Source organism: Girardinichthys multiradiatus, chromosome 17 (genome assembly GCF_021462225.1).
Source record: "Girardinichthys multiradiatus isolate DD_20200921_A chromosome 17, DD_fGirMul_XY1, whole genome shotgun sequence".
Classification (NCBI taxonomy): Eukaryota; Metazoa; Chordata; class Actinopteri; order Cyprinodontiformes; family Goodeidae; genus Girardinichthys; species Girardinichthys multiradiatus.
In genome coordinates this window covers 15,486,904-15,558,992 of record NC_061809.1, presented here as the reverse complement: position 1 = coordinate 15,558,992, position 72,089 = coordinate 15,486,904, and the positions used below count along the sequence as shown (strand labels likewise).

Here is a 72,089-nt window from a genome sequence, read left to right as displayed (position 1 = left end):
CCAGCAATAGGTCTTCTTTTATATAATGATCTATCATCTGTTTGTGTTTAATCTTTTGAAGATAGTAGTTTAAAGGACATGATCAAGTTATTATATCTCATTCTGTATGGAGGAGGCTTTCTTCTCTGAACTGATTCTGGTTATGGAGTTTTGATGAAAATTCAATCTGGAAGACTCAAACCCTCCTCTGCTCCGTCCAATGACTCACCATGCGTCCAAGCCCCAGCCAATCAGTATCGAGTCCACATTTCCTCTTCAGCCAATCACCGTCCAAGGCTCTGCTTAAAGATCTTCACTCACGGACTTCCTCGCTCTTCAAGCTGAGCTGCGACCCTCCTCCTCCCCATCTCCACCATCTGGCTTCCTAGCTCCTCCTGATTTCCCTACCTCCTCAGGCCTCCTCTCCACCACCAGTTGTATCCCAGGGGGAAGACATTTCTAATTCTATTCATAAGTTGTTCATTCAAACTCACGTCATTCTCAGTATTCGTGTCTTCCTCCGGGGTCCGAGCACCAAAGAAATAAAGATTTGTAAATAAACTTCTCTATTTGCCACCTATGTGTCTTTTCATTGTGAGTCTTACAGGATTGAAATGAATATTTTGCAAAAGCAGTTATGCTATGTTTGAGCCCAGAAAAACAATTTACAAAGTATGATATTTATCTCAACACATTAAAAAGTGACCACCTATCACCCAAAAAGACATTTTATAACCCACTTAAGCAGATAGCCCAATCAATTAACCAGCAAATATGTTTTTATGCTTGTGCTAACTTATAAAATGGGTGTAACTCCAGTCGCTGAAGGTCGTTCTCCTGCTCCAAACAGCTGATTCAAATGGCTGACCAGGGAAAAATCTAAAACAACCACAACAATGGCCCTTGACAACTGACTTCACATTCCTCAAAGATCCGAAAAGTAAAAAAGGGATAATATCAATTAAGTGTGTTTACTTGAAAACTGTTTTTAAATAAACACACCTAAAAAAACGTTTTTGCTAGACTGTGTATAAAAAGAAACCAATAAAAATATGGTATCTGATCATTTTATTAACCAAATATGTTATATGGATTTGATCAGCACTAAGAATAATTATTGCTTTTCTATATAAAATAAAATAAATTAGATGATGTTATAAATTTGTGTTTTAGAAATTTTGAAAAATGTTCAGCCTTTTGGAGGAGAATTATACAGTTCAGGTTTGGTCAGTCTAAGTATTTTAGATTTTGGTTAAAAGATAATCAAATGCTGTCCAGACTCAGTAAAAAACTGGAGAATAGCTCTTTATTTTAGTGCAGATATTAAGCTAAAAATTAAATACAAACTTTAGCAACAGTTATTTTTTGAGCTTTAAAATCCTTTGTATATTGTGTGTCACCCTTTTTTCTGTCAAGTACCTAATATTCAATTCAATTCAAAGGTACTTTATTAATCCCAAAGGGAAATAAATGATGTTGTAACTCATATGTTTCCTTAAAGAGTTGTAGATGGTGATGACTGGGGGCAGAAAAGATCTTCTCTAGCAGTCTGTATGATCTGAAGAAGCCTCTTACTGAAAACTGTTGCTGTAAGACAGTCTCATGAACAACAAGCTCAGCGTTCTCCATAATGTTCTCCGTTTTATGAAGAATTCTTCTTTGCACAATCATCTCTAGAGTTTCCAGAGGAGTCCCCAAAACAGAGCAAGCCTTCCTTTTTAAGTCACTGGCTCTGATGCCGCTACCAAAAACAAATGATGGCAGAAGATATTGCACTCTCCACAGCATACTTAAAGAAGATATGCAGCATCTGGCTGCAAATACTGAGGGACTAAAGCTTCCTTATAAAGTACAGTCTGTTCTGTTACTTATTGTAGACAGCTTCGCTGCTGCGTCTTCAGTCCAGTCTTTTGTCCAGGTATTTATACTCCTTATTTACCTGAAAACAGTGTTTGACCTCCTCCTGTTTCTCTTGAAATCTACAATTATCTCCTTTGTTTTTGTTCATATTTAAGACAAGATTATTGTTTCCACACCGTGCCACAAAGCAGTCCTCCAGCTCTCTGTACTCAGCTTCTTGTCCATCGATGCTCCACCCCACGTTTGCAGAATCATCAGAGTATTTCTGCAGATCACAGGTCTCTGACTTGTACTGGAAGTCTGAGGTGTACAGAGTGAAAGGTGATGAGGTTTTCCTATGCTTTGTAACATGTTAACCAAGTGTTGTCAGACTGACTAACAGAAAATCTTCATTAGTTGACTGAATTCAAAAACTACGTCCTTTGCCTGCTTCAAAGTAAGAGTATTAAACAATTTAAATCAGATTTTTACCAGAATTTTTACTATGTTAAAACAAAGATAAACACATAATTTTCTGACTTTCAGTCACACTAAACTTGTCCTGTTTTAGGTCAGTTGGAATTACAAAAACTATTCTCTTGTATACGCCAGAACAATGAGAAGAAGAAAAACAATGAAAGAAAGAAAAATGTATATTTTTTCTTCAATTTAGAAGTTGTGAAATTACAATGCCTGTAAACAGTTCAGGAAAGTCCAGATAATGTCATCTCTTTTTAAGCTTTTGAAAAGTTAATAAAGAATGAATTACCATTTCAGAGGTACAGGTGTGCCACCATTAAATTGGGATACATTCATGGATTTGTTTTAAGGCGACATGTTCCACAAACTTCTATTTTATTCGGGGGTTGTTGGGACTGGTGCTGGGGCGCTCTGACTGTCTCCACCCCTGAAGGATGGGTACCACCTCTTGGGTCCGGGGGCTGGACTACCGCAGCTGGGAGTTGCGGTAGTCCAGTCTGTGGTCCTCCTAGGGTTCCTGTGTTCTGGGGGCTTTTGGATGTCTGTGGCTCAGATCTCCTCCGTGTCTGTCTTGGGTCCAAGGTGGCAGGTCTGTGGCTCCTCACACTCTCTATTGCATATTTTTATGGAGAAACCTTACATACACAAGCACGCTCATACATACACACCCAGGTGTTTGGATTCAGGCGTGATAGGTGATTCAGATACACAGATGCTCTATATTGAGACGCAGTTACCACCAACTACATCTTGCATCATTAGTACCGTGCATTTTCGGTAATATTGCTGTTGTTATATATGTTTCTGCAGGTGTAGAAGCAGTCTTCTAGTATCTTGTATTCTCTTCATCCTTCTTTCTCTCCTCTATTCTTTTCTCCTTCTCTCCCTTTTTCCTTTTTGCCCCACCTCTCTCTCTTTCTTGCTTCTTTTTTTTTCCTTTTCGTTTCCGTCTCAGTGTCCATTGCAATTGAAATAATTTCAAAGCAATAAAGGTTTTTTTTAATATATATCAAGCGGAGCATTATAGCGTTAGCCGTAAAGCTCAGCTTGTGAAAGTAAATTGGTTGGGCTTCTTCTTGGCACTCAGACAACAATTCTGAGTCCTACTCTGCCGGACAGGACATGTTTAAAAGAAAATAAGGAAAATAACAAAAACGCAAAAGACTCTGTGGAGATGCTGGCTGAAACTGGTAAAAGAGTGTCATTCTCCACAGTGAAACGAGTCCTGTATCGCCATCGGATTAAAGGCCGTTTAGCAAGGAAGAAATCATTAGTCCAAATGCAACATTAAAAGGGGGATTACAGTTAGTAAACATGCCTAAGAAGACCATTTCAACTATGAAGTCAGGTGTGGCAGCATCATGTTGGGTTTTGCCGCAAGATGATCTGGTACACTCGTACTCGTACTCGAATCATTAGGAAAGAACATTATGTGGAAATGCCGAAACAACATCTAAAGACATCCACCAAGACGTTAAGGCTTGGGTACAACAAGGTCAGTAGTTTGGAGTGGCCACCACAAAGCCCTAATCTCACTCCGATTTTTGCACAGAGTTGAAAAGGTTTGTGAGAGAAGGCCGGCCAACAAATGTGACTCAGTTATACCAGTTATGTCAGAAAGAATGGGCCAATATTTTAGCAAATTATTGTGACAATCTTATGGAGATAGACCCAAAATGTTTGTCCTAAATCATAGACTTTAAAAGGCAGTTCTATCAAATATTAAAGAAATAAAAGCAGACTTCTGAATTTGAAGAATGTTTTTAAAAAGTTCTCAACATAATTCTCCAAACAATATTGCATTATTCTGGCATTCAGCAAATAATTTTTGTTAATATTAGTAGACCTAAAACAGGAAAAGTTAGGTTTGACAGTGTACTTAAAAAAATCTGATTTCAACTGTATATACCTGCTGTCAAGTCGGAAGCACTGGCATTCAAATCCATTGCCAATAATTTTAGCTCACATTTAATTAAATAGCTATATTAGAAATATCAAATGTTGTGGTGTTTTATTATCATGAGATCTCATGCCATTAGGCATTACTACACTCTCAGTACATACTGTAAAATGCTGCTGAAAGAACTAAAATCAGAGGAATCAATCTCTAACTTTACCTTCACACAGGTGGTACATGTGCATCATGCTACTGGCACCCTGTTTGGACTCTGACGTACATGGACAAGTAATAGGACATTATTATTACAATGTATTCAAGTTCTGCTTTGCATCTTTTCTGTCAGCCTTCTCAAGCTACCTGTAAAATATATATGAAAATTATGAAAACACACTCAAAGGCCAGAAAGCACATACAGGGGTTGGACAATGAAACTGAAACACCTGGTTTTAGACCACAATAATTTATTAGTATGATGTAGGGCCTCCTTTTGTGGCCAATACAGCGTCAATTTGTCTTGGGAATGACATATACAAGTCCTGCACAGTGGTCAGAGGGATTTTAAGCCATTCTTCTTGCAGGATAGTGGCCAGGTCACTACGTGATACTGGTGGAGGAAAACGTATCCTGACTCACTCCTCCAAAACACCCCAAAGTGGCTCAATAATGTTTAGATCTGGTGACTGTGCAGGCCATGGGAGATGTTCAACTTCACTTTCATGTTCATCAAACCAATCTTTCACCAGTCTTGCTGTGTGTATTGGTGCATTGTCATCCTGATACATGGCACCGCCTTCAGGTTACAATGTTTGAACCATTGGATGCACATGGTCCTCAAGAATGGTTCGGTAGTCCTTGGCAGTGACGCGCCCATCTAGCACAAGTATTGGGCCAAGGGAATGTCATAATATGGCAGCCCAAACCATCACTGATCCACCCCCATGCTTCACTCTGGGCATGCAACAGTCTGGGTGGTACGCTTCTTTGGGGCTTCTCCACACCGTAACTCTCCCGGATGTGGGGAAAACAGTAAAGGTGAACTCATCAGAGAACAATACATGTTTCACATTGTCCACAGTCCAAGATTTACGCTCCTTGCACCATTGCAACCGACGTTTGGCATTGGCATGAGTGACCAAAGGTTTGGCTATAGCAGCCCGGCCGTGTATATTGACCTTGTGGAGCTCCCGACGGACAGTTCTGGTGGAAACAGGAGAGTTGAGGTGCACATTTAATTCTGCCGTGATTTGGGCAGCCTTGGTTTTATGTTTTTTGGATACAATACGGGTTAGCACCCGAACATCCCTTTCAGACAGCTTCCTCTTGCGTCCACAGTTAATCCTGTTGGATATGGTTCGTCCTTCTTGGTGGTATGCTGACATTACCCTGGATACCGTGGCTCTTGATACATCACAAAGACTTGCTGTCTTGGTCACTGATGCACCAGCAAGATGTGCACCAACAATTTGTCCTCTTTTGAACTCTGGGATGTCACCCATAATGTTGTGTGCATTTCAATATTTTGAGCAAAACTGTGCTCTTACCCTGCTAATTGAACCTTCACACTCTGCTCTTACTGGTGCAATGTGCAATCAATGAAGACTGGCTACCAGGCTGGTCCAATTTAGCCATGAAACCTCGGACACTAAAATGACAGGTGGTTCAGTTTCTTTGTCCAACCCCTGTATGTTCTCCTTATAGGAGAAGCGTTTGGTTTGATGGCCAGACACAGATTGCAGCTGAAGTTAGTGCTGACTATTGAAGTAGAGCGGAACAGTGTTTGATCACACGAACTTAATTATTCTCCTAAATCTTCTAAATTTACTTCTAAGACACAGTGATTACTTTGGAAACCTGAAAATGCACTCTCAGAATATAGCATTTATAGTGACACAAGGTTAATTAGACTTACACAATACTGTGTCCAAAAACTTTCTTTCTTCTGTGCCCTTTTGTTGAGCTGAACTAAACCCTTCAAGGATGTTTGTACAGGTCCTTCTCAAAATATTAGCATATTGTGATAAAGTTCATTATTTTCCATAATGTCATGATGAAAATTTAACATTCATATATTGTAGATTCATTGCACACTAACTGAAATATTTCAGGTCTTTTATTGTCTTAATACGGATGATTTTGGCATACAGCTCATGAAAACCCAAAATTCCTATCTCACAAAATTAGCATATCATTAAAAGGGTCTCTAAACGAGCTATGAACCTAATCATCTGAATCAACGAGTTAACTCTAAACACCTGCAAAAAATTCCTGAGGCCTTTAAAACTCCCAGCCTGGTTCATCACTCAAAACCCCAATCATGGGTAAGACTGCCGACCTGACTGCTGTCCAGAAGGCCACTATTGACACCCTCAAGCAAGAGGGTAAGACAGAGAAAGACATTTCTGAACAAATAGGCTGTTCCCAGAGTGCTGTATCAAGGCACCTCAGTGGGAAGTCTGTGGGAAGGAAAAAGTGTGGCAGAAAACGCTGCACAACGAGAAGAAGTGACCGGACCCTGAGGAAGATTGTGGAGAAGGTCCGATTCCAGACCTTGGGGGACCTGTGGAAGCAGTGGACTGAGTCTGGAGTAAAAACATCCACAGCCACCGTGCACAGGCGTGTGCAGGAAATGGGCTACAGGTGCTGCATTCCCCAGGTCAAGCCACTTTTGAACCAGAAACAGTGGCAGAAGCGCCTGACCTGGGCTACAGAGAAGCAGCACTGGACTGTTGCTCAGTGGTCCAAAGTACTTTTTTCGGATGAAAGCAAATTCTGCATGTCATTCGGAAATCAAGGTGCCAGAGTCTGGAGGAAGACTGGGGAGAAGGAAATGCCAAAATGCCAGAAGTCCAGTGTCAAGTACCCACAGTCAGTGATGGTCTGGGGTGCCGTGTCAGCTGCTGGTGTTGGTCCACTGTGTTTTATCAAGGGCAGGGTCAATGCAACTAGCTATCAGGAGATTTTGGAGCACATCATGCTTCCATCTGCTGAAAAGCTTTATGGAGATGAAGATTTCATTTTTCAGCACGACCTGGCACCTGCTCACAGTGCCAAAACCACTGGTAAATGGTTTACTGACCATGGTATCACTGTGCTCAATTGGCCTGCCAACTCTCCTGACCTGACCCCATAGAGAATCTGTGGGATATTGTGAAGAGAACGTTGAGAGACTCAAGACCCAACACTCTGGATGAGCTAAAGGCCGCTATCGAAGCATCCTGGGCCTCCATAAGACCTCAGCAGTGCCACAGGCTGATTGCCTCCATGCCACGCCGCATTGAAGCAGTCATTTCTGCAAAAGGATTCCCGACCAAGTATTGAGTGCATAAATGTACATGTTTATTGGAAGGTTGACGTTTTTTGTATTAAAAACACTTTTCTTTTATTGGTCGGATGAAATATGCTAATTTTGTGAGATAGGAATTTTGGGTTTTCATGAGCTGTATGCCAAAATCATCCGTATTAAGACAATAAAATACCTGAAATATTTCAGTTAGTGTGCAATGAATCTAAAGTATATGAATGTTAAATTTTCATCATGACATTATGGAAAATAATGAACTTTATCACAATATGCTAATATTTTGAGAAGGACCTGTATATTCTATGGCACTCTATAAATTCAATGTAAAATGTCTTAAATAAGTTCAGCTGTTACTGCAGAGGCATGATCTTACACAATAAATGTAGAAAAATCCTTTTTAGCCACGTTTAAAAGTAAAAAAGACATAAGAACCTGTCATACAAGTATGGCAGCAGTGCACTGATCCTCACGAAAATAGCAATAAAAATGTGTTCCTTGCCCAATATTTGTCCATATCTACAGTCAGAGCAGTAATTAAAAATGTTTCAAACAACATGAACTGTGAGAAACAAGCCTGGGTAAAGAACCCTGGTTATCTTGCCTCCATGCATGGTCAGGAAAATGGTAAATTAATTTAGGAAATATGCAAACCTCACTGTGAAATTTTCTTGCCACCAACGTCTTAGATATCAAATTCTATTGAAGCAAGAAGCATTTGGTTGATTTTGGATAATTAACCACTAAAAAGAACAGAAAGCTATTTTACAAAGCTTATTCTGCTTTGTTAAATAACTCAAGCTTCACCAGGTTGGATGGAAAGCATGAGAATATCAATTTTCAAGCTCAGATTCTTAGTTAATAAACCCTTCCATTGAATCTCTGGGTACATGTTTGAGCCAGTTTCATTTAGGGTATCAGAGTAAAGGAGGATAAAAACATATGCATGCTGCAGTTAACAGTTTGTAAAACTTTTCTTTGCAGTGCACAAATATGCACTACTTTGTGTGGCTGTATCAAATAAAATCCTCTTAAATACATTGAGGTCTGCAGTTGTAATAAAAAAAATAAAAAATCATGCGAAACCCATCATGGAATGAAACAATTAGCAGTTTGCTGCTCATCCACTGCAAATATTATGTACCTGCTTCAGTATCTTTTGAAATGTTAATTGGATCTCCAAATATATTATTGTCTTCATATATTTTCTCCAACTTTCATTTCAAACACTGTCTTTAAAACTGCATCTGCCATTTCAGGTCTTCATCACCACTTCTGTCTGCAAGCACCTTGTTTCATCCTCATCCTCTTGCTGTCTTTTTTAATTCCCTTTCTCTTCTTTCATTCCTCCCTTTTCTACACCCCCAGTTTTATCTTCTTTTAAGTCTTCCATTTTTTTCTGCTAAAACGAAACTTCAAAGACTTCCCTTCAAAGACAATAGAGGTAACAAACTCAAATTACAATATTCAATAACTTTAATCTTATGTATTTTTTTTTCTTATCCCATTCTAAAAGTCTTAAATAGACCATTTGCCGTCATTATTTTATTTCTATGGTTATTGCGTTTAATCTGAATTAAAGATGTGGAAAATAATGAGAATCCACACTGTCTCTCCCCGTAAGAAATTCAAAGGAATATAAATGCTTGCACAAATAATGCTTTTGTGGTAATTGTTACACTTGAACTTTTTAATTTGTTTTTGTCAACTACAACCAGAAATCTCAGAGTACATTCTTGAGAGTTTATGTAATAGACCATCTACAAGTGAGATACATTAAAACAAGACTTGGTTCTAAGACAAATGTTTTGCCCATTCTTCCTTACAAGACAGTGTAGAATCAGAATCAGAATCAGCTTTATTGCCAAGTTCGTACATACAAACAAGGAATTTGCCTCCGGTACACTTTGCTCTTTTGTTCTGTTTTTGCATTACAGAATATACAAATTTACAATTTACAATGTACAATATACACATATCTAATAAAAAAGGTGCATTTGCAACATCTGTATGCTGTTGTTTTGTACTCTATTGAATGTTCATCAGAGAAACAGCCTGGGGGAAGAAACTGTCTCTGTGGCGGCTGGTTTTAGTAAACTCTGTAGCGGCGGCCTGAAGGTAAAACTCTAAACAGCTTATGTGCAGGGTGTGTGGGGTCGGCAGAGATTTTAGCAGCTCTTTTCCTGACCCTAGACCTGTATAAGTCCTGGATGGAGGGAAGGTCAGCTCTGATTATTCTCTCTGCATTCCTGATTATTCGTTGCAGTCTGGACCTGTCCTGTTTTGTGGATGAGCCAAACCACACTGAGATGGATGAAGACAGGACAGACTGAATGATGGCAGTGTAGAAGATGACCAACAGCTCCTGTGGAAGGTTGAACTTCTTGAGTTGCCTCAGGAAGTACACTCTCTGCTGGGCCTTCTTTCGAACAGTGTCTATGTGTGAAGACCATCTCAGGTCCTCAGAGATGGTGGTTCCTAAGAACCTGAAGTGGTCCACGGCCGATACAGTGTTGTTGAGGATGGTGAGGGGGGTGTATGGGGGTGGTGTTCTCCGAAAGTCCACCACCATTTCCACAGTCTTGAGTGGGTTCAGTTCAAGGTAGTTCTGACCACACCAGTGTACCAGCCGATCCACCTGCTGTCTGTATGCAGACTCATCACCGTCCTGGATCAGTCCAATGACAGTGGTGTTGTCTGCAAACTTAAGGAGTTTCACGGACAAGTCCGATGAGGTGCAGTCTTTTGTGTACAGAGAGAAGAGGAGTGGGGATAGAACACACCCCTGGGGGGCACCAGTACTTATTGATCTGGTTCAGGAGAAGATGCTCCCCAGTCTCACCTGCTGCTGTCGGTCTGTCAGGAAGCTGTTGATCCACTGACAGGTGGAGGCTGGGACGTTGAGCTGGTTGAGCTTCTGGTGGAGGATGTCTGGTATGATGGTGTTGAAGGCCGAGCTCAAGTCTACAAACAGGATCCTGGCGTACGTCCCTGGGTGGTCAAGGTGTTGCAGGATGAAGTGTAGACCTAACTTAACAGCATCATCTGCCGACCTGTTTGCCCGGTAAGCAAACTGCAGGGGGTCCACCGCAGTTGCTCACACCTGTGATGTCTTTCAGGTGCTTCAACACCATCCGCTCAAAGGATTTCATGACCACAGACGTCAGGGCTACAGGCCTGTAGTCATTTAATCCTACGATGGTGGGTTTCTTGGGAACCGAGATGATGGTGGATCGTTTGAGGCAGGAGGGGACCTCACATTTCTCCAGTGATTTGTTGAAGATCCTTGTGAAGATCAGAGCGAGTTGTTGATGTGCGCAGGCTTTCAGGCATGATGGGGAGACGTTATCAGGTCCTCCAGCTTTCTTTGTTTTCATGCACTGAAAAAGCCTGTTTACATCTTCCTCAGAGATCTTTAGTGCAGGCAGAGGATCTGATGGTGGGAGGTTGGTTGCTTTATGGGAGGAATTTGTTCCTGAATGGGATGTAGAGGGGATGATTTGAGGTGTGAATGGCTTCTTGTCATGTCTGCAGTAGAAGCCATTCAGACGGTTGGCCAGGAGATGACTCTGTTCAGGATGGGTGGAGGGGCTCTTGTAGGCAGTCAGGTTTCTCAGACCAGTCCATACAGCTGAAGTGTCACCAGTAGAAAGGCTGTTCTTAAGCTTCTCACTGTAGTTTCTCTTGGCTGCTTTGATCTCTTTTGTTAGTTTGTTCCTGGCCTGCTTGTACCATGCCCAATCTCCACTGCTGTGAGCTTCTTCCTTTTCCCTGCGCAGATTCCTGAGGTGTGGAGTAAACCATGGCTTGTTATTCCCAAAGGTGCAGAAGGTCTTCGTCTGCACACACATGTTCTCACAGAAACTGATGTATGATGTCACCACATCAGTTAGTTGGTTTAGGTCAGTGGCTGAGGTTTCAAAAACAGTCCAGTCTGTGCATTCAAAGCCGGCCTGTAGCATCTGCTTTGATTCCTCAGTCCACTTCTTAACAGTGTGAACCTTGGGTTTGGAAGCTCTTAGTCTCTGTCTGTAGGTCGGGATGAGGTGGATTAGATAATGATCCGAAAAACCCAGAGCAGCCCTGGTAACAGCATGATATGAGTCCTTTAAAGCTTTGTAACAATGGTCCAGTGTGTTTTTGTCTCTGGGTTGGATGGAGGGTACCTGTGCCAACCAATTTTTACATCTTTTTAAAGATATTGAATTGGGTTTACATCTGGAGTTTGACTTGGCCATTCTATTGTATCCTTGCCTGTGTTTTTTTGGGTCATTGACCTGCTGGCAGGTGGACCCACAGCCTAGTCTCAAGTCATCTGCGGCCTCTAACAATGACAAAAAGGGTGCCAACAGGTTAATGCTGCTATCCTCATGGTTCCCAGCAGTGATGCAATAGTTTAAACAGGCAGTCTGTTGCGCTGGATTTTAAAAGGGAGTAAAGTGAGGTTATTATAAATCCAAGTCAAACTTTTCAGATTTTTATTCATAAAAAAAAAACATATTGATTACAAGAAGATAACAAGAAAACACCTTATCCTCCCATTTTATATGTATGCACTTTATGTTAGTCTGTCACATTAAGTCCTAATAAAACACATTGTATTTATTTGTACAAGGTCCTGCATACACCATAACTTCAGCATAATCACATATGCATACTGTTGTGCTATAAAGCTGCAGAAAGATACAACACCATCTCTCGCAAAAGCTCTCACATACACGCTTAGCCGAACAATACAGACTAGAATTGACTGCAGAATCCTCCATGAAATTGCAAGAGAAAGCAGATCCCAGTAAAACAAGAATTGTGACATGCTGGAACAAAACTGGAGTCTTTCATGAAGTGGAGTGCTGAGGCTCAGTGAACATGATGATATGTGATCCAAACCCTCGGGGGACTCCATGCGCCCTCATGTGCTGTACACAGAGAAAAAGCAGAGGATGAAAAACAGTGGAATTTTAGGAGTGAGTGACAGCATGCATGCTTGTCTCAGACACTTGGAGATAAATACAGTAAGAGGCAGATTTTCTGATATGTGCATCTCATAATGAACAGACTGTGGAGGAGTAGAAATTCGGGGGTTCAATGAGCATATGTGCGTTTCGTGTTTAGTGTTGAGCTCAACACTGTTAATGGAAACCGAATGATGATAATGATAAATGAGTGTGCTGTCTGTAACTTGGTTTGGGTTAATTTTCCGACAAAACAAACACCATAAAGCCTTGTTTGATAAGTTAATGTTTTGTTGCATCGATGTAGCCTGTAGAAAAATATTGCTTAAAAAAACAGCAATATTTGAAATCTTTATGTGCTTTCATTGGGGAACACCTCATACTTAGCAGAAAGCGGAGCAGCAGCAAAATATAAAACCATAAGAATTTATAATATTGCAAAAAAATGGAAGATTAAAGTGACTGCTGTGCAATCAACAGAGCTAAACGACTGCTCTGAGGCAGAATATAAATCAGGCAACAATCTGGCCTTCTATACACATTATCACTTTAAATGTGACTAAATTTCACTGGGGATAATACAATGCAACATTGAAAGGTTTTATTGCATTACATAAAAATGGGGGTGCGGGTTTTTAAATACAAAATGCTTTTGAAGGAAAAAATAAGCTTTCAAAAGGTAAATCACTTCTATCTGGGACAGAAACTAAGATGGTCAATTCTTAGAAGTACCTTGGTGTGATCATGGATGGTGAACCTTCTTTTCAGGAGCACATTAACATTCTTGGGTCTAAATTAAAATCTAAACTGGGTTTCTTCTACAGAAACAAGCCGTCTTTCTTTTTACAAGTCAGAGATTACTTAATCTCAGAAATATTCATTCCTGTTCTGGATTATGGTGATGACTTGTTCACCTGAACAAAATGTCAACAAACTGAACTCAGTGTATCGTTGTGCTCTGCGTTTTATCACTGGTAATGGATATCGTGTTATTGTCATAGTCATCCTTTCATTTCGGACAGACACACATGCTCCTTTTTATGCATGGATGCATACTGGGACTACTTCCCCCATACCTGACTGCTTTTATGACTAGGCCCCACGCCTGGTATGGGCTATCATATATCTGTTCCCAGAGTTAGAACTGGCTAACTGAGCATTTAAATATGCTGCTCCCTCTACCTAGAATGATTTTTTTTGACAAGCTTTTTTCAAAATAAAAGCATCATAACTGATTTTTTTACACACTGCCAGCTGGTGAAATTGGGCATTACAGTAAATAAAACAGCACATCACATCATATTCTACACGTTTCTACACAATTCTCTGAAGGCATCTGAAGAGCTTGGAAATACATTTTGTTTGCAGTGTTGAGAACAAACTGTGGATGCATATATTGCAAAATGCAGCTAACACACAATGAATGGTTTGTACAGTGTGGAAATACTCTTTACTCATGCCATTTTACATGTGCAGTAAAGCCAAGTTAGTATTTCCCTCTGCAAATTATTCTTAAAACAACCACCAAATTAGTAATTACACATTACATACAGATTTTTCACAACTCATTATAACCAAAACTTACAGAATCCAATTTCTGACCATTCAAACTGGATCTATTTTAAACTATATACTACAGAATAAATTGATGCTAATTATAATAATAATAATAATAATTTGAATTATGTTAGAAGTCTCTCCCCAGTGAGCAACAGACCAAATTTAGGCATGAGTCAAAGTTAGGTGTATATGTTGGCCTGATCTAGACCCATGCATTGGTTCTAAAACCCATGCATTGGTTCTTGAAAACCAATAAAAACTCCTGATTTAAAAAGCGTTTAAATTTGATTTTAATTTGATCCTTTTTTTCATTTTTGTTTATTTAACATAATTGTAATAATAATGAATACAGAAATAATATTAAAGCTAGTAATTGAAAAATTTAGAGAATTGTGGCAAATATGATAACATATTTACATATTCATACTGTGCTGGTGGATGGAAACATCATGAATCTAAAGTGTCAATATATTACCAAGAACAAAGTTAAGTTTGTGTCCATAAAAGAAAAATGTCAATAGTCTAGAATGAATTTCCAACCAAAATTGCATTATCCTACAGGAACAGAACCTCTGTGACAGAGTTGCTCGTAACACAGAGATGTCGCAGCACAAACAGAATATCTCTGTGGCAGATGAGGAATGGAGTACAATTTCTACAGCAGTTGTGTAAATTCTCTAGCAGCAACAATGAAAACATTGCTGGTACACATGAAGAATCTATTACTTATATACAGGTCCTTCTCAAAATATTAGCATATTGTGATAAAGTTCATTATTTTCCATAATGTCATGATGAAAATTTAACATTCATATATTTTAGATTCATTGCACACTAACTGAAATATTTCAGGTCTTTTATTGTCTTAATACAGATGATTTTGGCATACAGCTGATGAAAACCCAAAATTCCTATCTCACAAAATTAGCATATTTCATCCGACCAATAAAAGAAAAGTGCTTTTAATACAAAAAACGTCAACCTTCAAATAATCATGTACAGTTATGCACTCAATACTTGGTCGGGAATCCTTTTGCAGAAATGACTGCTCCAATGCGGCGTGGCATGGAGGCAATCAGCCTGTGGCACTGATGAGGTCTTATGGAGGCCCAGGATGCTTCGATAGCGGCCTTTAGCTCATCCAGTGTGTTGGGTCTTGAGTCTCTCAACGTTCTCTTCACAATATCCCACAGATTCTCTATGGGGTTCAGGTCAGGAGAGTTGGCAGGCCAATTGAGCACAGTGATACCATGGTCAGTAAACCATTTACCAGTGGTTTTGGCACTGTGGGCAGGTGCCAGGTCGTGCTGAAAAATGAAATCTTCATCTCCATAAAGCTTTCAGCAGATGGAAGCATGAAGTGCTCCAAAATCTCCTGATAGCTAGCTGCATTGACCCTGCCCTTGATAAAACACAGTGGACCAACACCAGCAGCTGACACGGCACCCCAGACCATCACTGACTGTGGGTACTTGACACTGGACTTCTGGCATTTTGGCATTTCCTTCTCCCCAGTCTTCCTCCAGACTCTGGCACCTTGATTTCCGAATGACATGCAAAATTTGCTTTCATCCGAAAAACGTACTTTGGACCACTGAGCAACAGTCCAGTGCTGCTTCTCTGTAGCCCAGGTCAGGCGCTTCTTCCGCTGTTTCTGGTTCAAAAGTGGCTTGACCTGGGGAATGCGGCACCTGTAGCCCATTTCCTGCACACACCTGTGCACGGTGGCTCTGGATGTTTCTACTCCAGACTCAGTCCACTGCTTCCGCAGGTCCCCCAAGGTCTGGAATCGGCCCTTCTCCACAATCTTCCTCAGGGTCCGGTCACCTCTTCTCGTTGTGCAGCGTTTTCTGCCACACTTTTTCCTTCCCACAGACTTCCCACTGAGGTGCCTTGATACAGCACTCTGGGAACAGCCTATTCGTTCAGAAATGTCTTTCTCTGTCTTACCCTCTTGCTTGAGGGTGTCAATAGTGGCCTTCTGGACAGCAGTCAGGTCGGCAGTCTTACCCATGATTGGGGTTTTGAGTGATGAACCAGGCTGGGAGTCTTAAAGGCCTCAGGAATCTTTTGCAGGTGTTTAGAGTTAACTCATTGATTCAGATGATGAGGTTCATAGCTCGTTTAGAGACCCTTTTAATGATATGCTAATTTTGTGAGATAGGAATTTTGGGTTTTCATGAGCTGTATGCCAAAATCATCCGTATTAAGACAATAAAAGACCTGAAATATTTCAGTTAGTGTGCAATGAATCTAAAATATATGAATGTTAAATTTTCATCATGACATTATGGAAAATAATGAACTTTATCACAATATGCTAATATTTTGAGAAGGACCTGTATTATTTGCATGTCACAAACTGTGGGATTGTGTAGCCAATCAAGTGAAGAGGATGTGTATTTGAGATCCTGAGTTTGACCCCAGCTCTTATTCCTCTTTTTCTTTTGCTTGACCATTGAAAAAAAACTCTACATTTAGATTTCTAATAAATGTCTAAAAACATCTCAAAGAAACCTAACTTTTAGACCAAATGTATAACAGTTTAAGACTAAATATGTAGGGACCAGTTTGAGAATATCTTGTTGTCCAGGCCCAAAATGGATAATTTGGATATTTTTAAACACATTCTGTAAAGCTACTATCAATAATAATTATCTTATTACCGTAAGTTTGTGGAAAAGTGAATACATTTTTGGCACACCGTCAGGAAAGCCGTTATCCTTTCACCATTTTGATGATTTCTTGACCTCTCTGCAAAGTAAGGGTTATATGACATTTGTCAACAAAAGTTAAAAGAACTATAACTGATAAAATTTCCACAGAACCTTTCTTCAAAAAATGCAAAATAGTACTTTAATATTTGTTATTGCGCAGTGTGGTACTTTGCATGGAAGATAAACTGCATAATCTATATCTTCATAGTGTAATCTTTGCTAAGTATCTTTGCTTTGTTTTTGTTTGCATCATTTGACTTTTTATGTTAAGTAGTTTGGAAAACAAAAGCATTTTTTCTTAATACCCTACCAAAATCTAGAATAATTATACAACTTGAATTTGTTCAAATGTCAGTACTCCCATATGCAAAGATGGTAGTACTTTAACCTGACGGAAGGTTGTAATACAGAAAATATCAGAAGGTCAGTTGTAGAAAATGAATTGATAAGAATGGATATGTGAGAGATTAGGTACAAATAATGTGAGCTGCTCCATCATAAAGTACAGCCCTTGCTGCTCCACACTGAAAGGGATCAACTGTAAGGGCTTGGGCATTTGATCAGGTTGCCTTCTGGGCACCTCCCTTTGATGGTTTCTGAATATCTCCCTCTACGAGGAGACCCCAAACTTGCTGGAGTGATTTATATCCTTTCTGATCTTAAGTGTAAAGTGTGTGATGCACTACTGTTTGAAGTGTTGTTGCTTTTATCTCTTTTTGAGGAATGCAAACAGACAGAAAGACAGACAGGATTTTATTTCCTGTTACACTACTGTCAATAAAATGTATACTCCAAGAGTTGTTTTATTATGCAACACTAAAATTTAAGCTCTCTCATTTATGCTAAATCAACTCTACAGTAATGTTTCCTTTAAAAGAAGTTGTCAAAGGAGAATTCTATATCAAAATGTCAAAGACAATCCTAATATAATTATATTACAAACAAGAAACGGTGCAACTTTATCTATATTATGAGTACTTACACTAGATAATAGATGTTGATAATAGTGATAATAGTATAATTGTTGTAAATCACTCTGAACTCCATCAAAAAAAATCTCATTCCAGATAGGTGAATATCTAAAAAACAGATGAACAGGTGTAAAGCATTCCCTGACAACCTCATTATGTTACACACTTGAAAAACACTAGTTCCCACTTAAATTCCAACAAACGACACCATGCAATGATAAAGACTGTAGAAATGCATCTTTGAAGATACTGCACACCAGAGACCAAACAAACGTTCTTCCTCCTACACATTTCACAATAGTAATTGTTCTGTCAGAACCCAAGTGAGGCTCCTTAAGGCCAATAAACCTTACCAATGTGTTGACCTTGTCCAGAAGTAATGATGAAAAAGGCTAATTTCTGTGGTTTGGAGGCAACAGTGATGCATGGCTTGAGTTTTGCCTTGCACTGAGATGCTCCAGGGACATTCTTATCCAGCACTAAATGTCACACCCTGATGGAATGAACAAATATCTGTAGATATCAAGGGTGTGAGAGGCTTTGTTTCAATAAACACTGCAAGTTCAAGGGTGTTGATGTGCAAACATTCAAAATATACTGAATGAACTGTGCCTACAGAGATTCACTGAGGGATACATTTAAAGACCCACTCAGAGGTTTACATGCATTTAATATTGGCATGGAAACACATTATTTTGGGCTTTTATTAATGCATTTGAACTGTTTTGGGTGGAACTGAGATGGAATGATTATATAACAAAGAAATTCAATTAATTTGAAAAGCAAGAATTGTGTGTATATATTTTAATTTTAATGGAAATTTGCTGTAATTCCCAACTGTATTGCATATGATTATGCTTTCATTTTACATTATTATAAATCTTCTTTGTCTTCTTCTTCATTATCTTCTTCATGTAATTATCACTATTACTGTTAAAAAAAAAGTAACTTCCTTTTAATTGAATTTTTTGGAAGATTTAGAAATGTGTACCATGTAATCAAAACTCATATACTTGCACATGCGTGTTGTAACCAGTGTTAAGTTTATCGACTTAAACTTTCACAAAAGTATGTCGTCAATGGCTTTTTTTCTAGGTACGAAAGCTAGACTAAAACTAAATGAATTACAATACAATTACAAGGTCAATTCCAATCATGATTACTACAATGAAAGCTATTAACATTTTTTCAACAAAATTGAGATGAAATTTCACTGAAATAATATATATATATATATCAGGTACATTAGGTACAGGAGTTGTGTGAAAAGAAGGGACTAGTTATACTGTATATAACTAACTCCATTCCATTCTAGCATAAAGATTTCATCTAGGTGTAACTGAATATTCTTTTTTTTTAAGTTGTAAGAGGAACATGCACTTTTGTATGGTTTCATATTTTGTTATTTAACTTTACATGAAATTAAGCTGACTAAAATGTTGAAGGATTTAATCAACTAAAACCAGACTAAAACTAAAATATCTACAGTTGCCTAAAATGCAACTAAAATTAGATTATATTTTAGTCACAAGACTATGACTAAAACTAAATAAAAATATGCTGTTTAATTAACTCAGATTAATTAATTAAAAAGGGTAGCGAGTACAAAACATGTCATTGCCTGAGCCCAGCTCACTTAAACACTCAATTCTCTGTTACAGTTTGTCGTATTTGGCCAAATGTCCTTTTGCAAGTTGTAGAGAAACCACACTTCTTGTTACCATCAACAGGGTGCTGCACTAATTCCAGGTGGGTATTTGACCATTCAAATTTTAGAGCTCATTTAAACTGGTAAATCTGAAGCCATGGACAATCATAGCCCATAAATCGTCAATGTTGTTGAGATTAAAGTTAAAGTTTATGCATTTGTAAAATCAGATTTGACTTGTGTTTTTGGTCATTGTGCTTTTGGTTGGAGTGCCCCGTTGTATTCAAGTCTTACCCACCTAACCAAAACCAGTGCGGTCTGAGAGGGTGCCAACACATAAAGAAGACCTAACTCAAGTTTAAAGCTGCCCACAAACCAAATGTCTCCTAGAGAAATTTTTCTGGTCTGAGCAATGTGGCAAAACCAAGACATAGATTTGAAGGTGGTACTGTGCAAGTGGGTGTGATCAAAAATATGGAGGAAGATTGTCTCCAAATTCTGCAACCTCAGCTCAAATCAGCAGGCAATGAGATAAAGGTTGGACAGAATTCAGTGTTCCAGTAGGACACACACACACACTAATTGGACTGTAAAAGGATAAATCTAACTAACAAAGTTCAGTGTCAAAATAAGGTGAGATCTTTCCATGTAATCCATGCAACATTTATTAACTGCTCACAGTAAAATCCATAAAAAATAAAATAAATATCCTTTTGTGTAATCCATGCAATAATTATTAAAATACTGAGTTGAAGTAGAGAGTGAAACAAGCATATTCTCATATTCTGGGACTGAAAGACTGGAGAGGCCTATGTGGAGCCACATATTAACTGTCTTATCTTTTGAAGTGTAACCAAGGAAATGATGTATAATGAGTTTCCATTTTCTACAAGTATTAAATGAAATGAGTAATCTTTGATTATCAAGTTAAAAGACGTATGATTGAAATATGATTGAGAACTGCTGATTAAAATAAAAAAAAACATTAAGGTTCAAAATTCTCAATCAGCTATATATGAAAGATATATAATGTTGATCATTTGTGATGTATGAATAAAAAGAATGAAGTGATGGTTTTGTAACTGTTTTAAAGTAAATGCAGAAAGCTGACAATGGAATGTCAAGTTTATTTATATAGCGCTTTTCAGCAACAAGGCACTCAGGGAACTGTACATATGGAAAAACATTACAATGATACAGAAAATCAAACAACAGAGGTAATTACAAAAAAATAAAAAATAAAAGTAAAATAAAGAGAATAAAATGATGGATAAGAAAATAAAAGGAAAATTGGACTGAAAACGTAACTAATAATGTTTAGATGGCACAGTCAAAGGCCACTCTAAACAAATAAGTTTTTAATCTTGATTTAAAGCAACTTAGGGTTTCGGCACTTTTACAGATTTCTGGGAGTTTATTCCAGATTAGTGGAGCATAAGAACTAAAAGCTGCTTCTCCATGTTTGGTTCAGGTTCTGGGTATGCAGAGTAGATTTGAGCCAGAAGACCTGAGAGGTCTGGGTGGTTGATACACTGACAACAAGTATGTAACACGAGAAATGAGCCTGGACATGCTCATTACTGATAGAGTTACCACTGGGGCCCAGACTGTATCACAGAGAAGTGATTTGAAGGTCCTGATTAGGAGGAGATAATAGATCAGGAGGTGGTGGGGCTCTGTGGCATTTGGAAGATGTTGGTCCAGTAGCAGGACCTCGGCCACGGGGGTGTTGAATGGAGAAGAGGTCGGAGCCATTTGGGTCCCGATTTTAAGGGCTCCTTTCATGTTATCAGAATCCAGTAAAGCAAAAAGCGGGCTCAGTGGGGAGATTGGTCTGGGTTGGGGTCCGGGGTGAGGGTGGTTTACCGGGGGTGTCGGTCTGGGTCTGGGTTTTGGGGGAGGGGGGTATAACGGGGGGGTCCACCTCTCCTGTGGATTTCGACGGGGAGACCTTTTATGTTGATTTCAGCTTTGCACAATATTTACACTTTTCTTAAATAGTTTCACTCTCAGAGCTTTGCAAATGTGGATCAGAATTGAATGCTTCGATAATTAAAGGTATGACATAAATTAATTTGACTGCAATTCACTATAAAATGTAGACTTAATTCCAGAGCATTAGCAGGATTCCCTTGGAGAGGGATGGAGAGATGGAGGCAGAGATCATGACATAAACATAGAGGAAAAATGGGAGAACAGTAAATGAAAAGAAAAAGGAAAAAAATCATTAGAGGGAGTGATTCCACAAAGACATGAGAAGGGAAAACGATAAGGGACAAATTGATGTGAAAGAACCATGATGGGCTTAATTAGCAAAGCTAATTCTGTTTTATACCTTAGGCTAAATTTAACTTTCTTTCACATTGACGAATGTAAGCATTTGCATATTTAAAACCATGTGTACTTTATGACAGCATGAGTATGAGACCTTGCCGTTTGATAGGAGTCTATGAGTGGGATAATGGTAGTAATATTTGTCTTCTTTGTTCCCTGTCAATGTTACATGAAGCTGAGAAGGCTTGAAAGCCTGTTTGTAAGTTTTCCGAAAAATTTTATAAATATTGCAAATCGGAGAGGGTTACGACCCGGCTCAAAAACCGTAACAAAGAAAACTGGGGGACACAACACCAAAATACTTTAAGCCCTTTTAAAGGCATTTTTTTCAAATAAAGAACAATCAGTCTGTATGTTGTCAGTGTAAATGATTAGTGTGCTGTAGATGTGTATGGTGAAGGGAATCAGTAAGGCAGGGTGTAGTCAAATAAAGTGTTAAAAACAAGTCCTCATGGCGGCAGTGTAGCTGGCCTCACAAACCCAAGGAAGCAGAATGATGTTAGAGGCGGCGTGGGCAGCCGGCGTAAGCCCAGGAACCGCTTATCTGGAAGAGGCCACAAGAGAGTTGAGGTGGAAGACCCTTTTATCCTATCTGGGAACATCCTAGCCCCACGTGGTCCTCAGTCACCACCTCCTCAGTCACCTGCTTTTGGACTGTGGGAAGAAGCCGGAGTACCCGGAGAGAACCCACGCATGGTGAGAACATGCAAACTCCATGCAGGAAGACCCCTGGCCCTGCTGCCAACTCTGCCACAGTGCAGCCCAGTTGGTTAAAGGTTTGGGGGATATTTAATTGGTACTCTTTGGGCCCCTTAGTACCAGTTGATCATCATTTAAACTCCCCAGCCTACTCAAGTATTGTTGCTGACCATGACTTTCTCGGTATAACTGCAGTATACCCAATGTTATGATGGTGACTTCCACCAAGATAATGCACATTTGTCACAAAGCTTGAATAATCTCAAACTGGTTACTTGAACAGGACAATGAATTCACCGACTCCATTGTTCACCGACTCCATTGGCCTCTACAGTCACAATATGTCAATCTAGCAGAACACGTTTGGTACGTGTTGGAGCGCATATTCATATAATAGAAATATAGCCAAAGAATTAGCAGGAACCCATGATGCCATCATGTCAAGTGGACCAAAATATCTGAGGAATGTTATCAACACTGTGTTAAATCTATGCCACAAATAATTCAAGCAGTTCTGATTGCGAAAGGGGGTCCCACCATGTACCAGCAATATGAGCCTAATGAAGTGGCTGGAAAGTGCAATACAAGTTTTTTAAGTTTAAATGTTATTTTGGTATGTTGCTGTTAAATCTGTTGAGTTAGTGTCATGCACAATTACTCCTTATGTCACATCTATAAATATAATTTTACAAACACTAGCCTTCTCTGTCACACAGTAAATATAGAGCAGAAAGAAACATCACTGCCAGAAAAGAAATGCAAGCATTAAACACAACTGCTCATAAATAGTGTGCAGACATGTATATAAAAGAAAAACCTTATCAGTCTTTGGTTAAAGATCATGTGGTTTAGAAATTTCCACACAGACTAAAAACAACAACGCATGTGATCAATGTTCATCACCCACTTTCAAATGCACTATAAAGACATGTTGTTGAACTCTCTTATGAATGGCACTTTCAAATCAGTCCTTTCTACTGATTTCAGTAATGTGTTATCAAAAGACATGTTTTTACTTTCATTTGAGAGCATATTATCGCTATCTTTTGTTAAGTGACCTCAGAGAGAAAAAAGGCGTTTCTACAGACTGCAGACTGCTGGGCTTAAAGTAAAAGAAGCTGACTAAAAGCTGACCTGAAAACTATAAGGACATCAAATGACACAAAAACGGGGTTGTCATTCCAATGTACAGGAACATTAAACATGTGGAGGCTTTAAGGATAAGAGGCCTCAATGGTTTCTTTGTAACTGGAGCTGTAACAACCAGTTTCTCAGTAGTCTCCTGATAGACATTGATGACAGAACGTTATGTCCGTGGGTTTCTGTACACTTTATAGTTTCCTTTGATATCTTGATATTAAAACTTATTGCCTTCTATGAAGCCAATAGAGCAAGATATTATGGCGTGATCCTGAATTTTAATACCTAACTTTACTCTAAGATGGAAATGGAATCACAATCTGGACCACCTCAGTGTCACCACCACACAGCCACTACAGAAGAAAAGATAGAGCACTTTAGTTGAGGTCTGACTCTGTGCTATTTAAACTCTCACAGAACCAGCCTAAATCTCTGTGAACATGTGGTTCCAACATTCACCTTTTAGCTTGGAAAATGGTGGAGTGTTGGTACAACAGCCTCACTTCAGTGTTCCTTCTGGCAGCTTTGAATAGTCTCAACTTTCCTTTCCTAAGACAAAGAAAAAACTATTTTTGACCAGTGGTGTGTCTTCAGCTCAGTGGAAGAGTTCAAATCTGGGGTGGAAACATTAGGTACAACTCCATTTGAAATGACATGCAGACATTTCTGTAGTATTCAATAACATCTGAGATCTGTGTGCTTCATTCCAGTAATTGTTTTCATGATCCCTAGGATTTTGGTTTTGTATCTTGTGCTTTTGTTTTGCATTCATGGTTTTGGTGTAATTCTCATATTTTATCTTAAATCATAGTCTTTAATTCCTGATTTATTTTGGTCATCTAGATCCTTTGTAAACAGTGTTCTGTTTACTTCTTGTTTTCCAGTCGCTCCTGTTTTTGAGCTGTATTGTCATCTTTTAGTTTTCCTAAGTCAGATTATTTTATAGTTTTCCACCCTTCCCGGCTTCTTCCACCTGTTTTTCAGTAATCATCCTCCCCCACATTTAACCCCTCTGTTAAATCACTCCTTTGTCAGCTACTTCCATCAAGCTTTACTTCTGAGTTGTTCCAGTAGTTGTGCCTGATTTGAGATTACCTGTTTCTTTGTTTCCTGCTGTTGACTCTTGTTTTTTTTTACAGCTTTGGTTGTTACAACATTCATCATGAACCATTTCACCTGCTGTCAGCGTTTAATTTGAAGATATTTTTATTGATAAAATGAAAGGTTACTAATTAATGTTATTGTTTAATTGGATGCATTAGACCACAACTGGTTACAAACAGTATCAAAAATTAAATGATGAGAAAAGCCATATACTGCTCTGCTTTGCTTTCTGCTAATTAATTGTTCCTAAATCACTGTGTACACTGGCTAATTGTTTCATTACCATATAGTGGGAGGGTCTAGAAATAAATCACCCTTGGCGAAGCAGAGTGCTCTGATGCGGGTGGTGTAATGCAGAAGGGCACATCCAGTCCCAGATTTTGTGTTGAATACAGCTCAGGATGATTTGTGAGGCCAAAGCCAACACAAGGCCAAATTGTTGATAGCCCTGTACTCACTCTCAGTTGCTGTAGGGACCTCTGCAGTTATTTTGCCAAGTGTGCTGACCTTGAAAGACTTGTGAGAGAGAAATAAATAGGATTAATTTTTTTTCCCATACATGTAGTGTGAGCACATGTATGTAGCCTTGCAATATAAAAATGCCCCACAGACTCAAGAAATTATAGAAATATTGTAATTCATCCTCAACCTTTAATTATTTATAGCAATTCTACAACAACCTTCAGCAATAAACAAAATATTATCTGGACTGGAATAAGTAATTGTTTTATTTTATTGCTTTGTATAAGATAAAAGATTTTCACCACTGCGACATTACTCATTTAAAGCAATAGTGTGTAATCTTCGCTGAAGAGTAGAAGAGAGGCACCTGTGGCCAAAAGAGGTGACGACAGACCTCAGGTGCTCCCAACAGATATGAAGGATACTGGACCACAGCTGCACAAACAACAAACAACATTCTAACCTAAGAATAGAAAACACATCTTTTCATTGTTTGAAACAGCAATGAAGTATTAAAGTAAATATTAAACAATTTTACACTACCTTTGTTGTACCCAAACTTCGTCATTCCCAAATTAAATAACAATCGACACAATTTAAAGCATTTAGCTCAGGTCAGAATTAGAGAGGAAGTCTCAGCACCAGTAGGAAGTAGGTTTGAGTGAAGTATTAAATGCATTGTGCTTTGTTCCATGCACAATCCTTTAAATGACTATATTGTGAGTCATCAGGTATAAATTCCAATAGCAACCATTGCCGTCTACATGTACAGGTCCTTCTCAAAATATTAGCATATTGTGATAAAGTTCATTATTTTCCATAATGTCATGATGAAAATTTAACATTCATATATTTTAGATTCATTGAACACTAACTGAAATATTTCACGTCTTTTATTGTCTTAATACGGATGATTTTGGCATACAGCTCATGAAAACCCAAAATTCCTATCTCACAAAATTAGCATATCATTTAAAGGGTCTCTAAACGAGCTATGAACCTAATCATCTGAATCAACGAGTTAACTCTAAACACCTGCAAAAGATTCCTGAGGCCTTTAAAACTCCCAGCCTGGTTCATCACTCAAAACCCCAATCATGGGTAAGACTGCCGACCTGACTGCTGTCCCGAAGGCCACTATTGACACCCTCAAGCAAGAGGGTAAGACACAGAAAGAAATTTCTGAACAAATAAGCTGTTCCCAGAGTGCTGTATCAAGGCACCTCAGTGGGAAGACTGTGGGAAGGAAAAAGTGTGGCAGAAAACGCTGCACAACGAGAAGAGGTGACCGGACCCTGAGGAAGATTGTGGAGAAGGGCCGATTCCAGACCTTGGGGGACCTGCGGAAGCAGTGGACTGAGTCTGGAGTAGAAACATCCAGAGCCACCGTGCACAGGCGTGTGCAGGAAATGGGCTACAGGTGCCGCATTCCCCAGGTCAAGCCACTTTTGAACCAGAAACAGTGGCAGAAGCGCCTGACCTGGGCTACAGAGAAGCAGCACTGGACTGTTGCTCAGTGGTCCAAAGTACTTTTTTCGGATGAAAGCAAATTCTGCATGTCATTCGGAAATCAAGGTGCCAGAGTCTGGAGGAAGACTGGGGAGAAGGAAATGCCAAAATGCCAGAGGTCCAGTGTCAAGTACCCACAGTCAGTGATGGTCTGGGGTGCCGTGTCAGCTGCTGGTGTTGGTCCACTGTGTTTTATCAAGGGCAGGGTCAATGCAGCTAGCTATCAGGAGATTTTGGAGCACTTCATGCTTCCATCTGCTGAAAAGCTTTATGGAGATGAAGATTTCATTTTTCAGCACGACCTGGCACCTGCTCACAGTGCCAAAACCACTGGTAAATGGTTTACTGACCATGGTATCACTGTGCTCAATTGGCCTGCCAACTCTCCTGACCTGAGCCCCATAGAGAATCTGTGGGATATTGTGAAGAGAACGTTGAGAGACTCAAGACCCAACACTCTGGATGAGCTAAAGGCCGCCATCGAAGCACCCTGGGCCTCCATAAGACCTCAGCAGTGCCACAGGCTGATTGCCTCCATGCCACGCTGCATTGAAGCAGTCATTTCTGCCAAAGGATTCCCGACCAAGTATTGAGTGCATAACTGTACATGATTATTTGAAGGTTGACGTTTTTTGTATAAAAAACACTTTTCTTTTATTGGTCGGATGAAATATGCTAATTTTGTGAGATAGGAATTTTGGGTTTTTATGAGCTGTATGCCAAAATCATCCATATTAAGACAATAAAAGACCTGAAATATTTCAGTTAGTGTGCAATGAATCAAAAATTTTCAACATTACATTATGGAAAATAATGAACTTTATCACAATATGCTAATATTTTGAAAAGGACCTGTAGTTCATTGGAAGCTCAGTTTTTTAGAGTGCTCCTGAACACATCACTCATCCCCTCCCCTGGCCATGCAAAAAATGCCAGTGTCCAGATGGATGAGCTGAGAAAGCATGACAAAACTGTTAGAAATGTAAAACAACAACAAGAGATCTGAAGTTTTCAGTGTCAGATGCTGAATTAACAGGTGTATGATATGTTTAAGGAAAACAGCTCTGGGTCATGGAGTTTTGATAAGACAGAGAAGTTAAAGAACTAGTAGCAAAAAGTCATGCTACACAAAATATTTCAGCTCTTCTCCATCAAAACTGCTTGGGTTTACAGTTCTGTTTGGCAGCTAATCTGACAAAAGAATAATATATCAGAAGTTGCCATTCTGGACCAACATGCAGACAGGGGTTCGGGAGCAACACAATGAGAAGGTCTTCACTGAACAATACAGCAAATGTACAGAGCCAGGATCAGTGGATGTGACCATGGCACACAGAAACCAGACATGGAGACAGGTAGTAACAAAAGAACCCAGTAACGAACAAAACCAACTGAGGGCTTAAATAGCAGATGAGAACAGGTGCAGGCAATAGGCTATATGAGGATGCACAGGTGATCAGGATCTACTAAATTATCTGGTGCTTGAGGCAAGAACAGAATAATTGATAGGAGCAGACAAGGAGGAACACAGGGAAGAAATCTAACACAATGTGGAAGTACATATTAAAGAAATAACAGCAAAAAGAGAACAAAAACAAAGAAAAAAAATACGGAAACTAAAGCTCCTTACACAGGCGGATCATGGCATAATTGACTTTATCATTGCAGCCTTCATCAAAGGGTGAGTAACTTGGCTGATCTTTGAGTTTATTTGAATTTCTCATTTTAGGACTTATGTTGGCGTAAATACTGATTGTTTAAGTTCCTCGTCACATTGTGCATGATTTTTTTTATTACTTCAGAAGGAAATGGAGCATATGTTTAAATGACTGCTCTTCCAGTCACTGGTCACCAGACAGTCTCATGTTTTGGTTCTCAGCTCCTGTGTGTCCCATCATTCTGTGTCAGCTATTTTTATACAGTTCTTTGTGGTTTGCGGTTATGTTTAGAAAGCAATTTGAGATGCTGATACACAGGAAACTTTCAGTTTTTGAAGGAAAATAACCGTGCAGTTTTCCATTCAAATGTGCCAATTGCATAGCATATAGTCTACAGTAGAGTTTTTACACATATTTTGCCAGATTATTTATCTGCGACTATAGTCGGTATTGAGCTACCAGATACATCTAGAGAACTTTTTAAAAAATTAGAACACAATGTCAGACACAACTGAACTCAAACTAAAGCTAGCCCAGCCAAGGACCTGCAAGTAGGTTTAAGGCCAAGATTTGCAGTGTGTTTCTTACTTGGCCACCTTTGTTTTAAATAGAAGATTGTGCAATTCATTGTGTTTGTGCAGTTCCTTGTTTTTGACCATCTGTTATGTTAGAAAGGTCCCATCTAAACAGAGGATATCAGCTAATCTTTCCACAAGCAAACTTGTTAGCATTTAGAGTTTATTGAAGTCACAAATCCTGGAGTAAGGGCCTTAATCCCAATTTTTACTTTAGATTGTTTCTATCAAATAGCCCTTCATTCCTGGTTGTTTTTCAGGAAAGTAAGAAAGAGCAGATCTGATTTGTCTATCTAGGTAAGATAAGGCAAAGGAAAAGCTCAACTCATGCTAGTGTAATCATACTGCCTTTCCTTTCCATTGTTCAGTTGGAGATTGTTACAATTACTTCGTGCTAGATTTGTGAAGGTACAGTCAAACAGTTATATTTGTTGAGGAAATGGGGCCATTCTGATTGTTCGGTTCACCTATTTGGAATAGTTATGTATTTAAGACTACAAAGACAAATTTAAGACTAGATGTGTTTAAAGACAGATGGGAGAAAAGCAAGAAATATCTCTATGCACAAGCAAAATGAAAGCTTCTGTTTTGGGTTTATTTTTCTCTCTTTCTTTTATGTAAGTTAACAAATATCTGTAGTACACTATGTAATAAGTAATTAATTGTCATTTTATTTTACTGTAAGTTAAAAATATGCAATGAAATTAAATTGCATTTCTCTGGTCTGGAGAAACATGTTCTGCTTCTCACCCAGTGATTGCTGAAAATAAGAAATATCTGTCAACCAGCCTCATGATCATGTCTCCACGGCAACCAACTGTTGTAAAGGCAGAGAGACTGCTGCACACATGCACAAAGCCATCCTCCAATGGATACTTTGCAGTTTTTCAAGGAATATAAGTAGTATTTTGTTCATTTTAAAAAGACTATGTACACGTTAAATAATTTTAAAAGGCTACATTTTGCATTTTTTGACTGACCCCTGTACTTGCTGCTTTTTGTATACTACATATAAAATCTGCGTATTTCTGATTTGTTAGGAACTTTATTCAGTTTTGTGTCAAGCAGAAACTGCTCCTACAAAAGGTATACTGCTATACTTGATATAACTTCCTGTGCAGGCAAATCTACTAGCTTTTCAAGATTTAAGTATGCCCCAAAGGAGGTAATTCAGGGGATATGCCTACAGTATGTCTGGAATGTGACAAAGGGGTCATTGATCTTTGAAAGGGAGTCAAGATACTTCAGATTAAGCATTTAATCCAACTGCACAACATTGTTTGCTTGGTTCTAACAAATCAACACACAATCCCTCTACTGCGGCATCTTCAAGAATGCTCAAGCACAACCTGAATATTTCATCTGAAGGCATTTGGCGTGATTGGTCCCGTGACTGAGGGGATTTTACATATGTAGTTAAGTGCCCTGGCAGGAGGAGATTAATGTTTTTTTAAAGAGAGAGTGGAGAGGCCAAACATGCTTAAGATAATCAAGTGGATGTCTTATAACCCCTTGAAGCTGAAGGTTTCTCAGGTTGTTTTCCTTAAATCACATTTAGGCCACACAAAGCAAAGGCAGGGACAATGAACCTAACCAATTTATGAAATAATTGAAAGATTACTCCATTTTGTATCCAAAGTCTAGCTCAATCAGGTCTCGCACAGCCTCCTTGCTTACTGTAACAACGACATCTTGGCTGTCAGCTTGTCTCGGCTGGCACCGCCACTTATAGCAGGAGTGAGTCTTAGTCGGCTAATGATGACAAACCGACTCAGTGGATGCAATGTGGCACTACCAACAAGTGGGCATTTCAGCCACACACTTTCCTTTGTAGGTCCAACGCAATGTTTCTGTCACTCATAAATTATTTTGGTGCAATACACAGCACTCTGTGGTGGCCAAAGTGTGTTTTTATAGCAAACTGGACACCCACAGAAAAGGGGAAGGTTCAGAAACCAAGACTGATGATTGAAACCAACACTATATGCTTGTCAGCTATTGACACCTGATTGGGGTGAATTATTCCTTTTCTTGTGAGACTGTATATAGGGGGATGCTGTTGTCTGTTACTATCTATCCTCATTATCTACCTGTCTGCTTGTGTCAAGCTGATACTGTCCATCTTGTGCTTCACCCTCCCTTGATATGGATCTTGAGTGCACTCATTGTTGCATTTCTCTTTTTTCAAAAAGTCAGACCCAGCAGAGAGGAAACAAAAGAAAAGAAAGAGAAAGGAAAGCTGCTCAGCCAACCTCTCCACTGACAGGAGCTTACAGGGGGACAGTAAAGCTGAATCCCCACAGATTCTAGGGGGGACAGAAGGCTGGAAAGAGACGGAGGCAGATTTTGTCTCGTAGAGTAGAGGGTGGAGCATAAGAAAAGAAAGACCAAAAACAGGAGGACAGGCGTGCCTGTGTGGTTTTCAACACACTAGTGCTCCATCATTCCCTGCGGCGTGAAATGGTGCAGTCACAAATAGGCTCTCGCTGTGGATGTTCCTGTTGCTGTCAACTTGACATGGCTTAGCCTATCAATGCTGACAAGGAAATCCATCCTCTGTCCTGTTGAAGAGGCCACAGCGAGACAAGTGGAGACACACCAACTTAGACATATGTAATGCCACAGTGACGTGTGAAAACACATTCTGTCATGCCAAGATATAGCCCATAAGAAAAACCTCCCACCTGTTGTCTCCCTCAATCCCACACCTTGCTGTAAAAACCGAGCTTTCATCCCTGTCCAACAGAACCTGGAGAACCACCAACCCAAGCTACTTGTTGCCAAGCAGACAATCAGTTTTATTTTGGCAGCCCAGACAACAAAAACACTTGACAACACCCTACAAGACATAAAGAAGGAACCAGTCAACGGAACCAAGCGGGAGGAATGGTGATTCTGTCATAAGGTGGGTTTTTAATGGACCAATATGCGGGGAAGAACTCCTGAATCTCCAGGTTTGAAGGTAAAAGGAGTCTTTATTTTCCATGGCAGGACACAGACAGGGTAGCAAGCACGCAGCAGGAAACACACATACACATAACATAAGGAACCAGCGGAGAACAACGGAAACAAACAGGCTTAAATACAAAACTGAACAGCAGGGGGAGCCAATGACAAACGTGACAAGACAATCAGGGGAAAACACAGAACAGGTGTGGGCTTGGGGTGCAGGGAGACAGGAAACAAAGGACTAGACCAGGTAATATAACAAAAACACAAGCAGGTATGACATAGCCCCTCCTTTAAGGGCGGATCCCAGATGCCCACAAAACAAAAACCAAACCAACATCTGACCAGTGTGGGCGGACGGGGCCTCAGAAGGAGGGCAAGACTTCAGGTGGACGGCCGTCCCCGACCAACCCAAAGTTCAGGCGGCCGGCCCGGGGGCCGTCCCCGGCACACCCAGAGTTCAGGCGGCCGTCCCAGAAGCTGGCCCAGAGGCCGTCCCGGAGGCCGTCCCCGACCAACCCAAAGTTCAGGCAGCCGGCCTTGAGGCCGTCCCCGGCAGACCCAGAATTCAGGCGGCCGGTCCGGAGGCCGTCCCCGGCAGACCCAGAGTTCAGGCGGCCGGCCTAGAGGCCGGCCCAGAGGCCGTCCCGGAGGCCGTCCCGGCAGACCCAGAGTTTAGGCGGAAGGAACCGGTGGCCATCCCTGGCAGATCTTGCGATCAGCGGGCTGGCGACGTAGGCGAAGACGATCAGATGGCCGGCGACGTAGGAGCCGATGATGGGGCTATGTCATACCTACTGGTGTTTTTGTTATATTACCTGGTCTAGTCCTTTGTTTTCTGTCTCCCTGCACCCCAAGCCCACACCTGTTCTGTGTTTTCCCCTGATTGTCTTGTCACGTTTGTCATTGGCTCCCCCTGCTGTTCAGTTTTATATTTAAGTCTGTTTGTTTCCGTTGTTCCCCGCTGGTTCCTTATGTTATTTGTATGTGTGTTTCCTGCTGCATGCTTGCTACCCTGTCTGTGTCCTGCCATGGAAAATAAAGACTCGTCTTACCTTCAAACCTGGAGCTTCAGGAGTTCTTCCCCGCATATTGGTCCATTAAAACCCACCGTATGATAGGTGTTATCTTTCCTGTGCTCACTGCTCTGCACTCTTCCCCAGTTGATCAGCATTCCTCTGATTAGACTCACCTGGTTTTAACAACACTCCCTATTCCTTCTCATTATTTAGGCTCCCGGGCAACCATTGTTCCTTGCTGGATTCTTCCGCTTCCCTCACTGCAGTATGGTGCCCTGTTACCTCTGTGCCATAAATTGTGAGTTCCTGTGTTTTTTTCATCATTAATCTTTTTTCAATCCAACCTGCTTGTGGTCAGCCTGCATTTAGGTTTGTTACAACTACAAAATATATAATTTGCATCTTGTATGGTATGTATATTGTCCATAGAACAGGTTGCATAGGAGGTGCCCCCACCAAGCCTAGGAGCAAGCACCTAAGGTTGTCATCAAAATCTGTTGGAGCTCAAGGCGGATGCGGACACGGGCACAGCAGAGTTTGGGGCAGACGTGAGGTAAAACACAGCAGACTCTCAAGAGCCAATCACTTGCATACCCCCACCCCAAATCAATTAATGCAAACACCCCAACTTCTCTAACAAAATACAATTGTAACACAATACAACTTTAACACAATACAATTCCTCCCTCACATACACGGCCAAAATAATTGACCTTGCCACAACGCCACAACCCAAACAACAGAAAATCCCTAAATTCTTGCAAAACGCCATGAAATCCTACGTACACGACCCAAACTGTAAACTCTAATGAAGAGGATCATACCTGCTCTAACCTCAAACCTCAGTCATCACCCAGGACCCCACACTGGTTACCATACATGGAACACCTGTTTTGGAGACCAGTATCAGTCCCAAGAGCACTTTTCTAATTTTGTTCCGATAATGTTGCATAACACAGCTTGGGTTTGCAGACAAAACGTCAAACCAGCTCTAATATTGTATTTTTGCATATGCCTGAGCTCAGAGGTTAGGTCTAATTTATGTAGTTTCTGATATTCTCCTGATGTGTTTTGGAAGATATTCTTCATTGTGGTAACATGGAACAATTCAGGACAAATACAGAATCAAAAAACAATTCCTCTATATTTCATATATTTTTACCAGTATTGAGTGGAACTTTTATAACTTGCTGTAGCAACCAGCTGTAAAGAGCTATGCAAGCTTGTGCCCGCACAGGAGCAATAAATGAAAGGGTAGCTTGAGGTGTTATAAGAGTGCCTATAGTTAGGTAGTTGGTATTGGAAAGTAAAAAAGATAACTGTGTTGTTGAAACTTTGCGCAACAGCTGTGTAGAGTTTGTTGCTCAACTCTGGTCATGCCTTCTGATTGCATTTAACATAACTGGCCACACTGAATTAATAAGGGCACTTGCTCTTCCACAAAAAAAACATACAGATTCATAAGTGGCAGGCAGAGAACAGGCTGGAACTTCAGAAGAGAAGGCTGTAATGGATTGTTGATCTAATTGTGTTGACTTGCAGACTGTTGGTTCACGGGGGAAAGATTGAAAGACTAAGTCTTACAGAAGACATACATAATTAGATAATATGAACAAATAACACAATGACAAACTATGGAGACAAGAGAGAAAAATGCAAGGTGATGGACAAACCTGGTTAGATAAATGCGTTAAATTGTAAAGACAGGCAACATACATATGCCAAACATGAAGCCGTAATAACATGCATCCCTGCAGATATTTATTGTATTGTATTGCCAGTAAAAAGGGTCTTATATTTCCTTTTTTCTCCTGTCACAACACAAAAGGAAGGAAACTGAACTACAGCTAATCGCTGAAAGATCATGGGGCTTGTGTGGGACAATGAAAGTGGAAGTGTAAAGCAAAACTAAATCCAGAAGGATTTCATCACAACAGAACAGGATTTGTAAAACAACTCATATTTTCAACTGCAACATATATATATTACAGAAAAGAGTGCAGAGCAGATAGCAATTGGCACATGAAAAGCAACTCTGTTTCAACTAACAATTTCTAAAACTTTGAGGCTTTCCAGGGACAAGCAGACTATTGCTCAATGAATAATTTCTGTTTTTTTTATTCTATTTACACATTTCCTATTAGACATTTAAGCCTAAAATGTCCTTAAAAACAAACTTACTACAATGTATATGTTTGGATATTCATATACTCTCCACTCACCCCATCTGCTATGGCAGTTCCATTTAACTCAGTCCCTCTACTATTGCCTGGGAGCTAGAGGCCCCTGGACTCCATCACTCCTCTGCTGACTTCTTGTTCCTGTGCTGCAATGATTAGTGCATATGTGCTGTCCTTCAGTCCAGTCATGTACAGCCAAAGGTAGGACTTCTCAATTTCCATCACTTCCTCAGTCTGTCTGAGGTTCATCCCATGGAGCTGCTTATCAATCCATGATGGTTCCTCTTGCACACCGGATTCAGCTTTCTGAGGCAATGATTTAGCAGCTCATAATTGGGGAGCATCCTCTATGTACTCTAAGATCTTTCTTGTTTCACCTTGAATCCCCCTCAGCCTTCCTCCTTTAGCATGGCATACAATTTCAATGTGGTGGACTAGGGCTAAAAACGTCCATTGGAAGGAACATCCATATCTTGATATCAATGGCTTCTAACTGCTCTATGTCCCCCCCTATTGTAGCAGGGGAATTTCCAATGTTTGGCAGTTTATATTTATTGACAACTTGGACTTTGTCTTTCACATTCAGCTGTTTTTTCAGGTCTTCCTTGTTGCTATTTGCCTGTGGGATCCAAATGTATTTGTGGCTATCTTGGACATCTGCAATGTTGCCTTCTGGTCACTGAACCCATTACAGTATGATCATCTTGACTCTCTTGTAAACCACTCAGAGATATTTATCCAATCCAATGATGTTCTAGTGTTTATGCTGAATGTCCTAGATAGGTGGATGATATCAACATAACCGAGATATAAACAGGAAACAGTTCCCTGTTATTAAATGCATTTGGTATTGTGGTTTCAATCTGTTCTTTAGGTTATGAAACCCATAAAACTATAAAATCACCTAAATTTGATTGAATGTAAATTGAGAAGAAAAGCTGTTGATTTTAAATATATCCCTTTACATAAAAATTGTCCTAGGCATGAGGTAAAAATGCAGGTATGGTGGTGTTGCAAAAAAAGGTTACTGAGTTATTGGATGGTTTGCCAGCTGATTTGGTCCATTACCACTCAACAGCTGCAGACAAACCTGCAGATGTGGCAACCTTTATGGAAGCATCAGAAAAAATTAAAAAATCTAAAAGCGCATGTAAAAATAAATTTTTCTCATCTTCTACAAAGCTGTATAATAAGGTTTTTTTGTTTCTGCGCTTGCTTCAGCTTTTTGTGTATTTTTTCACAGTCTGAGTTTCAAAATTGTCAAAAGAAACGTTTTAACATAAAAACAAAATGTGGCCCAAGTCATCTTCTAAAACTTATGGTACAAGCAACATTAGACATGGCTGTTACACATGCAAAATACACCAATTGCTCACTAGAGACATTTTTTTTCCTTACAAAAAAGATGTACTTAAATATTGATTTGGGCATTATTTGCTTTCTTGGTCTTTATAAATATTATAATAGTTTAAAAGCAATATGGTATAGTCAGTATTTTCTTGGTTAAATCTTTATCTTGCATTTACTGAAAACTGAAATAGTGTACTATCACTTCTAAGATTTTTTTACTTTGCACTCCTTCCATTTTTGGCAGCCCTGTGGAAGTTTTGTAACAAGCACTGAACTAAAATTATTTTTTTCTTTATTGCAGTAGCATGATCTCTGAAAAATTTACAAAAATCTCACCTTTAATATAATACATTTATCCAGTGGAATCTGATCTCCAGAATTTTCTTTTTTTCTCTTAAAGACATGAGCCATTTCTTATAAATGTAAAAAAAAGTGATGAATAATTCCTGCTTCTTTAGGGTGTAAATATGATGTGACACAGAGGACCATTTCGCCTGCTAGCTGTTGTATAATCCTGTGTATTTGTTTGACCAACGTGCAGATCAACGTTCGGAAGCAGCATGGTGAGTTGCTAAGCTTTTCTTTAATAATAATAATAAGAAGAAACTGAAACAACTTACAAGGGTAGGCCAGTCTGGCCTACCCTTGTAAATATGGTCAAGGCATGATTGCCTTGTCTATACCATGCTGTGGTATGGTCAAGGCATGATTGGAAAAAATTGAAGAGATTTTATTTTTCTTTAATCAAAGGGGCAAATTTGTTCTGTTTTTTCAATTACCTTTGCCAGAAATGGTAGATTGGATATTGGGCCACATTTATATTTAATGGATGCATTGAGATTTGATTTCTTTAAAAAGAGATTTGGTCATTACAGTTTTCAAGTCCTGTGGAAAATGACCTGACTGAAGGTACTGACCTGACTGAAAGTATTTATTACCCACAAAATCTCAGCGGGGACACAGCTAAGTTTTGAAAAACCTTGTGGGCATTTTATCAAGGCAGCACATTGTGGATTTTAAGTTATGAACTGTTTCTGTCTCAGATGCATAATTCACTGTAATGATTCTGGAGATATCCCAGCCTGGGGTCTTTCTGCATGGAGTTTGCATGTTCTCCCCGTGCATGCGTGGGTTCTCACCGGGTACTCCGGCTTCCTCCCACAGTCCAAAGACATACCTGTTAGGTTAATTGGTCACTCTAAATTGCCCTTAGGTGTGTGAATGAGTGTGTTCTTGGTCGTTTGTGTGTTGCCCTGCGATGGACTGGCGACTTGTCCAGGGTGACCCCGCCTCTCGCCCATTGAATACTGGAGATAGGCACCAGCCCCCCTGTGACCCACTATGGAATAAGTAGTAGAAAATGACTGACTGACTGACTAATTCTGGAGATACAGAAGGATTCACCAGGTCATCAAAATTAAAACCATAAACTTATTCTTTGGATGTTGTCTTTGAAAAATTCTACAGTCATTGCAGGACCTGTTGGATTATGGGGTTGTTGTTTCTAGTTCTAGTGTCCATAGTAATAAAGTAATAAACTGTAGATATTTCAAAAACAGAAAACTATTTTCTTGACAGTAAACGTAATGCAATCAAAATTGTTTATAGAGTTTAACTGAAGTTTACATACACTGTATAAAAGACAAATAACCTTCTTTTTTTTTCTCCTCGCTCTCCAAAATGTATTTCTTCCTGAGTGCGTTTGCAAACTGGAATCTATCTTTTTAAGTTGCTTTTGTAGTAACTGCTTCTTTCTTGTTGAGTGACCTTTCAGGTCAGCCCATTTTGACATACTTACAACAAGCCTTAGTCAGAATCTTCACAAGGTCTTTGGATTTTGTTCTGGGGATGATACACCTCCTTAATCAAACCATGTGATTGCTGGACATTCTCATTGTGTTCATACATCTGTTTGAAAAGAGGAATTTGGCACCTTCAGGCATCTGGAAATGGAACCCAAGGACAAACCAGACGTGTGAAGGTCCACAATTCTCTTTCTGATGTCTTATCTGATTTTAGATTTCAGCATAATGTCACAAAAGGAAGAAATGTTTCAGATGTTACCTTAAAACACATCCCCAAGTAGCTTACGTTTAACTCAAATGTGAATTAACCTATCAGAAGTCTAAAAAACCATGACAATGTCGTCTAGGCTTTCTCTGATTGTTTCAAGGTATAGTCATCTTTGTGAATATAAATGACTGACTTGCAAGAAAGTGGTAAAAAACACATGAAAGGTTTATTCTGATTTAATATCAGACAGTAAGAATAAAGGGGCCGTGTATCTTTTTATACAGTATATGTATAAAAAATCTGGTGTTCAATGCAGAAATAAAATATATGTATTTACAGTAAAGTCAGATGTTCGGGTAAATTGATTTTGAGGCCCATTGCTCAGTATTTTGGGTAACAAAATAAAAAATTGAAAATATTGCCTATGTTCCTCTGATGTTGCCAGTCTACAGTAATGTGCATATACTACAGGTACACATTATAGGCATATACTGTATTTCCTATGATCACATTCCTATGATCACATTCATAATTTACTCTGCACTTCAGGATTTCAGAAAGAATGTCGGCAGTGGGTCCTGCTGGTTGAATTGTAATATACAATGTGGTGTGTTTACAAACAGCAGAGAAGCTCAGCATTTCTACTCAAACTCTTTGTAGTTTTGAGGAGGGAAAATAAGCAAGATGATACAAGTTTGAGATTCTATACTGCTTAAACATTTATGTTTCAGAAACCAAATCTGCCATATACCTTTTGTATTTACAGTGTAAGCATGGAGAATGTGCTCAAAGAGCTTTGGTGTATTAGCTCACTTCTTGCCATAGTCCAGTTATCAATATAATTTTCCAGTCAGCTGAAGGCTGAATAAACAATATTATGCTCTGAGAAAACTGCAGCACCCAACAAGAGCAAAATGTAACTGTGAAAACTAAAAATCGCATACTCTGTCACAAGGGTCTGCAGCAACCTCCATGAGTGATGTAGTTTTAGTTCCTAAATTTTCTTGCATGTGTGCACCTGCGCATCCGTTTTGAAATAGAGCAAATGTGTTTTGTGTGTGCAGCTAGTAATTTATCTTAGCAAGGACAAGCTGTGTAATGGGTTTATGTACAAGCAGCACAGAACCAGCTGAAACTGTTATCCAGAGCAGATGTTGCTGTATTTTATCCTCAGCCAGTTTTCCCTCCGAAGTTACTTTATGGAAGAGTGTGTGTGTGTGTGTGTTGTGTGTGTGTGTGTGTGTGCGCACAAAATCATGATTTGAGAGTAACTTGTTAAGTCAGGTGATGGTATGAAAGAAAATATCAGTGGGGCCTTGTTGGTTGGTTTGAGCTAAAAAGGTGACACTTTGAGCATATATTACACTGAACACAAGAGACACAAACATAGGTACAATAGCAATGAAAGGAAGCTGCAAGCATAGAAATCTCCGGGAAACCTCAGTATCTTCTGGTATTTAATCTTGGAAACACATCATTAATCATGCTTGGATGCGGCTGCTGTGAAGGATCCAAACTCAGATAATGGTCGAGAATTTTAAGGACGGCTCATTAAATGTGTGGAACACTGGGAAAAGAAAAAAAAAAGTCTGCTTGACATTTGGTAAAGAGTTTGTTCTGAAGATTATACAAGATAATAAAGAAAGTTATCAAAATTAAACATTATGTTTCTGAAATGGTTGAAAAGTATCTAAAAGTAAAGTTTTGTATTTTATTCAGATTCAGTGTGATGAATCATAACTACATAAATAGATCATTACTTGGAAGAAATCATGTAGTTTTCAATAGTTTCCTCAAATAAAAATCAGAAAAATGTGCTTTTTTATTCAGCCCACTGAGTTCATATTGTACATCCCCGTTTGTTGAGATTACACCTTCACGTCTGTTGAGGTATATCTAAACCAGCTTTGCATGTCTAGAGGCCATTCTAATGCATTAGCATTCTTTGATCTAGATTGTCTGTAGATCTGGTTGTATGTTTAGGGTCCTGCTGGAAGGTCAACTTCAACTCAAGGTTTAGTTCTTTTGCAGCCTTTTAATAGCTTTGCTTCTAGTTTTCTTTTTAATTTAGTTTGTATTTTGCCATCAACCCCAACCAGCTTCCCCACACCAAGCAGCTGCCACTATAAAGTTCAATGTTGGATGTTTTTTTAGATGTACATTTTAGATGTAATGTTGCTTGCTTTAAACAATATATTTCTTCTAACCACTCTTCCATTAAGGTCAGTTTAGGGTGTGCAAAGCTACTAGTTGTCATACCAAGAGATTCTCTGTTGAATATCTGCAGCTTTTCCAGAGATACCAAGGGGTCTATTCTGTGCTTCTAAAAGTGGTGCATGCATATCCTTTCAGTTTAGGTGGACAGCCATTTTTAGCAGGTTGGAAAACCATGTAGCCTTTTCTTCTACTTTATAGGTATGCACAACTTAATATTTTTAATATTTTTGCAGAGCACTGCAAATGACAGCATTACCTTGTTTGATAACTCCTGTAGAGTTGTTGTGTGTAAGCCACTAGATGAGTGTTTTTGACCTAGAATGAAATATCCCAATAATTATTCACTTGGCAGGAGCTGTGGTGCTGCAGTGTGAAAGGAACCTCATTAACCTCCTCCGGACTGCATAAAAGTGCAAATGTAAGAGTGCTGCTATGGCCCCATAATATATCAATTGCAAAAGAATGGCTTTTGAAAAATGTATTAGTGCCTGCCACTTTCCTGTTTGGATGCCGGACAACTATGAGGCTTTAGCCAGCTTGTGTGGTAATGTTGGAGGCAGATCATAACTCTATTTAACTGTTTACACATTGAAGTTTGAAAATTAAAGTAAACAAAGTCAGAACAGAAGAGTGAAAAAAGGATAGCGGTCAGCTCATCTCATGTCCTCTGAGAGGCTGCTGGCGTTAGGTCTCAGAGGAAGGAGAGATTTGTAAAACATGGACATTACAGCAATGACTGCAGCTTAATCTGCCAAATCTCATTACAGGCTAGAGCCATCCTTGGATGAGCACACAGACAAACACACACTCACCAGGATAAAATAAGAGAGTTGTACAAACAGAAATATGAGGAATAGGGTACAACTAGAAGTATTGTGGGCAATTTGTATGAGTAATTTCGTCTGTCCATGGCTATCTTGTGTATATGCTAGCAGATTGTCAACATGACAAAGTGTCAACAGCAGCAAGTGTTTTACATAAAGCATTAAGATGAAAAAACAGCAAGACAAGAGTAAATACAGTAGGGATGGGCAGATCCACGACATTTCTCTTTTAACATGTGTTTAGTCACAGTAAATACCCCCACCTGGTAAAGTAATAAGGTAGCTGGCAAAGAACTTTCCATTAACTTACTGTCACTTTTGGTTAACATTAGCAGCATTGTTTCTGATAAAAGCCAGCCAGCCAAAAATTAATCATTGCCCACCTCTCAAAAAGTTTTACACAAAATCACAAACTATTAAATTGATTTTAAATTGGGGAAATTTTTTAAATAACTATTAATAAATATAATAAAAGAAAAGTTGGCATCTGAATAAGCCAGAATTTTGCCTATTTTGTAACAGTGTGGCACACACAGGATTGGATTTAAGAGGATTTGAGTTCCAGTTTTGGTTTAAAAGGATACAGATCCAGGCTTTGACTCAATTCCAGATTTATTGCAGTTCTGCGGTTCAGCTTTCAGTTTTTTTCTTTTACAGATAATTTCTTGTTCTTTTCAAATAGCATCCATTGTGGATTCTGTGATCTTGAGCTGCGCTTGCTGCATCAAAACATCCTTAAACCATGCCACATCCACCCCCATGTTTTACCTTTGATAGTAGTTATTCTACCTGTATTGCTATATTCAATTATGTCCTCTGTTCTGGTGTTCAAATAATTCACTTTTAAACTCATTTGTCAAAAGAACATTATTCCAGTAGTCCTGGTCTTTTTCTATGTCAAACTTGCCTGACCTTTTTGTTTTTCTTAGAGCAAAGTTTTCCTAGACCTCCAGTGGTTTTTAAAATGTGCAGTCTCTTTCTGGTTGTATAGACATGCACTTTCATATCAACAGGAGCAAGTGACCCTTTCAGGATATTGCGGTCTGCTAACAGGGGAAACTTGGTTGCTCGCCAGACTTGGGGCTTTTTAGCAGTTGGTTTGAATGTCCTCCAAATGTAGACTATATTACATAAAGTGTAATGACTGTTTACAAATTCGTATTGAACTCTTAACCTTACCAGACTCACAAGCTGCTACAACTTTCTTTCTGAAGGCTTCAGGAAGCCATTGGGACTTTACTGGGGTGTCCACCAGTGGCGGTTGCTGGTCTTTCATGGAGGGGAAGCTCAATTTCAAGATTGCTTATTTGCTCATTTCACTGTCAATCAAAAAGGGATTCAGCCTCAGACAGCTCATCCAATCATCATGCAGAAGCTGAGTGTCCGGGCCAGCCGAGGCCGGCCCACTGCCCCATAGACCCCCAGAGACGCTGAGTGTCCGATGGGCGGGACAAAGCCCAGCATTTTTGCTTCGCTATTGAACTGTTTAAAGCACTGTGAAGTTGCGGGAATGAGTGAGAGGAAAGCCGCGTCGTTACCAGTGATAAGAAGCTGATTCTAAACAAAAGTTGAGCGTGTTATATCGCATATTTAGTCAATGACATGTACACACAACAGTATATATTTGATCACTTATTTTTTTGACATTTTAGGGGAAGCTAAGCTTCCCTTGCAGTCTTACAGCAATTGCAACTTTCACCCTCACTTTAACAGTCAGCAGCGCACAAAATTTAATGTCTGGATTTTAAACAGGGGAAACCTCCTCTAAAATGCTTAGTGACGTTTTAATCAGTTCCACCTGATGTGTTACAATTTATCCCTCACCAGAAATGGTTTTTTTTTTTTTTTTGATTTTACAGAATCTTTTTAGGGAGCTTTTTTTTATTTTCATGGTTTATTGTTGCATTTTTAAGTGTCATCAAAATTGATGTTAGTTAGGTGTTGCTGATCTCAATTTGTGGTTTAATTTCAACCTCTCTAGCATATTTTCAAAGACCAAAGAGCTGTTATCATAATAGATCTACTGAAGGCTGGAGTGGCCTTAGAGACTATTGGCAAGAAGCTTGGTGAAGGGGTGACAACTGTTGTTGCATATATTCAGGAATGGAGTAAGCATGAAATGATGATGCAAATCTTCCCTCATGGGGTGTGTGTGATAATTAGAAAGGTGAGGGATTCCCACACAACTACGTGGAAGAAGCTTGTTAATCAGCTGTAGGCAGCTGGGACCACAGTAACTATAAACACCATTGGCAGCACACAACTCAATCAATTTTTAATGGGTGGAAATCCTGCAGACCCCAGCTTTAGAGGACATGCATATGGGCCTGTCTTTAGTTTGTCAATTAAGATAAAAAGGATTTATGAAAGGATTGAGAGAAAGCACTGTGGTCAGATAAGTCATTGAACTCTTTGGCTTCAAATGTACCTGCTGTGTTGAGGATAAGAAAGGTTAAGCATGACCTGAAGAACACCATTCTCATAGCCAAGCACAGGGTGGAAGGATTATGCTTTGGACATTTTGTTTCTGTTAATAACACAGGAGAGCTTCACCATATTGTGTGACTATGGGTGGACCTTGGATGTCCAAGGGCTTATGGAACAACAAGACTTTGGGTAAGAACTTTTTTCCATCCAGAATACTGAAGTTGGATTTTGGAACGGGTCATCTAGTATAAGTGACCAAAATCATACCACCAAGGCAATAAAGTAGAGGCTAAAGAGGAAGCACATGGTAGGGTCTATCCAGCTTCCAGACCTCATTCCACAGAGAATATGTGGAGGGAGCCTGAAGCTTCAATTTATCAAGTAGACATACAGAAATCTGTTAAGGATTTAGAGTTTATGTATGAAGAAGTGGTCTGCAAAACTGTTGGTCAACTACAGGAAAAATCCTTCTAATCTGCTAATCAATAAATGTTTCTCCACCAAGATTTAAGCTACGTAGCTTTTGGGTCAAATTGTTATTTTTGTCAATAACATTTTAAACTTGGATCTCATCTGTTTTTCTTTTTCCATTTCTGGTTAATATTCTGTCTTTAATAAAAAATAAGTTTTGCCCACTGTAGGATAGACTCTAGTTAAGGAGTTATTTTTGGTTTCCTATCTGTCCAAATACACCCTCTCCAGGCCTACTTTTGGTCCATGCAGTTGTTGAAATTTTGACAAAATAAATTAGTCTCAGTATATATATATATATATATATATATATACTAACATGAACATGCTGGCCCAAACACTGTGAGCATGTGTAATAGTGGTAAAAGCTCCACCACATTTGCACAGCCATATAGCCACAAGCATGCCTGCACAGTCAAACCAAATTCTGCTCACTGAAATGAGCTCACATGCAGTGGCCAAAAGCTGGAAGGACACGGAAATCGGTTTGGGAAGGACCCTAACCGCAACCCCTATTATCCACTCTTGTATTATTTTGCAACATTAGGAACCAAGATGGAAATCAGGCAATATTTCCGAAATTAGAGGTTGGCCTCACACCTCCTGTCAAACTAATTAAATATTGAACAGCAGCACAATTTTCCAGTTACACGTTAAATCAGACTGAAGCATCCCTAAAGCGAAGGAGACAGCCCAATTCAAATGCCGTGTTTATTTGTTACACCCAGTTCCACATAAAATGGAGTGACAAATGCTTTTCCCTCCTACTGGGCCATCATGGCCCTGTTTAAACAAGAAAGTAGTTGGTCTTTGGTGCTTTGTTGTAGTCTTTTGGCATTTACAGATGATTTAATCAAGGTAAACTTAATTTACAGCTGTGCTTAATTGCACAGAAATCTAGTGAAGCACTTTTCAAATTGAACTTCAGATGACTGCAGGGGAATTAATGAACCAAAGTAACTGCTTAGTATAAAGCAGCTGGGGTTTTCTACCTTTAAAGTAACTTTCAATTAGATAATGCATTTTTTTGTTGGGGTAGAAAGCTTGGCTATGCAAAGCTTAAATTTTTGGTGCCGTCAACATGCTGTTCACTGGTGTAATACGTTAAAACATCCATTCCTTTGTCCATTGTTTTCCACTTATTCAAAATCAGGTCACAGAGGCAACAGGTTCAGGAGGAAAAACTGACCCTCCTGGACCTCCCTGAAAGTGATTTATGGTCCAACCAGCTACTTCTAGGTTTGCGTAGAGTCTCCTCCCGGTTGGATGTACTTGAAAAATCTCCAAACAGAGGCTCACAGGAGACATCCTAATCAGAGCTGCAGCTCTGCTCTAAGCCTCCCGTCGTATGATGGAGCTCCTCACCTTATCAATAAGGCAGCCACTCAGCACTCATCACTTGTATCTAGGATCTTGTTCTTTTGCTCATCCATATCTCATGTCCATAGGTAAGGGTTGGAAAATAAGACATAACTGCAAACCGAGTGCCCCCCTTTTAGGTTCTGTGCTTTCTTCATTTTCCCAGACCAGAGCAGTACTTTACTGCAGACGTAGCACCAGTCTGTCTGTCCATCTCATGCTTCATTCTATCATAACGTGTGCACAAGATACAAAGATACTCCATACTCCTCCACTTAATGGCAGTGTCACAATCCTTAGGTGATGGGTTTTGGTTTTCTTTTGTGTATGTGTTTTGACAATTTCTTTGCTATTTATTATGTTCTTTATGTCTGTAGTGATTTCCTCGTGCTTATTATTGTCTGTGTTTTTCGTATTAGTTTATTCATGTGTGTTTTAGTGTTTTTTTTTTATACATCTAGAAACTATTTACTTGTTAGATTTTTGTTAGATACTTCCCTGGGTTTGTGTTTCTGCTCCATTCATGCTAATTACCCTCCCTTCTTCGGCTGCTCTTCCTTCACTCTCTGCCTCAGCTGCAACTAACTTCCTCTTATTCTGGTTTGCCTGTCATTTCTCTACCCCTGCCTCAGCATATTTACTCACAGGTTCGTGAGTATATTTGTTCCTCGCTGTATCGTTCTGTTGTACTGAATTATGGTCCATTTACCTGCCTCCTTCTACGTCCTGTGCTCCATGTTCTGTTTTTTTTGAGACTGACTGGAAAATTAGCAGTATTAATTCCTTTTTTACTCATTATCCTCCCATGTTACTGTCTGCACTTTGGTCTAGTACAAACCTCAACAATCATAACAGGCAAATACTGACCCTCGATCTAGAGGGACCAGTACTTTTTATATTTAAGAACCATAGACTCAGACCTAAAATAGCTAATTGTCTTATCCCAACTGCTTCACATTGGGGTACGAACTGCTCCACTGCATGATCGAAGTCATTGCTTGAAAATGGGAGCTGAAACAAATAATTTGTAAGAGCAACAATGAAACCTTGAGATACCAGACTCCCTCCAGTTAAATATAATTTATCTTAATGCATTACTTAAATTAGCAACTTATTGCTCTTGTGACTTCTTTTGTGTGCTCAAGTTCATATTCAGTTATTTTTTTACATGTATAAGTAAAGATTCAGGCTCAAAGCTGGGGTGCAACAGCATGTTTTGTGTGTATCTAGTGATTTCTGTTTTGCAAGATTATGTAAAGCCACAACAGATACCATAGTACAGCTTGGATGAAGTGAATTTCACTCTCAGACTGCAGAGAGCCCTGTCACAATATTAGAGAGATAATGTGTGTCTTGGTAAATTAGAAAAATTTATCTGGCGCATTTCTGTGAGAGAAGCATGGTGCAGTATAAAGTGCATTTTGGACTGAAATCCTGTTTTGCATTATCTCCTTGTCCAGTTAAAAGTATAATTCTTGCATCAGAATAGGATAGACAACTTGTCTACGGGTCAGGAGTTGGGTTTTGAAGCACCCGCCCTGCAGGAACATTAGTGTTGTCAACTTTGGCTGAGAGGAAATTGAATTTGAGTCAGTAGCTCAGACGAATGAGTTATTTCACTCACTCCTGGAGATTGTGGCTGCAGTCATCAAGTCATCTTGAAGATCTACTTTTTTTAAGAAGAGCCAACATTTTGAGTTAGAAAACTGAAAACCAGAGATAAACTGGTTTAAGAGGTATTTCCCTCTGAACTAGAAAGGTAAAGTGATAGCTGACCTGATTTTATGTTTCATAAAGAGATCCAGCATCAAAGAAGGAACATCTGAAGGGAGTGTTGTGAGCCCTTTACACAGACATTAACATTAACTAGGTGTTCACTGGGCATTGTCCTTCAATTTATACCTGTTTTAGAGGTTTGATTAGTCTAATAAGTACTGATAAATATTTTACATATTGGAGGACAGTTTTTCACTAAGTCAACTTCTTTACCACATACATTGTTTTTTAGATTTTAGAAGACTGTGCAACATTTGCCATAAAATGTATTTATAAAGGTTTCCCAGAGAGAACAATTTAAATGTCAGCTATACCAGCACAGGGTAATTAAGTAAATAAAATGCCTCTCTTATACAATTCTAAAATTTATAACTTGTGATAAAATTGAATAAAAAGGCTGTTAAGAATATTTTTTTTACACAATGAGCAGTGCCTGTTTCTGATATGGCCAACATGGGTAGTTCTCCTGGGCAACATTAGATGAGGGGCGCCAATTAATTTAGTTGCAATGACTTAATTGAAGATTTTGTGAGGCATGAAGCTGTATCTGTTGTTCTGCTCTTTTTGCTACCTTCCAGCTTGTTTGAATGGCAATAACTTATTTTGTTGTCAAATATTTGTTTGCATACAATGTCAGTAAAGTGCAGTAGTTGTATTTGGATTGACAATTTTAACAGTAATTGTTGCTTCAGTTCAGAGATAGGTCTACAAGAAAAATTGTAATCCTTCTGCTTCATATCAGTGGCAGCATTGATCATCTACTGGTAGACCTTAATGGACCTTCCTATCTGTGAAAGTAAAAAAACGTTACTTTAATTGTCATTAAACATAAGAGTCTGTGTCCTCGTAACCCATCTTTTCCATTCAATACTCTAATTCTGCAGTGATTAAAAAGCCACCTATTGACAAACTGCTTATGTCTTCTTTTCCATTTCTTTTTTTGTTAAAATATTCACAAATAAAGGTCCGTTCAAGTCGCTAATTTAGAAAAATTAAGTTATTTTAAATCAAAACAATCAATTGTACCTTAAACTGATAACAACTGCATGACATATTATATGATAACATACTGATCATCAATTCAACTATAATTAATGTGTGAAAATTTGTTTCAGAAAGCTTCCAGTTTTTCTTGAAGTAAAATTTATTTTTCTACTTATATTAACATGTAAGACAGTATTTATGCAGAGAAATGCTCATACATTTTTATAGGACACATTTTTAAATTGAATGTATTGTATTTGAAATCTAAATTTGTAAGGTCTTTGTAGTATTCAGATTTACTATTTCTGCATCTTTTTGGCTTCATCTGTCTAATTATTGCCACTCTTTAATCTTTTTTTGACAGTGTTGATGTTTTATTTTTATGTCAACATGTTTATTCACTGTTTATTTATGCAGTCTTTATTAGTCCTTATGAGTAAAACAACTAATTATCAGTGCATGTAATTTATGCTTTGTGAAGTGCAGAGCCTTTTTTTCCTGAGAAAAGCCCTTCTCTTCTGCTTTACTAAAATACACTCAAATGCAGACTTTGACCTTCCAACGATGAAAGATAAAAATTTGACAAGTAAACCTTTTTGCCTCAAAATTATTGACCCTCCATGACCTGTCTGGGAGAAAGTGCTTGATGTCAGAGGTCAAGAGTGTCCTTTTGAGTCCTGCCTGAAATTGCCATTTGATGCTCCCCGCTGTGCTAAGGGATACACATTTTATGGTTATATCTTTTTCCTTTGGAAGCCCTGCACTATATCTTTTCCTATCTTTGGAAAATCTGATTCTTAGCTTAGCTGTGTCTCTCTTCTAGATACAGTCAATGGAGAACCTATTGTTACCATTAACTTTGTGTTCTCTCGTTTCTTTCCATAAACATTTTGTTTTGGGCTAATAATTATGTTTTTCAGCATGTTTCTTCTTTGGGAAAAGCCATTGACAGGCCTGTTGCTGCCAAATAACACTGCATTCTCTGTTTTACTGTAGAATGTACACTGACTGACAGACCTATTGCTGCCACTGAACTGCTTGCAGTCCTTATACTCGTCAACTTGAACTCTGCCTTTGACACAGTCTCCCACACCATCCTTGATCCCAAATTAGGTGCTATTGGATTAAATGATGTGCAGTCTGAGCCTCAAGGGCAGTGCTAGTGCTCCATACCCAGGTTCCTAGTGTTATCCCTGTAATTTGAAGATTCATGGGATTACTTAACCTCTTTTTTTGTTTTTTGTAAATATTTTTTCTTATGATCCATCCTTGTAAAACTGCACTTTAACTTGCTTGGAAAAGTTAAAATGAAGTCAGTGACTCCTTCTCATGCTTGGTCAAAACCAAAAGTGCTCTAAACCCTAAATGTATTTGGGTTATACAATAGGTGATGTAACACATAACCAGAAAGTTCAGCTGTGACTTCTTTAAAAAAAATTATAAATAAAAAATTAATTAAAGGCTTTGAAGTGGCTTAGTCGAAGTCCAGATTTAAATCTTACTGTGATTCTGTGGTATGATCTTAAACAGACTATTTATTCATTAAAAAGTTCCAGTGTGGCTAAAACTAAACAATTCTTCAAAGAAGAGTGTGCCAAAATTCCTCCACAGCGATGTTAAAGACTCATCAACACATCGCAAGTAGTTTTTAGGTTTAGGGGACAATTAAAAAGAAAAAAAAGACAGTTGCAGAATTTGTTGCTGACAGAATGAGACACAATAGCAGCAATATAAAATATTACCATGTGCTGGTTTGTACCTGTTCTAAATACCAATTAGTTGCTCATGAATTGCCGTAGTTTCCCATCTGTTCTCTGTCGAACTTGAGAGAAAAAAAGTAGCTCTTCATAAGCGACACGTTTTCTTTTTTATAAAATGTAACAAAACTATTTCTGAGGCGTTGAAGGGCAACTAGTAAGTAAACAATTACCTGGCAAGTAACACCCTAATAGGAGGACTGGTAATGGACAAAATTACTAAGTTATGTTTTTATCATTATGCAGATCATCGCCATTAGATTTATGTTATTACACTCTAATGCTTATATGGTGGTATTAAATTAGAAGTCTCTTTGAACTTTAAGAAAAACCTTTCAAGATGTGTTGGACAAACAGGTTCTCACCTAGATTCCCTTGCTGTGAGCAGATTGCACTATTTTCTCTGATTGCTGTGTTGTACTCCAGGTGAATAACTGGTTGGACCCTTAGAGCATATAGTATACTTTCTTTCTCTCCATCAGTAGGTTCAGTAGGGCTTCTTAGTTTCTAATCTGACAGAAAACTACCCTTCTGTGTTGCTTAGGGATTTATATTTGTATAAATATAAATCCCTAAGAGTAGAGTATTTCATCTTTTCAACTAATTAGGGTTTTGCAGAAAAGTCATTGAAGCTTTTTTCTCATGTATAACAATGCTGTCTTTGTGGTGTGACAGGGAAAAAAAATAGTTTTATGGTGATCTTTAAAGATAAGGAATGAGTTTAAAAGTTAAAAGTTAAGGCTCTATTTCCTACATTCCACACTTACAACTCTCACAAACTGCTGTTACCTATACACCAGTATAGATAACAGCAAGCTATTTGAGGTCATGGCACTGTCTTTTCACAGTGGAGATTATAACTGTGACCCAGATACCTCAGAACTTAAATATTTGATCTCTCACTTGGGATGGATTTCAGTTTTCCTGGCTCATCAGAGCACTAGTATTAATCCAAGTGCTAAATTGGAAGTAATTTCCATATTTTAAAAATATGTTTAGTTAAGGTAAAGGGAATTTCTAAAAGGACATCATGCCTGCCAGCCAGTAAAAAAGGACTCAACGCTGGAGGAGGATTATGCTCCTAAATGGGGGAATTACAAATCTGTGATATTTCTATTCAAACTCGACAAGTGCTCTCATCCAGACATAATATTTCAGTTAAGGTCTTGCTTTTTGTGGGCTAATAAAGTTTGTCTTTATTTTTATTACATTTTGAGAACATGTAACCTCATTCTCACATGAGAATAAGAACATACCACATCATTCAAAAAAATCCAGAACATTAATGGTTTCTGTAGGGTATTGGAGAGGTCTTTTATGGAGAACCAGGACAAGATCACTAGAGTTCCCACACTGTTTGAGCATAAACACAACTGCTGTAGTGTGAATGTATTAGTTAATTATTGCTGTAACAGCATGTCTGTGCTCTGGGCTCAAGAGAAGAGCCCCTCAGTCCTTGCGGAATATGGTTCCCAGCCAGGAAGGAGTGCACACACCTCCAAATTGTGCAAGTAGGCTGGTTGCTGAGAACATGGGAAGTTGTTAGTTTATCTCTCTATGGTTTAAATGTGAATTCATTGGATGTACACAACCAAAGAAAAGTCTGTGCAGTAGGGTGGTAAATGCCTCTGCATAGAAACTTGTTTTTTCAAAATATATTTATCACTATTGGAGGTCCTGGAGACATAATACTTAAAGAAGAGACCTTACTCACATATAATTGTTTTTGTCTTCATCACAAATATTTCTGCTGTTTTTTGCTGTTCTATCTTTTTTGTCTAATTGATGCTATCTGCCATTTTGTGGTACCTAAACCAATTATACCTTCTCCACATTTGTCTTCTTCTCTTTTTCTTTAAATTTGTTTTCTAATTTGTCATTTCTTTCTCCATCTAAATGATTAAAACTGAAAAAAAAAAATATTACATCATGATAAACCTTGTGAATAATTAGGGAGCTTTGATAAAAATGTCAGTGTTGTGTATAATTTCCATCACGCCATTCCACATGCTATTACAAGCTGACTCATCTTTGTCCTATACAAAGGTTCAAATACTTAAGATGATTTCTCAGTCCTCAAGGAGCCATTAAGCCTGTTAACAACGTTTAAACCCTCCCCCCTCCCCCCCCCCCAAAAAGCAAAACAATAATTTAACAAATAGCAAATAACATTGACAAACAGTATGCATTTTCACACAATAAAAAAAACAACATGGCTTTAATTTCTAAAGACACAGAAACAGCTTTGACAATGAAGCCTGCAGTCCCAATAAAGCATTCAGATGATATCACTTAATATTTTTTACTTTTTAAATTCTGTGCCTTATGCATTTGTTTTGTTCTGATGCATCCCATCGAACATCATCCTGCCAGCCGGCCCCCCTACAACTGGGCATCCTCCAACTTGCCTACAAGACTAAAGGGGCACAGATGATGCTGTAGCCAGTTTGCAGCACCTCCTCCTATAGCATCTGGACACTTGAGGCCACTTAGCCTAAATAAAAGTATGGACTTCAGCTTTGCCTTTACTTCCATCCGGAGGCATATGATGATCCAGAAGATGCATCACATCAATATCACACCCGACTAATTCATCCCACACTTGATTTCCTCAGCATCAGGCAGCAAAAGTATGTGTGGGCTCAATACAGTACAATACACTTAAAGCCTAAATTGTCAACTGCAGGCTAGCTACCTGAGGATATAACCCAATTAACTAGCCAGCTAATATCGGCTTGTTATACTTATGTTAATCTATAGAAAGCACAACAGCAAAAAGGTATAACACTATACAGAACAAGCACTTTAAAACTAACTAAGTGTAGCAGGTGTTTGTTTTATATATTATCCTAAGTCTATGTACCTAACTGGAATTAATATATGAATGATATGGATTAAATTATTTTAATTCAATTTCTATGTTATATATTTTTTTAGTAGTATGATGTGCTTTTCTGTTTTAGACAAAAGTAATTACCTCCTGTTGTGCTTTTGTTTTAATTTTTATTTAAAAGTATAAAGTTTTTATTCAAGGTTATCATACTACTGAAATCTCATAATGGCCAATGTCTGGGTGCAAGTCATTGGAGTTCTAGATATAGGTATACTTTTTAAAGCTTGCTTCCACAGTTAGATGTTTATATAGTTGGACCAATAATGTCAAAATAAAATGAAAATCTGTTGTGTTGAGTTCTTGTTTTAAGTTGAACAATTGGTCTGGCAGAACCATGATCCAGGAGTCACTGTTTCTATTAGGCAAAGACATGCTTAATATACACATTGAAGACTAAAGTAAGTCAGTTCATCATTAACCTTTGAAATACTTAGCCAGAAAAATTTGCAAACCTTGTGAGACTTTTCTCCCAAAGCAGCTTATTAGGGAATATTGTTTATCTTGCCAAGCAGCTGGAATGAAAGCTATTTTTGCACAAACCATTCAACATCCTTTTTGCTGGCAGTTACTTACGGCTTTTAGGCATGACAGCTGTCAGTGAAGGCAGCTTCAGAGCTTTTAAATGCTACATTGAATTACTGTGTCATAACTGGAAAGCATAATTTTGAGAAGAGCAACGCAGTCAATATACTTTGCCATTGAAAAAAACTATTTGTAGAGTTCAATTTCTGATCATGCTGCCCAGCATCTTATTAGTATAAACTGAATTCAAACCCTGAGTTCAACTATGACAAATATATTTGTGAGTAAATAAAAGTATTTAATTAGGTCAGTTCACTAAGTGAAACACATTATATAGATTAATGACATACAGACTGATTTTAAGCCTTTATTTCTGTCAATTAATATTTTTCACATGCAGCTCATGAAAACACATTATTTAAGATTAGAAGCTCACATCATACCAATTAAAAACATTTGTAATACAGAAATGTGTGTTTAATGTAAAGTAATAATTAATACCAGCTGAAAAAAAAACACCTTTAGTCTGAAAAGCATAATCGGACCGCACATTCGAATTTAGTGAATATGACTGTCCATCAAAGCATGGTAAAGCTAACCCTATATCCTCAGCTACTGGGGTGAACTGAAAGATGGCTTCTGTGTCGTTAGACCATTTTCAGTTCAGATCAGAACAGTTTAGAAGCTCCATCTTCTCAAGATAACAGATCAGGTTCTTTAACTTATCACAACAAATACTGTTCTTTTTCAAGTTTCTAATGTTTCATTTTTTTCCAAGTCTTTTTCTTAAAAGGCAAAAAAAAAAAAAGAGTAGCATTTATTATGCCAGCTTACCAAAGAATGGTAAAAACATATTGCACAACAGTTACAGCTGCAAGTCTTTTGGGGTTTGTCTCTACCAGCTTTAAATTAGGAAGACAGCTTGTGCTCAGTCAGATCAGATAATGTGTGGACATCCCATTTTCATTGGATTAAGGTCTGGACTTTACTGGGTCGTTCTAACACATGAATGTGCTTTGATCTAAAGCATTCTATTGTAGTGTGGATTGTATATTATTATTGTATAAGGTTGTTGTCCTGCTGGAGGTCAACCTCTGCAACAGTCTTTTGCAGCCTCTGACAGTTTTTTTAATCCCATATTGTCCTGGATGTTAGCCCCATCTTCCCATCCTGTTAAGCAGCAGAGCAGCTGTATTGATGCTCAGTTACACACTGCTTCACAGTGATCATTTCATGAAAACCAGATTTAAATTTTAATTGATAAGACATTAATATGTAAGACAAGAGAATTTTGAACTATTCCACTGGTTGATAGTAATTTACTACCGTATTTTAGCGTGAATATTTGGTGTGTGTGTGTCAGGCATGCCAGATCACACCAATGAACCACCCACACAGGCAGAGGGAGCTTGGAGAATGAGACCATGCTTTGTGCTTCCAACACATTTATAATTCAACATACTGTCACAGCTCCACTCGCTTCTCTTTCTCTCCTCTACCTGTTCCTATCTTCTCTCATATTGCTGTAGCTCTTTCTACCTCTCGTCTTCTTTGTGCGTCTTCTTTCAATAGCCACACCTCTTCTAACAACATGAATTTGCTTCGTCAGCGTTTTTTTCTGTGCCTTTCTCTTATGTTTTTTCACCTTACACCCTCCCGTCACCTTATATTATTATTTCCTGGAGCAAAACATTGCTTTCACGGTCCATATGGCTCTACATAACATGCAATATGTTGATGCATGAAGGTACTGTGTCCCTGCTCTGCAAAGTAGCAGCGAAGGAGAGTAGGCAAGCGTCAATACTGTTCACCAGCCAGCCAATACTGGCAGCCGTCTTCCAAATGATAACCACACATTGGTTTCCATTTCCTGTGACTTCCTCTGCATATTTTCAACTCTGCTCCTATCAACCTTTTGTGAACTGATGACTAAATATTACATTTCTTATCGATTCTTCCAAGGCGGTGTTCTCAGGAGACAACATATTAAGTGCTCATTTGTTGTTTTTTATGCAGTCTGCCACCCACTTATACTTTATGAATGTGCTCTAGCAGTCAGTGTGCGTAATTTCCCCTTCACATTATTTGTCATTCCCTCACTGTTTTTTCTTCCTTCAGTATTTCTGCATCATTCATTTTTAATTTCTGCTGCTTTCCTTTGTGGGTTCCTTGCATTTCCCTTTACTCTTTCATCCTCCCCTGCAATATTCTGTCATTCTTTGTCAGATGCTTCCTTTTCTCCCTGAGCAGCACTGTATATCTAGAATGTTTGGAAACAACTTGTTTGGAGTTCGTTCTTCAATATACTGTGTTCCCAAGTCAGTGTTTATACAGTATGCAAAGTAATCTATTGTACTGTGCAGGGTTTAAACTTTCTAGAGATCAGAAACCAAATGATTCTTTGAACCCAAAACACACAACATCTAACAAAGACAACATTGTCGTCTGTGTTCAGAGTAATATAAGACACATTTACAGAGCTATTAAAAGCTTTCTTCTATTTTTGTGTCTTTTATCACACTTATGTTTAAGATAATCAAACGCATTTTAATATCTCACAATGGTAAATAAATGGAATAGAAAATGCAGTTTTTAAATGATAATTTCATTGTCTAAGGGAAAATGGCTGTAAAAGGTGATTGTTAAATCATTAATGGGTTGTGATTGGCTGCATTTTTTGGAAAGCCAGGGTAATTTTTACTAGCCACGCCAAGGTCTTATTTTTGCCAAACCTGTATAATCAAACAAATAACTTAAGTATTATCTTTCTGAATTCACAAATTAAGTTAAATGATCTCCAACAGCAACACATGCCTCAATGTAAATTAATTTAACAGCAGATGACAAAGTCACTGACATATCTTAGTCTGGAAAGATTTAAAAAGCCATATCTCAGGGACTCCAGTGGACCACCAAGCAGTTTCAAGTGGTGACCAGACCACCAAAATTACTGTAAGACTCTGTATCTCACCCAACAACACAACTTTCTTTGGCATTAGGGGATTCTAAATCCACGCAAGTTGTGAAGTTCCTCAAGGCTCTATTTTTGATCCTCTTTTATTCAACATCTACATGATCCTCTCCACTCAGATTGTGAAGTTCTACAATTTATATACTGAGGCCAAACAACTTCTTCATCAGTGTTTCTAAAGTATCATTGATTGGATTGGTTAGAATTTCTTAGCGTAATGTAGAAAAGACTAAAGTCATTGGTTTCGGTCCCAAAAATGCTGCGTTTTTTTCCATTACATGTAAAATAGTCAGGTGTCATGATTGACTCCAACCTCAACTTTTAACAACCACATGAAGTCTTACTGAATCAGCCTACTACCAGCTTAAAACATTACCAGAATGAATGACTGTATTTTCAAACAGGATACAGAAAATGTGTGCAGCCTTTTATTTTCAGTAGGTTGGGTTATTGTATTGGTGTCTAATCAGGTCTCTGTAAAAAATCAAACTGCTGCGGTTTATCCAAAATACTGCTGCCAGAGTCCCGGCAGTAATATGGTTCATTACCCACCAGCCCTTAAAACAGGAAACATCTAAAACCTGCAGGACACAGACCTTCGAGGACTAGAACTGTACACCCTGGTTCTTGGACCTACATACAGTTCAGAATTGATGGTCAGGTAGGAACCATGTAAACTCTACAAGTCATTGAGACCTGCTTACTTAGAGTTTCTAGGGTTAGACATTAAAGTTTACACTGAAATCTGTACTTTGACTTCATAGAGCTTACTTTTTAAAGATTTAAACAGATTTTTGTAATTAGGAGAGCATTGCTGCATTTATGCTGAACATCCAATATGGTAACATTATGTAAGCAACCCAAAAGGCTATAAAAGCAAACATGAATGTCTATATAAGTAACATTTGGCTTGCTTGAAATAGTAAAAACAAATGAGCATAAAAAGGCTGATGTCAGGACAGGTTAGGTGCTTATACCTGAAATAACCTCCGACTCATACAGCAGCTGCATGACACTCCAAAATACATAAATAAGTTTAAGAAAATCCACACATTTACAAGTCTGTGGCATCTCTACCAAGTCTTGGTTCAGTTTTGCACATTGATCCTTAATTACATTAAATGCATTTAATTTATTCATACTAAAAGCACACATATAACTAAAGTAAAATATGATTTAAATTTCTCCATTTATTTCTTAATATACCACCATATTTTAATGTTTGCCTATTCCTCTCGTGTCACGTCTTCATGTCTCACTATATTCCTCATTCCAAAAGGGCAAAGTGGTACAGATAATGATGTGAAGATGGGAACTGCAAATACAGAAAATGATGAACTATATTTTCCAATTCTCATAATCCAGCATCACTGCACTGTTATAGATTGTATATTTCCACAAACACAAATAAGTGTCCACTGTTAGTGTATGGGTTTTATAAATTTTTTATATTGTTTTTTATTTTATTTGTTTTTAATTGTTTTATATATTGCCCTGCGATGGACTGGCGACCTGTCCAGGGTGTACCCCGCCTCTCGCCCATAGACTGCTGGAGATAGGCACCAGCTCCCCCGCGACCCACTATGGAATAAGCGGTAGAAAATGACTGACTGACTGTTTTATATATTTTATATATTAATCAAAAATTATATAATATAACTTTTATCCAGTTTATCCAACTTCTTTAAATAATAATTTTGCATCTTATGTTTGCATAAGGTCTCATTATTAGGGTTTCTATTTGGATTTGTATAAAGTCATTGAATACCTAAATATAAAATTTAAAAAGCAAATATTTGGAAAATTATGTTTTTTTTAATGTTTTTTGTTGTTGTCAAGTTTTAACGCTATTTAAATTTAATCCCCCAAAAATTCTACACTGTGGTCATTTATTAAACAAAGATTATACAAAAATGAAAAAGCTATATGCAATAAATAGGTATATCCTTGCTGGTAATATAATTGAGTTGAATTTATTTTACTAAGATGGTAAACACTGGAAGTTTGGCAGTTTTCTGCCCCCTTCTATTCTCCATCAAACCGGTGTGCATTGACACAATGCCAACAACAATGATGTTAAACTAGCAACTTTTGCTTCTCATCCCTCTGGAAAGGGGTTATAAGGTAATCTCCAAACCATAAGTGTCTTTCAAAAATATTTAGGACAATCTTTAATCATTCTAACCAAATTCAACCCAAGCCAAGACCAAACAATGCTCAGAGAAACATAGAAAAAAACCCCAAGAGCTTTTTCTCAGACTGCACAAGTCTATGTCAGCATGTTTATAGCTAAGGTGCATGACAATACAGTCAGAAAAAAGTGAGCATATTAGCATAGGTAGGTTAGTGTTTAGCTAGTTGTATAGACTCCAACTTCCCTTAATGCCCACACCTGATCTACAGTATATCTGTAGTGGCTGAGATGCAAAACCTTATGAAGAGTGGAGAAGACATTGTGTAATGGCAAGAAAAGAAGTGTCAGGAAAAGTTTTGGTAATCAAAACGGATATCACAAAATGCAACAATAGTATTGCAATAAAATGTTTTCCTGTTATCATCCAGAGCTAAAACAAAGCATACAGTGCAAACAGCGTATAACAAGTGTCAGGCATTGTGTTGGAGGGGTGATGATCTGGGCACATTTGGAAATCAAAGGACCTGGGGACCTTGCAGTCAATGAACAATGAATTATTCAGTGCATTAAAGAATTTTACAGAAAAGTGAAGGTTCAAGCTGGAACAAAACCAGGTCATCAGTCAGCAAGACAGTAATTCTACATGCACCAGAAAAAAGCATGGGAAAGGAGACAGATTAATAATGTCATCCAGCAAATTATTATTTCAAGAATTGCTGCTGAAGATTTGGATGTAGCAGCTTCTCTGGTTTCGCCTTCTTAAATAATAATTTCATCTGATGAATGATGACAGTATAGAATCTGTTGTGTGTTGTGGGTAAAGACTTGCGATATATAGCTACATTTGTGACTGCACTTTTTGCCATGACTGTAAATGTGTCTGCGTTTCATCACACAGCAGCAGTGGGGTATCCCCTGCCAGTGGACTGAAATATGAGCTGACTAAACTCATCACAGCTGCAGTATATTTTAAAAAACAATTTTCTAAACAGCAATCACAGAAACTGATTATAGTTTCAAATATTAACTAGACAGGGGTATTTGTTTGGTTCAATTCTTGGAGGTTGATTTATTTTGCAGAAAATTATGCATGGTTGAGACCTACACTACCGGTCAAAAGTTTTAGACATACTTTCTCATTATCTGGTTTTCTTTATGTTTATGACTATTTACATTGAATGTAGATTCTCACTGAAGGCATTAAAACTGTCAATGAACACATATGGAATTATGTAGCAAACAAAAAATTGTAAAACAACTTTACGTTTGTTTTATATTTTTTATTTCTTAAAGTAGCCGCCCTTTGCAACAATGTCTACAATGTAAATAGTCATGAAAATAAACAGACACATTAAGTGAGAAAGTGTATCTAAAACTTTTGACCAGTAGTGTAGATAAAAAGAGACAAACTCATTTTTATCGGACACAATTGGATACACATGCACTGTATCATGGAGATAAGTCTGAGAGGGAAAAAAAAATTCTTTATCACTTTGAGTGCTTTAGAGCCAAAGGGACATGACTGACCTTTCTGCATATACACACAGGCAGACAGATGCTCACACACCTTACCCACATGCACAGAAACAGAAATTCACACACACATGCTTAATGCATGCAGCTCTGTGCATGCACACTGACTCATCTCCCTTTGGAGCTCCACAAGAGCCATTCACTACGAAGGGAGCACTACAGAGAGGACAAGAAAGAGAGAAGGAAAGTAAGAAGTGTTTAAAGACAAGCAGAACTGAGGTGAGGGAGCCGAGAAAGACAGAAGCAGTGAGAAACAAAGGGAGCGGACATAACAATGTGGAGAGAATCTGAGAAAAAGTGGGAGAAATCATTAAAATGAAAACGTCAGATGCATCAACAAAAGCAGCAAACTGGAATGAGCAGAAGAGTTGCTGGAAAGGTGAATGGCTCCCTTGCTGAATAATGATCAGATAAGAATACTGATGAATCCTCGAAATAAAGGACACATACACATAATGGGTGGAGACAAACGGGAAAACAGTCTTTGCCAAGATTCATTTTGTATAAATAGGGATTTATTTTACTTTGCAGAAAAGAATACAAGCTTAAACAGAAAAATATACAAAACAAAATTATTAAGCATTTAGTTCAGGTGCATGCAGAGAGCTGGCATCCAGTATGTCAGAGTAACAGTAAAAGTGTCCAACAATCTGCTACTAGATGGTAGAGGGGCCCTTTTCATTTAATTGGATGGTTCTTAACAGTCTCACTTAAGGCCAATCACATCATGTCCATGTGGTCTTATCCCATCTTTTACTCCCATACTCTTTCATTTAGATTAATTCACACTTCGAAACAGTACGTGATGAGATCAAGTTTGGTTCATTAAGGTTTCATGAATAAAACAGCAAGGTGCAACCTGAAGATACAGAAAGTTTGTGACTTGTGAAAAGTCACAAACTAGATGGATAAGATTCCATTTTTGTAGCAAAATTATAGGTTTACATCGTAGTAAATCAGTAATTAGAATTGGAACAACAGCTGCAATGTTCATTGAATGCTTCCTTTTCTGTATGGGATGCATTTTAATGCTCAAGCGCTTAATTTCTTACCTTTTTTAGAAAATATTTTGGGTGATATATTTCTGAAAACAAATTCCATTGCCTCATTCTGCTATTTACTGCATTTAAGGTGAAAATCCACAAAAAAATGAAGCATGCATTTGGAAGTCCAGCATACGATTTTTTATAGTTCTCTGCTAATTAGTAAATTGTTTCCTATGTAATCCTGTGACAGGTGTGAAAGCATTTTGCCAGCTCATCGTCACATCCCAAGTATAAGTACACAGATATATTTATAATAAGCTGCACTGTCATTCTAAAGATCATATTCACAGCGTATCTACATTCAGACATTAGTATGCAATGTTTCTAGGAGCAGCACAGGGAAATTCATTGCTTCCGGCAGAATGTGGGAACAGTCCTCTAACATGGTGACAAATTTGATTATTTTGATAGACAGTATATTTTGGATAACACCAATCAGGTGTTAAAGTTGTGAAAATTTAGAGAGAAACTGATTTTTCTTTTAGTTTTACATTTATTTTTTTCCCCATGAATTACTCTAAAATATCTTGTTTGGCTTTTTAAAAATAAATTGACACTAAGCTCCTGTTACTTTGGAGAGAAATGGGAAAATAGTGATGCACAAAGTTAAAAAACAGGGAAAAAACTATTGGGAGTAAAAAAAAAAACTAACTTAAGGTCAGTTAGAGGTGGGTGCTGTCTTCTCAAATGCACTTTCCATTTGTCAGAGTATCAGTAAGACCTACGGGTTGAAGGGCACATGCAGCCAGCAACACTGAGCAACTAAAGCACACTTTCAACCATTTCAGGCATCATTACTCTGCAGAAGGTTCCAAAATTTGTAGCATATACAATTTTCCACACTTAACCAGAGCAACAGCCGAAGCGGAAATAAACAAAACCTGTGTATGCAGCCTCAAGACGGGCTGCATTACAAGAGAGGATGTCCTAAGGAGAGATTTTGCCAATCTTCTTTGTTTAATTTTATGATTTTATCATGCATCCTTATGTCTTTTAATAAACTAATTAGGATTACTAGAAGATGAACGGAAAGTTGTAATCTAGTGCCAAATACATACAGTTGGAACCAGATACAGATTGTGTCTCTTTACTGTATAAAGAGACACAAATGCATTTATTCTTACTGTCTGACATTAAATTGGACTACACTTTTTTGTGTTTTAGGTGATTTAGGATCACTAAAATCATTGCTGTTAAGTTAAATACCAGAATAGTGGGCGAGATATTTCTTTTTAGGATAATTTATCGGTTTATTCATATTCAGACATTTACATGCACTAGGATTACTTTACCTTAAAACAACTTGCGGACGCCCAGATGATGTCATGACTTTGTGAGGTTCTGATAAGGTAAGTCACGACGTTTTAGTTAATTTGAGGAACCCAAACAGACTGAAAAAATCAACGAAAATGCATGCCTTCACAAATTTGGAAAATGAAAACAAATCAGCCAGTATATCAGCGGGAGAATTGTGGACATCCACAATGTTAGTTCATGTTTGGTACAGTTTCCAGATGTCCAAAGGTTCCAGATTAATCTGTTGGGTAAACTCAGGTATAAATGTTGTCCAGCCATTGTGTCAGATGGGTGATGGAGAAGGAGATGGGTTCTGTGTTCCAGAAATGAACGACATAAGCTGATTACTCCAATAGGAAAAACAGATTATAGATTGCGGTTGTACTCAGAAACAAAGTCCTTAATTTAATGAGTAATGTCCTGGTAAAACTAAAGTTGATTTGGCATTAATTACCATTGTTTCATTTGGAGGAAAAAAATGAAAAGAAGTATGATTCATAATATGATCTGTGAATTTATTAATTTGTCTTCCTTTATACGTAACGATAGTGTCTTATTTAATATTTTGTGTGTCTTGGAGTTGACATCACGTCTTTCTATTTTCTAGCACCAATGTTTTAAGTTTAACATACAGTACCTCTCCTCTATTTTAATAATATATACTACATTTTTCTTGAATTTCCTGCCAAAGTCATCATGTCTTTGGAAAATGAAGATTAAGCTACTTGTTGTTTTTTCTTCCCTTAGGAAGTTTTTTTCTCTTTATGGAAAAGGAAGTTTTCGTAAAACTATTTTAGTGCCATAAGCGTGCAACTTGAGGAGAAAGACACATTTCATGATTTTACTTGAATGGAATCAAACTGAGTTTATAGCTTCTGTCATTGTCACATTGATAACTTATTCAAAAACTCTGTAGGAGTATGGATCTGTTTTAGCAGAGACAGCAGCAGGACGTCTCTGCATTTTGCCCCAATGAATTTTTCATATTAAGGGATTAGACATTAGAAAAGGAAAGAAGGCAAAAGAAAAAAAAAAAAAAAAAACTAAATACGGACACAAACAGAGAAAATACATGTACCTTCTTTCACATAGTCAACAACAACATATTTTCCTCTCATCCTCCTATTTTGCTCTCACTCTTCCAACATTCACCACTGAGTCATCCTCTTATGTACATTCAGCATTCGTCTCTCCGTTCTTCTCAGCCGATCTAACCTCCCTGTATAAATTCCTCCTACATCACCTCTTTGGGCCCCAGAGAAAATTGGAAACCTGTCCTTTCTCTTTTAAGATTAACTGTCAAAGTCACTCATACTATAAACTTCAAGTAAAGACAGACTGAAGTGACCAGTGAGCAATGAATGGCCTCCTTTGCACGTTGTGCTCCAAAGGAAAGAGCACAATGTTTATAATTACAAATAAATTCTGATTTAATACAATTTAACTGCATGAAGACTGTCTGCAGTTCCACTACCTGCAAATGTGCAGCAAATACCTATAATCTGTGCCACTTCTCTGGGCTATATAAAATCACTTCTCAGTTCATCCAGACAAAACAGTATCTATATTTCTGACAGTCAAAATATGCTGACATGCGCACTGAAGGTTCTCTCTCTCTCCATTGTGTATCTATCTATGCCTCCCGTTGTTTAAACGTGCTAAATATAGACGCAGAAACTGCATCCGCATTACATTTCAGGTTTTCTAAATTGTCTTACGGGTGGTAAGGAATTACATTCGCATATCCTCTTCCCATAAATTTGCGCGTTCTGGTGATCATCATATGATTTTTTATTCATGAAGGCAAACCCGTAAACCTGTTCTTTTCATTTTACACGCGCAATTTGATTTACGCACGGTTTGTAGATTAACTTTGCGCACGCAATCCAGTTTGCACATGTTTTTATACATGCAAACCTTTTCAGGTTCAGGCTCTAAATGTTTAAGGTAAGTACAGTGCAGGATCCAATATCCTGTGGGCTTCTTTAATTTCCAATAGGCCCTGGAAACCTTGTAAGACTGCTTGGCAGCAGGAAGTCTTTGAAATACTAGGTCATTTTAAGTAGCTGTCCTGCACCATCTGCCAATAAACTAAAAACTGATTATCCCCTAGTTTTTCAGCAACAAAAGTCTATAGACAAATAGATTTTATAAACGTTAACATAGAACTGGTCAGAATTGCAGCACAGACGGGATGTGACATTTCAAGGGTAAAGTGTTTATCGCATCACAGAAAAATATAATATCAGATAACAGTCCAGTGCCGCAGACACAGTGCTTTACAACCACTGATCCTGACTGGGAAACACACTCAGCCAGCGATTACACATGCTGTATGTTCACAAAGAGGCACTTTTACACCAACAAAACCCAGAACACAAAGAGCTGTCACTTTGACCCACACTTGGCAGATAATTCCACCCACACAATTTACATATGCTTGATGACACAATGCTGCGTCTGTGCATTCAGAGCGAGATCTATAACATTTGTCTGATGTCGTGACTGATCTGAAAGTGGGCTACATGTTATATCTGCTGGAGTGCTTTATGAGACACAAGCCCCACCTACCAACTCAATATGGTTCTGCTGTGGGTTAATGTGGCCTCAGCTACTTTTTTTTTAAAAGGTCTTCTTTTTCCCACACCGAAAGGAAAGAGAACAACACACACACACACACTAACACACACAGTGGAAGATACACAAAAGTATAAAAAAGGGATGTAAAATGGCATTTGCAAGAACAATACAAAGAGATGGATAACGTGTTCATGACTCCCCTGTTGTATTCCAAAGCAGTTTTAATTAGTCAGTGTATTTTAAAGCTAAACAAGAGAACTGTTCTTTTAATTGTCCTCTTGTTCAGCTTAAAATGTCATTTCTAATGGCGAGCATTACTGAGAAGCAGTGTGCCTGTGCAGAAAGCAGGCTTTCAAGCCATTTAAGGCCTGCTGAAAAAACCATAATGCAGCACTAATTACAAAAAATGACAGCTGTGTCATTCGAAGAAACTTAATGAAATATTTCTCTAGAGGTGTTACCCCTCCTTGCGTTTCTCTAGCCTAGTTTTCAACTGCTTTGTCAGAAAGTATTAGAAATATTTTTATGTTAATGAAGCAGCCTTGTTAACCAAAGGTTTTTTCAAGCTGGACCTGTAAAGTGTATGCAAACACCAAGCCTATTTGGGGGACTGACCTATAATTTCATAAATATTACCCTTTGCTCAATGAATTGGTCAATTCTGAATGAAAGGCTATGATTTAAACATAAAAAGAGGGTGTCATGAATAAAAAACAATGCATATGCATGGCTTCACCTTTAGATTTGCTTCTAATACCAAGGAAATGTGTGAGTCACTTACCTGTGATGTGCCCCCATTTTCATTGTTGGCTAATGTCATTACACTGTATTTATTTACCCTTTAGTTTCCTTAATCCTTTCAGCTGGATTTACAATGAATGCTAAAAAGGATTGCTGTGAGAATACCTCTAATCCGATGGTAAATACAAACACAAATAATTTCTAAAGGAGACAACCCTGGCTGTTGCTTAGTTTTGTTTGCTATATACTGGAAATCAAAAATTAAAAAAAGAAATTGGAAAAAGTAAAGAAAAAGAAAAAAGAAATCCCATTTGAAGTAGTTTACTACTTTCAGGTTGTGCTATAATTTTATTCAATGTGTGCAAGATCATTTCAGACTGTGTGGGAAGAGATTTTGATGAATTTCAGATAAACTCACATTTAACCTAGCTTATATTCAGCTCTCAAATTAAAATATTACTGAAAAGTTTACTTATTTCAGAAATTCATTTCTTAAAAGTAAAACTGATATTTTATTCATTGTCATTACACTGAAAGTATTTATTATAGTTGATAAAGATTTTGACGTATAGCTAATGGGCTAAAGTTCCATTCAAATTCAATTTAAAAAAAACTTTATTAATCCCAAAGGAAAATTAAATGTTGTTGTAGCTCATATTATACAGGTTTCTTCAAAATTCTGTGTCTTAGATAATTTTATTATCACATAAAGTAATATTTTATTTCATAGCCTATGTAATTATGTTATGGCTTACGATATTATTGTGAAGGCTGCTGACTTCACAGCTGTCCATCAGACAGTCATTGACACAAGGCTGGTAATCCACAAAAGGTAATTGCTAACGAAGCTGGCTATTCACAGAGTGTTGTATCCAAGCCTTAATGGAAAGTTAAGTGGAAGGAAAAGGTGTGGCAGACAATGGGACAGAAGCAACAGACATCTCTGCAGCCTTTAAAACAAAGGTCTCAAACCACTGGGCCACAGACCAGGGTCATTTAGAACAGGACCACATAACAAAAAATTAACATCCATCCATAGTCTTCTGCTTATCTGGGGTCAGGTTGCGGGTGCAGCAGCCTAGGCAGAGAGACCCAGACTTCCCTCTGCCCAGCCACTTGGGCCGACTCGCTCAGGGGAATCCCAAGGCATTCTCAGGCCAGCCGAGAAACATAGTCCTTCCAGTGTGTCCTGGGTCTTCCTCTGGCTCTCCTCCGGATGGGACGTGTCCAGGAGGCATCCTAACCAGATGCCCGAGCCACCTCAACTGGCTCCTTTCGACGTGCAGAAGCAGCGGCTCTACTCTAAGTCCCTCCCGGATGACCGACCTTCTCACCCTATCTCTAAGGGAGAGGCCAGACACCTTGCGGAAGAAACTCATTTCGGCCACTTGTAACCATGATTTTGTTCTTTCGGTCACGACCCAAAGCTCATGACCATAGATGAGTGTAGGAACGTAGATCGACTGGTAAATCGAGAGCTTCACTTTTTGACTCAGCTCTCTCTTCACCACGACACACCGATACAGCGCCCACATCACTGCTGACGCAGCACCAATCCTATCAATCTCCCGCTCAATTTTTTCCTCATTCGTGAACAAGACCCCAAGATATTTGAACTCCTCCACTTCAGGCAGGACCTCCCAACCCAACCCCGAGAAGGCACTCCACCCTTTTCCGGCTCAAGACCATGGCCTCGGACCTGGAGGCACTGATTCTCATCCCAGCCGCTTCACACTGGGCTGCGATCTGCTTCAGTGAGAGCTGTAAATCTCGAGCTGATGAAAGTAATACGACCACATCATCCGCAAAAAACAGAAACGCAATCCTATGGCCACCAAAACGGATTCCCTCAACACCTTGGCTGCACCTAGAAATTCTGTCCATAAAGTTATGAACAGAATCGGTGACAAAGGGCAACCTTGGCGGAGTCCAACCCTCAGCGAAAATGAGTCCGACTTACTACCTGCAATGTGGACCAAGCTCTGACACCGGTCAGCACGAAAACCACACTGCTCTTCCTGAATCCGAGGTTGGACTATCAGATGGACCCTCCTCTCCAGAACCCCCGAACAGAGCTTACCAGGGTGGCTTAAGAGTGTGACTCCCCTATAGTTGGAACACAATCTACTGTCCCCGTTTTTGAATAGGGGGACCACCACCCCAATCTGCCAATCCAGTGGAACTGTCCCCGAAGTACAGGCGATGCTGCAGAGTCGCGTTAGCCAACACAACCCTACAACATCCAGAGCCTTAAGGAACTCCTGGTGAATCTCATCCACCCCCGGGGCATTACCACCGAGGAGCTTTTTAATCACCTCGTTGACCTCAGCACCAAAGTTTGGAGAGCCTGCCCCAAGGTCCCCAGGTTCTGCATCCTATGTGAAAGATGTGCCGGTGGGATTGAGAAGGTCTTCGGAGTATTCTCCCCGCTGACCCACAACTTTCCGAGTTGAGGTCAACAGCACACCCTCCCAAGTGTAAACTGTGTTGGTGGTGCCCCTCTTCCCCCCCGGCCCGCCGGATGGTGGACCAGTATCACCTCGAAGCCGTACGGAAGTCGTTTTCCATGGCTACAAAAAAATTTACATATTTTGTGATTTTCATTGTTTTGACTCAGCCGTTGAAAGCGTTTTTTTTTTTTTCTCCCTAAAACCTCCATTTGCTTCTGTCATGTTTGATATGCAGGGAAATATGAAGCTAATATGTCGCAGGAAGATGAACATCTGAGCTGACATGGAGGAGGAAGCTACTGGCCAGGCAAAGAGGTATACCTTATTTCCACTGAATTTGTGATGAACCACTCTTTCAGCGCACTTTATGCTTCCCTCTGCTGACAAGCTTTATGGAGATGCTGAAAAGGACTTGCCACCTGCCCACAATGCCAAACGTACCAACATGTGGGCTGATGACCATGGAATCATTGCTCTTCTTTGTTCAGCAGACCCACCTGACCTGCACTCCAAAAGGGAATTTAAAGAGTATAGTCATAAGGAAGAGGAAACAAAGTAGACCCAACAATCCCGACAAGCAGAAAGTTGATGTTGAACAGGGTTTCTGCAGTGTCTTGATCTGTTGGTGTTTGTATTTTTATCATTTGAGTATTTGTTTTGATTTCTTCAGTTGTGCCTACCCTGGTTTCATTTCCTGCTTTCCTAGTGCCTTCCTGTAAATCTTTTGACATCATCAAATTCGTCAAGTTGACAATATTGCTCCCGAGTTCTTGTTTACACTCTGGTACTGCTCAAACACCCACCTTGACATGCTGGGTCTTGAAAAGTATTAAACTATACATTTTTTGCCCAGATCTGCATTTCAATGTCTTAAATTACCTTTAGTAGAGTCTTTGCATATTTGTTTAATTAATGGCTTCTATTTTTTACTTTTTCAGTAATTGACTACAACCCATCAAAATAATTAAACATGTTGAATTAAGCCATTAAGTTAACCAAGTTTTATGTAGAATCTACAAATCCCTGAGATGTATTTCATATTAGTCTTAAAAAGTCATATATTTTAACTTTAAATGTGCAGTGCTGTGATAAAGCAAGCTGGGCATGCCACATCGTATTGGTGAAATAATTGATGCAAAAGGAGCCCTGATCATGTAAGTGCACATACTGTACAGTACATGTACATACTTTTCAGTAATCATTTCGGTAAGACATTTCTGTATTAAAACACTTTATCTGTCCTAATGTAACTTTAAAAATTTTTGAGAAATTGATTTTGCTTTGGGTTAACTGTAAGTCATAATCAGAAATATTAACAGAAATATACACTTGAAGTAAGTTACTCTTTGTGTAATTAACTTATATAATTCAGAAATGTAACTTTTTGATATTAATTGCTGAAATAAATGCAATTTTAGATGATATTCAGATGTTTTGAGATGCACCTGTGTGGATAAGGCTGGTCACTATCTGTGCTTAAAGTTAAATGATTCTGGGTGCTCACCTTGTTCCCTATTACCAACCCAGAGAGGTCAAACTACTTTCTGAGAACACTGCTCCATACAGTTTTTCTCTAAATGTGTGAGTCTATTATGTGTCTGCATGTCTGAAGAAACGTTCAGAAATTTCTACTGCAGGCATTTGTGTGATTTGTTAGAATACCTATTCTCTAATCTTTTTGGGCTATGCTAAAGTTTTACAATTTCAAAACAAACTAGCCGTAGGAGGTAGGTAGGGGGACCTTTATTGTATGTTTCATATAACTGGACAGAATCCTGCACAGTCTCTGGCATTATTTTGAAGAAGTGAAGAAGAATCCATGACTCACTCACTTACTCACTCTGACTGATTCTAGTATTAACATGCAATCTTTGCACAGTGTTTGTGCTATATTCAAGATCTTAGCAAAGTTTTCAGAAAAGCTGAAAATCCCCATGTAAAAAAAAATTTTGCAAACAAAGTTACAGTTTTACAATTCAAACTCTGTTTTAAACTATCTTTTATTAGGCAAGACTGTTACTATTAAGGGTTTGACTAGAACATTTGCCAAATGAGTGAATTCTTCAATGTATTTCTGGAACTTTCTGACACAAAAATGAGCAATTGTGACAGATCTAGCTTTCTGTTTTTTGACAACTTTAGAGACTTGTGAAAGCATATATTATTCTTGGCTTTCACCACAAGCAACAGGGCCTGCCCTGGACCCATCCCAGATTCTAAAGATCTCACAGGTGTAAAATAAATCTCTGTACCATGATGAATAACTGCCTTTCTATTTTTTTTTTTTGGTAGACTTAGATTAACAATTGTTCAATGTTTCAATCTTTGTCACTCCAAGATAATTACTCTCTCTTACAGGATCTATTGTAATAACATGGAGATGGTCAGTTATGCAAATTAGGTTATGACACTTTTTAGCAAGAGTAACTGAGTATACTGAGAATTTTAGATTTTTAATTTGAGATAACTATGAACTAGCCATTTAATTTAGTGCCCTTAGGAAGCCCTAAAGCACATGCCAGCTTTAGGATCATTAGTGGCTAAGAGTTAGCCAGTTATGGTATTCTCACAGTGCTTTCAAATCATTTGTATCCAGTCTGTTACACTGTCACTATTCCTTTTTCTCTACTGTGTAGCTTAAATGCTGCAACATAAATGATTAAAAGTGGTGGCAGCTCATTCTATTACTTTGTTGCTTACCAGAAACAAAGAAAAAGGATGTACTAATAAATATAGAAGTAACCTGTTTCTAGCTATTGAACAACATATTATGGATGTTTCTCCTTTCTTTATTTTCCTAGTTACTTTTGTATGTTTTCATTCACCTTCTTTTGAAGCCAACCCTTCAACTTATTATACTGTATTTGACTAATAAAAATAAAACTTCCCACTTTCACCACATTTCTGTCTCTTAAGAACCACTCTAGGACTTGCACTTTGTTATTTTAGTATTGTGTGACTTCTTCTCTCTTTTTTATTTATTTTTTGAATATATCAGAATGAACACCAAATAAAGCACACCCCGGGCTACACTTATCCCAGCTTCATGGACACTGAAATTGAATGAAGCCCCTTTATATACAAAGTGGGAGTTTTTTTTTTTTTTTTAATATTTTATGAGCATTGCAGTTCTCAAGCTTTAGAGAGTAAAAAAGATTTTGTGTTTTCCAACAATGGTAAACCAGAGTTTGGAAGAAGAGAGGCATTGAAAGATAGCAGGAGATATTTTTAATTTGTTCAAACTTCTCACAAGGCATAACACAATGCCACAACTTGACATGAGGCCCTCATGACAAACTGCTTGATGAAAATCAACACCACAAACAGTGTTTCAATTCAGATTTGGTGGAAACTGGAAGGGGGAGAAGTTTAATTGGCTGAGCTTAAAAGCAATCAAGGATAGTTGGTCATTATTTGCTGAGATGTATTTGTAAAAAAATCGAGCTAAAACACAAAAGATTAAACTCGTATCAGATTGTAACTGTTAACACAACAACTTTCCCATTCCTTTAATTCTTAAATTTGAATTTTAAACCATTTAAAAGCTTTTAATTTATCCATGCCAAATCCAGTTTAATAGTATTCTCATTATCAATAAACAAATACTTTGGTAAAAATCAGGTAAAATTCAGACACTTATGGGAGGACCCTGATGGTTTGGGGGACCAGAACAGTTGCTTAGTTCGCTTATGCCTTGGATCTGTCCTGAAGGACTGCAATGGACTGTCGGTTTAAAGCATAAGTTTGCCAAATCCAACATTTTCCTCATTTC

General features: G+C 38.5%; 1 long non-coding RNA gene across 3 annotated transcripts; it reads left to right on the top strand.

Annotated features, from left to right (window-relative positions):
• The first annotated feature begins 28,078 nt into the window (after positions 1 to 28,078).
• Positions 28,079 to 69,741, top strand: LOC124882838. 3 transcript variants are annotated; one of them, XR_007042012.1, is made up of 6 exons: positions 28,079 to 28,273; positions 33,007 to 33,091; positions 33,223 to 33,346; positions 36,782 to 36,886; positions 68,553 to 68,632; positions 68,809 to 69,741. It is a non-coding gene; the product is annotated as an uncharacterized LOC124882838 (long non-coding RNA). The 3 variants fall into 3 exon arrangements; XR_007042010.1 differs by having other exon boundaries at positions 68,553 to 69,741; XR_007042011.1 differs by lacking the exon at positions 36,782 to 36,886 and having other exon boundaries at positions 68,553 to 69,741.
• The last annotated feature ends 2,348 nt before the right edge of the window (positions 69,742 to 72,089 follow it).